Genomic DNA, 72,089 nt, shown 5'->3' with positions numbered 1-72,089 from the left:
TTCTTAACTCAGAAAATAAGTGAATTGAATGGCTGTGGACGCGCACATGCACACAAATACACACACACACACACACACACAGAGGAAACGTATAAAACCCTCCGTGGGAAGTGCCCTGGTATCTTGACAGAGCTTGCTTCCGGGCAGTGATGTGGGGAAGGGAGGAAGAGAGAGGGGAATGAGGGTGGGGATGTTCCCGCAACATTTTTATTTCTTTTAAAAGAAGAGATTCTAGAAAATTCAATGACATGATCTTGGCAGTGATGGATTTTTTTTTAAACAGCTTTATGGAAATCTAATCAGCGTGCAATAAACTGCATATATTTAAAGCATATACCTGGGAAAGTTTTGGAACATGTGTACAGCTGTGAGCCCAGTGCCACAGTCAAGATAAGGAACACACCCATAGCTCCCAAAACTTTCCTCGTGCTCCTCGTCATCCTTCCTCCTGGTTCCACCCTCCTCCCCATCCCCAGGCAAATACTAATACACTTTTAGTCACCAAAGAGTTTTGCCTGTTGTAGAGTTTCACATAGATGGACTCCTGCAGGATGCACGTCTGTTGCTCCAGTGTAGTGAAGGATGGCATCTCCTTTCCAGTCTGGACCACTAACTATGTGACAGTCAACCTATTAACAGGCAAGGGACTAGTTGCAAGAGTGTTTCTGAGCCCTGGCTTGCTTTTTCTAATGGAGGAAGCAATGGACTTCGGCTTTACCTGTCTTTCCGCTTGATATGCTCACTCCCCAGCAGACACCCTGGTTTCTGTGTAGTGGCGGTGATTCCCAAAGCTGGACTAACTTCAACGGAAGAACCAGCATGGACCACCTCGGCCATTCTGAGTTTCCACTTTCAATGTGGCGACCATGATTGGATGAGTCTTGAACATCCACAGTCCCTGTTGGAAGCTTAGGGATGCTTGTGGTTAATGTCAGCAATCTGGGCTCTTTCATGATCAGGGATAAAACTGGGGGAAGGAACGCAAGTAGGAAAGATTCTAGACTTTGTGTTTCAAACACTGTCTTAGCTCGTCCACAGGAAGCGTCCTCCTCATGTTCACCTTGGCTGTCCCTCCATCTCCTAAGTCACAGGCGGGAGGATTCTCAGGGCCAGCCGGACAACCGCCAACCGCCACTGAAGAAATTTTACAACAGGAAACTTCCAGTTCCGGTTACCCACTGCTGCACACAGAAACCACCCCAAAGTTAATGACCTAAACCAACTATTTTATGACACTCACAGTTTCTGCAGTCAGGAATTCAGACACAAAGAGTAACGTTTATTCCTTCCTTCAGACACGCTCAAATGTCATACTCTCAGGGAAAATGTTGGTAGTTGCTCTAATAAGCTTCATACTTTGTGTCTATACATGCAGCATCCTTTACTTTAGATACCAGCTACCTACCACCTTTCCCTGAATTCCGGGTGATAGAATTTGGGCTGCAGAGAAGAGCATGCTTTTTGTAAAAAAAAAAAAAAAAAAAAGGAATTGGTTCAAGGTAAAACAAACAAATAAACCCCCCAATCTCCTCTACTTTGAATAGTTTTCCAGCAGGAAATAGAAAAATATAGTGTTAATTTTCTTATCAGTGATGCTAATTGCCTCTCTCCCACCTCCCTCCCCCTTGCCAAGAGTCAAGAGAAGACATCACAGCCAGAGAATTACCTCTGAACTGTGGGGGCTTCTGGACACCCCTCGGGCTCTGCTACGAGGGAGCAGATGGGTCTGGTCTCTAGGCATCCATGCACCAGCCCACTGTGGTTCGTGGCATCCACCCCTGTGGGTGCCATGCAGGCACCCTTGGTCATAGATGATCTCAGGAAGCTCCCCCACTCTGCATCATGAGCCCTGAGCCTAGCCTGACCCTCAGGTTCCCTCAGCAATTCCTGGACCCCTAACCAAGGCAAACAAGAGGTGAAAATCCCTTCAGAGAATCAGTTTATTGAATGAATCGGACTTGGTCTAGGCAATCTCAGAAAAGCTTAATTCTTTCTTACCTCTACCTGCAAAATTTATTCTGTGAACCTGTTTGTTCTCTGCTTACTTCTCCATTAACATCATGGATAGGTGCCATGGCTTTCTGCTGTGTTTTACTCATAAGGACAAACTCATCTCAGTAATTATGTTGGTTAGCCCCATGTAATAAACAAAACTCCAAATATCCTTACATCTAAAAATTGTTTTTTTTGCCACACTGCTCTTGTTTCAGACCAAGAAAGCTGCAGGGGCCTGGGACAGGTGATGCTGGGTCCTTCAGCTTTTAGCATGCCCTCTCCCCACTGGCTGGATCCCAAATCAGTAAAAAAGCAACTTGCTCCAAAAGTTGTGTCTTTATCATTCCATGAGGAAAGGCTACATTGGCCACAATCTCTTGCCTTTAGGCATTTCTCAGATGAGACTCACAAAACATGTCAGGGCTTTTAAGCTCCAAGAGGGACAGGTCAGTCTCTGTTGATGGTGTTTGGAAGCCCCTCTCACCATCCTTGCAGGAGTGAAGGCAGGAATGAAGGTGGAAAGCCCTCCTCATCTCATAAGGAGTGCACAGTAGTGCAGAGATCTGTCTGGGCTCCTGGTGGCTACGTCAGGCTCACAAACTCACACAGATGTTGCAGCATCTTGCTTTAATACTTGACATCTATTCAATGTTCTGCAGTGACTAATACTGCATGTGGCTATTCAGCACTTGCAATGTGACTAACCCTAATTAAGACGTGCTGGGATTTTAAGGTACACACTGATTTTGAAGATTTAGTAAGAAAAAAAAAATTAAATATCTAAGTTTTACATTGAGTAGGTGTTAAAATAATAATATTTTGAATATATTTGATTAAACAAAACATTATTGAAATTAATTTCACCTGTTTTTCTCTATATTTTAAAAATATGGCTACTTGGAAATTTAAAATTACACATGTGGATTGTATATACTTCCATTGGGTAATGCAGCTTCAGACCAGATCCAAGCCAGAGTCGTATTTTAATATGAAATTTTACCATATGAAGACCACGAGGAATCATCAGTAATGTCTAAACTATTCCCTGAACTGGCCCTTTGATGGTGTAGCATCAAGGTCAATTTCCATAAACTTTACAAGTTTCAGAAACACTTCAACAGGAAGGACCTTGGTAAACACCCCAAACTTTTGATTAAAATTCAGACGTTTATACCACAGGAGTCAGAATGAACAGGAACTAGCCCTGTTGGGGCTGAAGCCAAGATTCAAATTTCCTTAAGCCCTGGTTCTCAGGGTGCATCAAGGCAATCCAGCTCATGCCATCTCTGTCACAGAAGACAAATATTTTCTGCAGGTAGATCTCACCCTGTAAAATTGGAATCAGTGCTGAAACTTTCCATACACAGTGTCTGTCACTCAACCAAAAATATTCAGACATTCAAGAATAAAAAACCTGACCAAGAAAAAAGATGGACAATAGAAAGACACCCACAGAAGATCCAAGCAATGAAGTCATCAAGCTTAGACATTAAATATAATCAATATGTCTGAAGCATTAAAGGACAGGACTGAGTGCTTTGGCAGGATACCAAAAATATATATATTAAACATGGGATTGCAATCCTGGAAGCAAAAATGTGGTAACTGAAGTTGGGAACCCAGTGAGTGGCTTTAATAGCAGTTCAACCCAGCTCAAGTGGGAACTAATGAAGCAGAGGGTGGAAGAGGTTTTCTTGTTTGCATTTTTTCAGGAAAATGAAGTCACTACTTGTGATTTTTTTTTAACTGGTTGTTTCATGCCACATATATTCCCACCTCATGATATGCCTCCTCTCCTCTGTTCTGTCCAGAAATTCCCCATTTTTTCTCATAATCAATCTTGTACATTTAGAATTTTTGCCAGTACAAATGGGGTATTCCTTTCCGTTTCCATCTTTTAATTTTATGGTTTAGTTTATCAGACAGCTACTGATTTTTCGTGGGTTATCCTTCATTTAGCCATCTTAATTATTCTGAGAGGATTCAATTGATTGCCTTGAGTTGTTAAAGTATAACATTTGGTGAAAATTATGATGCTTTGTCTCATTCTTTCCCATGCAACCTTTAAAACCAATAGACAAATATGACCTCCATTCTAGGTTAAACATTTGTCATGGTATGGTCTCTAGTGCCGATTAAAAAATACACATACACTGTTAAATCTGATGTTTCTAGTATATACATCTTATCAATGTCAGAGGCTTTATTTTCTTCTGGATTCCTTGTGTCCCCAGCTTGATTGAGATATAATACTGCGTAAGATGTATAATCTGTTGATTCAATACACTCACACACTACAAAATGATGACCACCAAAGCATTAGCTAACATTTTCATCACTTCACATAATTATAATTTCTTTATTGAGGTGATAACATTTAAGATCTGCTATGTCAATAACCGTTAAGCATATACTACAGTATTATTAGGGATAGCCACCAAGCTGCATGTTGATCTCCAGGACTTATTCATCTTGTAACTGGAAGTTTGTACTCTTTAGCCAGCATCCCTCCACTTCCTCCCCCCCAGTTCCTGGTAACCATTGCTCTACTCTGTTTCTATGAGTTTGGCTTTTTTTAGATTCCACATACATGTGATATCCTACAGTATTTGTTTAGTCCTGCCTGACTTATTTCACTTGGCATCACATCCAAACTTCATCTATATTGTTACTAGATGGCAGGATTTCCTTCTTTCTCATGGCTGGATAGTATTCCATTGTGTGAGTGTGTGGGCATGCATGTGCCCACTCCACATCCTTATTTATTTAGTATTTATTTGTTGTATTTATTTTTACTGCAGTAGAGTTGATGTACTTGTTACATTAGCTTCCTGTATACAACGTAGTGATTGCACAATTCTTTATGTTATGCTCTGCTGACCGCAAGTGCACGGTATTTTGATTTTTAATTTCTTGAGGAACCTGCATACTGCTTTCCATGGTGGCCACAGGTACTCACATTTCCATCCACATGCAGCAAACGTTTTTTTTTCTTCACATTCTTGTCAGCACTGGTTAGCATTTGTCTTTTGGATGATGACCATTCTAACGAGTGTGAGGGGGCATCTCAGGGTGGTTTTGACTTGCATTTCTGTGTGATAAGCAATGCCGAACACCTTTCAGGGTCCTCATTGGCCATCTGTATGTCTTCTTTGGAAGAATATCCATTCAGTTCCTCTGCCTATTTTTAAATTTGATTGTGTAGTTTTGGATATTGAGTTGTATGATTTCATTATGTATTTCGAATATTAACTATTCACCAGTTATGTAATTTGCAAATATATTTGCCCATTTGCTGGGTTGCCCCTTCATTCTGCTGCTTGTTGATGTGCAAAAGCTTTTTAGTTCAATATAGCCCAACTTATTAATCTTTGCCTTTGTTGCTCATGGTTTTGGTGTCATATTCAAAAAGTTTTGCCAAGATTGACGTCAAAGAGCTTTTTCTCTGTGCTTTCTTCTAGTTTTATAGTTTCGGGACTCATGTGTTTTCTCTTTTCTTTTTCTTCCTCTCTTCCTTCCTTCCTTCCTTCCTTCCTTCCTTCCTTCCTTCCTTCCTTCTTTCTTTCTTTCTTTCTTTCTTTCTTTCTTTCTTTCTTTCTTTCTTTCTTTCCTTTCTTTCTTTCTTTCCTTCTTCTTTTCTTTCTTTCTTCTTTCTTCTCCCCATTTGGCTTTGGTATCAGGGCAATGCTGGCCTTGCAAAATGAGCCTGGGAGTATTCCCTCTCCTTCAAAGTCTTCCTCTTGGAACAGTTTGAGAAAGACTGGTGTTAATTCTTCTTCAAATGTTTGGCAGAATTTATAATCTGGATTTCTTTGTTTGATAATTGGTTTATACAATAACAATAGATGTTCAAGTGAATCCACTGTGTTCTTTGTTTGTACTTAGGAGGATTTTCCCTTCTCTTAATACAGTGGACTTTATGAATAAAATTCCTAATGAAGAGACACTTTCAATGCCGAGGATAAGCCCTTTGGGTTGTGAAGTATGATTGTGAAGTATGATTGTGAAGTATGATTATATTACTGTTTGTTGTTATTTTTACATCTAGTTTATAATTTCTGCATATATTTTAAGATGTGGAGTTTGCCTATAGGTTTTGTTTCTGTATTCTATCCTCGGGTACTTTGGGCAAATTATGATAGCTCCATAAATAATGAGCTTGTGATTTTCCTCTCTTTCTCTATCCCTGTCTGCATATGCATGTGTGTATTTATATAATTTATTACATATAGAGATAAAATTATATAGTATAATAAGAAGTATCTATCTGTTCCTTGAAAATTTACAAGAATCAGAAACCAACATTAAAATAATCTAGTCTGGGTTCTATTTTTAAAAAATTAGATTTTTCATTTGACTTTGTTTCCTCTTTTTAATTTTTCTATTTTGATCATTGTCTCTAACTTTCTATAACTTCTGTAATTATTTTTGGCAATTTAGATAGCTTTAGGAAATAATCCATTTCATTTCAATTTTAAAATTTTTGACCAAATATTGGATACTCTTCCCAAAATATTTTAGGCGTTATAACACACACACACACACACACACACACACACACACATATATATATATAGAGAGAGAGATGCTAGATTTTATAAAACCTAAGTTGCTGTTGATTGAAAGATCATAGCATGTTTTAAGAATTATAGAGAAAAAATAAAAGCTTGACAGTTAATCTCCAACAAACGTGCTTTTGATCATATAGAATATTTATTTTAGACAAGGTGATAGAGATCTTTTTTAAAAAAGATTTTACTTATTTATTCATGAGAGACACACAGAGAGAGGCAGAGACACAGGCAGAAGGAGAAGCAGGCTCCCTGCAGGGAGCCCAGCGTGGGACTCGATCCCGTGACTTCAGAATCATGCCCTGAGCCAAAGGCAGATGCTCAATCACTGAGCCACCTGGAGCCCCGACAGAGATCTTTCTGTAGGCTCCCTTCAGCATGCAAGGTTTTGTGCAGTGGCACATTCATACTACACACAGCAAAGGAAAGTGTAAGCAAACACCCAGGTTAAGGCATTCCTAAAGCCTCCCTGCCGCAGGAGCCCCCCTGCTCTGAGTCGCTCTGCTCTGCTCCTCTCTGGGCTTCGGCCACCCCTCCTCTTGGAGCTCCTCCCCACCCTGGAAAGTTCTCCGAGAACATCAAGAGCTGAGTCCTGCTGTCCCAAGGCCGCAGTGCAGAGCAGCAAGAGCGACACCCCCACGCCTCCCTTTCCATGCCCCCTTTCCATGCAGAGCCTGGGCTGGTGTCAGAAGTCCCGAGCTGTGGATCCTGTCACCTCAGGGGACTCTCACATTTTCTTCCCAGATTTGGTATTTCCCCGGACAGCTTGGGACCCCCCAGGCTAGTTCAGATGCTTTACAAAGACTTTCTCGTGATAACTTTCAGTTTTATAGAAGCAACTCAGAATGATAAAATGGTAGACTTAAAATGGCAAGCCACCCAAGAAGCCGATAGAACACCAAGCCCTACCCTTGATGGAAGTAGCCAATCCCACCTTGAGGGGCACTTTAGAGGAAGTATGATTTCAGCCTCAGCAGATAGCAAAATCCTTTCTTACTACACTCTAATCGCAGTTTACTGCTGACGAAAAGCCACATCTAAAACATTGATATGAAGCGTCTTACTGGACGTGAGAGGACTGTACTCGCCTTTGAGTTTTATGGATTCGGTCATTTCAGGTATAATCATGGATGTGATTGGAGGAGAGAGCCGAACTGCCCCCGCGTGGGGCACATGTGCACAAAGCTGCTGCTTGGGGTAGGTCCTGTCCTGGAAGACGGGGGAAGGGCCAGCACCAAGGAGCATTACCATAGGCTATAGGCTGAGCTGGGAGGCACTGTGCGTGCCTGACTCCCAGTGGGGATAATGATAGCACCAATTTAGGAGGCTAGTTTGGAATATTCAATTAGGCTAATGTAAATGATAGGTCTCTGTGTTCCAAATTTCCATGCTTTTAAGATGTTATGTTTTATTGTGTCCTGTGCATTGATTTCACTACCACTCCTGCCCTCCCTCCAGGGAAGGGGGCAGCACACAGTGTTGTCAGATAACAAAGATGAAGGAAAGCCTGACTCTGTCCATGTCAACCCTACAAAGCTCAAGCAAGGGTTGCCGGATGGAAATGGTGGTGCCCAACAGAGGACACACCCAAGCACCAAGAAACCACAATCAACCATGTCTCACCCGCTGTGAAATGCAGAGCTGTGGGCCACCATGTGGAGTCCGCAGCTAGTGTTGCTGTGTTGCTGTTGTCACGAATGTTTGCTAAGGGATGATGTCTCCCTCTCTTGGATAACAGGCCCTTGTAAGCCCACAATTCCCCTAACAAGTTATGACCGACCTGCAGCTTTTGGAAGACTGTTGGCCATCTTGTTCCAAGATAGTCGTCTCTATGTCTTTGTAGATGAAAATGAACAACCTTTGAAGATCTGATTCCTTTGAGACACACTATTTCCTGATGCTGATGCATGAAGAAACTGTCTTGGGAGTTTGGAAACAGGGACTTTATCTCTGTTTTCCATTTAATTTTTAAAATGTTGAAGAAAAATGTGTTATAGATTGTAGCTCCAAGGGGTAAAAGCCTAAAAGGCTTTCTTTAATATATACATGCATGAAAATTAATATCCAAATAATTAAAAATAAAATAAACTCAATGTGATTATTTTTATCCTACTGTTGAGTACCTGTGATGTGATTTTAGTTCTCCTGCTTGAGTATGTTTAAATGTAAGCTAATTACAGTGCTAGTTAGAAGAGCTTTCTTCTTCTGCACTGGAAATGCATCCAGAACTATTCATGGTGAGCTGGGACCTACAGTCACTGCAAAGAGGCTGTCACCTGCGGTCCTCATCCCAGGGCCAGTGAGCCTTGACGACCTCCGGGTCTCCTCACTGTTGCTCAACAGCGCTTCCTAAGTGTCTTAGTTTCCTGGAGCTGCCATACAAAATGACCACGCATTTAGAGGCTGAAAATACCAGTTCATCCTCTTACAATACTGGTGGCCAAAAGCCCTAAATCTCTGTGTCAACAGAGTTGTGCTTCCTCCAGAAGTTGCAACTTCTTTTCTGGCTTCTGGTGTTCTTCAGTTTTCTTGGCCACATCACTCTGATTTCTGCCTCCTTCCTCATATTGCCTTCTCTCCCATCACCTCCAAGGACACCTGTCCTTGGAATGAGTGCCCACCTGGATTGTCGAGAGTGCTCTTCTCATCTCAAAATCCTTAACTTAATTACACCAGCAAAGACCCTCTTTCCAAATAAGCTTGAATTCACAAGTTCTGAGTATTAGGAATTGACCTTTATGGACGCCACCATTCAACCCCACAGTCTGCATACTTGTCTCCCCAAATTAACATCTGCTGACGTGCAACAGACATTTGCCCACACCAACATCACCAAAAGTCTCAACTCATTAAAATAAAGACTCTAAGTCCAAAATCTTCTGTAAATACCATCAGCTTGAAAGTTCCAGATCTCATCATCTGCTCGGGTAAATCAGGAATGGGGGAGGCTCTCGGTAGAAGGCTTGTGGGGCAAAATTCCTCTCCATTTCTGGATCTGTCACACCAGAAAAGGAGTAGTCTGCTCCCATAGTACAAAGGCAGGGCAGCCCAGGACAGTGGTCACAGGCATCCCCATCCCAAAAGGAAGAAATGGAAAAGCAGGAAGAAGTTCCCAGTCCCAGGGAACATTGAAATCCAGCAGAGAAAACCCCACGAGGCTTCAAGGTCTGGGAATAATCCATCCTTCATTGCTAGACTATCTATCAGTCCTCTGCACCCATAGCTCCATCCTCTGCTCTCAGAGCCTTCCTGCCTTCTCTTGAAGAGAAGCACATGTTTGCAACTGTGTAGCTCCACCAGTAGAATCCCAGAAGTCCAACAGCCTTCCTTCATTGTGTCCCCTTCAGTCCAAGCTGGCAATGTTTCTGCTGATGTGACAGTGTCAAACCCCTGGTGGGGCTCCACGTACGTCATGGAGCATCCAGCCCATCGGACAAGAGCGTTTTCCGTAGAGATTTCCTGAATAATGCAATCTCCATTCCTGGCTCTGCCAAGATGGTTGAGTGGCCCCATGAGATGCATAATCTCTTCAGTGAAAGGCTGTCCAGCTGCTCTCTGGAATGTCTCTCCATGGTGAGCTTTGTTCATACTGAGCATTCTCAGATGAGCAGCTTCTGTGAGTTTCTCAAATCTTCCTCTTCTGACTCCCTTTGCCCCACTAGTTCTTTCCTCATTTGATCCTTTCCCCCTTGCGTTTCACTCTAAGCAGCAAAAAAATAGCAAGGGGCACTCTGCCCACCACCCAGTTCCAAAATCAAGTCCATGTTTTCAGATCATTGTTAAGGAAGTGCACTGTGTCCTGATAACAGAAAATCTTGGCTTCCCATGGAAAGCATGGTCAGCTCTAACGAATGACCACATGCTGGGTGGCCTCAAGCAACAATACTTCATTCTCTCGAGGTTCAGGAGGCCAGATTATTAAAATAAGGAGTTAGCAAGTTCAAGTTTATTCCAGACATTCTAGGGGAGGTGCATTTCCTTGCCTCTTCCAGCTTCTGTTGGTCTCGAGCTCCCGTGACCTGTGGCTACACCACAATTTCTACCCCCGGTTTTGTGTTGCCTTCCACTCTGTTTCCGTGGCTTCTCTATCTCTGCTTCTTACAAGGACATTTGTCCTTGGATTTAGGTCCCACCCAATAATCCGGGATGATCTCTTCATCTCAATATCCTCAATTTAATTCTCTTTTCAAAGACCCTTTCACAAGTAAATGACTAAGGTTGCGGGTTCCAGGGACCAGAATGTAGATTGGAAGGGGTGTCATCCTTTAACCACTCTCTCCAGAAGTTCTCTCAGTAGCTCATTCCAAAGGGGATGGAGGCACTCTGGAATTCACTGGGTGTTGAGTGTCCTGTGAGCTGAGTTCCTTCCACAGAACAGCTGGGAATGTTCCCCATGGGGTGCTTGCCCAAGTCATTAAGGAGCAAAGAGGGTGGCAGAGTGGCCTGAAAGTCTGACGCTGCCTGCAGATTCTTTTCAGAAGCAAACTCACTCACATGCTTGGGGATAAAGTCTTGGGAAATGCTTACATTTTAAAAACAAGATCAAAAACTTTCTAAATTACTTGATGCTCACAAAAAAATCTTTATATTACTTGAATATTATTTGTTTCTACTTCTATTTGAGGATAGAAGAACCATTAAAATAGACAAAGTTTGGGACGCCTGGGTGGCTCAAGAGTTGAGCATCTGCCTTCAGCTCAGGGCGTGATCCCGGGGTCCTGGGATCAAGTCCCACATCAGGCTCCCTACAGGGAGCCTGCTTCTGTCTCTGCCTGTGTCTCTGCCTCTTTTTCCGTGTCTCTCATGAATAAATAGATAAAATCTTTTAAAATCATTGCAGATTTCAACATAAAGACCTATTTTTAAAATTGTACATTTTACACAGGCAACATATTTATGTAATTCAATTATCAATAATGATACAAATTACACAATAAGACTGCTCTCCACTGCTGTCAGCTAGATAAGATAACTTGAGAGAAAGAAGGAAGGAAGGAAGGAAGGAAGGAAGGAAGGAAGGAAGGAAGGAAGGAGAAAGCAAGCAAGCAGGCAAGCAGAAGAGTAATCCCTGTCAGTTTCTTATGTGTCTTTTTAGATACTTTAATACATATGAACACAGATTACTTTATTACTTTATTTTTCATGCATCCCCCTTGCACTTTGTGGAAACACTGTATGAATGATCCTCATCCTTGCTCATTTTTTTATTTAACTATATATTGTGAAGCTTTACCCATTACAGCATGTAAGAAATTTAACAACTTTTTATAATTGTATAAGTCAGTCATTCCATATTATGTGTGTATTCTAATTTACCTGACAAAGCCCCTTTAGATGGGTGTCTAGGTTGTTTAAATTTTCTACCATTGTTAAAAAAGTTTTAGTAAAAATTTTGTACAAATAGCAGAGGGCTAAAATCCCAGAAATGGAAATGCTATGAGATTTTTATAGATGCGGCAAAATTCACTTTGTAACAGGACTTGGCCAGACTGATTTATTTTCCTACCAGTAGTGAAAGCGTGAGGCTCATTTCTGCCCAATCTTGCCATCTTGGTGAGATATGAAATTTGGGATTTTTGTCAATCTAACAGGTGTAATTTTAAATTGCATTCTTTAATTATGAAATTATAATGTATTTTGAATGATCTAAGTTTTTAATTTAATGCAGAACTTCACATCTTTTCCTGTATGGGCTTGCGATAGTTGAGATGGGTTGAAAAAATTTTTGCATCCCCACAGTGATAAGGACAACTTTTTTTTAAAATTATTTTTTTAAAGATACTGTCTTATATCATCATCTAATAGTTTATAATTTTGCCTCGTGTAATCATTTATAATAGTTTTATAATTTTGCCTTGCTTTTAAATTGATTACTGAGGTTTCTTTCAATGTCCTCAAATCTTTGAACAAGTGTTCTTGCTGAAATTTAATATTTTAAGCAAGTTCATGTTTTCTGGACATATTTCTTCAAACTATGCCAAAAAAAAAAAAAACAAACCCATGCTGCAATTAAGTGAACATCAATAAATGGCTTTGTTTGCTGAGTTAAATGAGCCACTTGGAAATTTAGTTTGGTGGTAGCCATATCTATATCTGTCTATCTACCTATGAAAAGAGAAAGAGAGAGAGAAATGATAATTTTTTGAGAAATTCTGCTGATATTCCATTCTAAATTTTCCAATTTTCTGCCGGTAGCTGGGAATATGGTGATGAGTGCTTTATCTGGTATTGATGGATCATGGCCTCCTTAGCCCTGCCATGGTGTCATTGACTAACAAATAACCTGCACTCCCCCATGCCTGGGAAGCATGACACTCGGTGTCCATGTCTCTCTCCCCCATCTCTAGGTTGATGTAATGAAGTGCATTGACATTATATTACAATGTGGCAGTGTGGCAGTGGCACTGGGAATGCTGTGGAGTCGCAAGGGCATTGCTACGATTAGCAGTGCACCACAGTGTTGGGCCAGCCGAGCACACAGCTGGAGCAGAGCCGCTGGTGCAGTCTAGCTGTGAGAGTAGCCGCAGAGAGCACACGCAGGGGAGAGCACACGCAGGGGAGAGCATGGTTGCATGCTGCACACTTTATTTATGCACACGGAAGTTTGAATGTCACAGAATTTTCACATTATGAAATGTTATTCTCATTTTGGGTTTTAAAAAAACATTTGGAAATGTAAAAGCCATTCTTGACTGGCAGGAGTGCAAAAGCAGACAGTGGGCTGCAGTCCGCCAAGTCTGCTGTAGAGGGATAGCTTTTCCTTCCAGAGATCTGTAGAATTACACTTATTCTGCTAAATTCATTGGCAAAAGTCTGTTGCTTGTCTGTCACGTGTCCAGAGGTAGCTCAATGAGTATGACAGAGAAGATAGCTGCCGTTGTGGGGCTTTCCGTCCACTGCTCGGAGGCATTTATGTGGGAACTTCCCAGAAACAGGTGATCTATCTTTGGACTTCCACTAAAATAGCAGCCAAGATAGACAAGTAAATTGCCAATTACAAAATGATGTTAAGAAGTGGGATACAGGTAAGTATTAGATCGTAAAGGAGCATTTGAGAGACTATTAGGGAGGTACAAGGATCATAAAAATGGGGCATCACAATTCCAGACTTCAAGCTGTATTACAAAGCTGTAGTCATCAAGACATTGTGGTATTGGCACAAAAACAGACACATAGATCAATGGAACAGAGTAGAAAACCCAGAAATGGGCCCTCACTCTATCTTCAGCTAGTCTTTGACAAAGCAAGAAAGAATATCCAATGGAAAAAAAGACAGTCTCTTCAACAATGGTGTTGAGAAAACTGGACAGCCACGTGAAACTGGACTACTTTCTTACACCACACACAAAACCAAACTCGAAATGGATGAAAGACCTAAATGTGAGACAGGAAACCATCAAAATCCTAGAAGAGGACACAGGCAGCAATCTCTTTGACATTGGCTATCGTAGCTTCTTACTTGACACATCTCCAGAAGCAAGAGGAACAAAAGCAAAAAGGAACTATCGGGACTTTATCAAGATAAAAAGCTTCTGTGCAGTAAAGGAAACAATCAACAAAACTAAGAGGCAGCCTATGGAAATGGGAGACAATATTCATAAATGACATCTGATAAAGGTTTAGTATCCAAAATGCATAAAGATCTTGTCAAACTCAACAACTCTCCCCCCCACCCCAAAATAAACTAGACAAGAGGGACGCCTGGGTGGCTCATTGATTGAGCATCTGCCTTTGGCTCAGGGCATGATCTCAGGGTCCTGGGATTGAGTCCTGCACTGAGCACCCTGCAGGGAGTCTTCCTCTCCCTCTGCCTATGTCTCTGCCTCTCTCTGTGTCTCTCATGAATAAATAAATAAAATCTTTAAAAAAATCTAGTCAAGAAATGGGCAGAAGACATGAACGCACAGTTCTCCAAAGAAGACATACAGATGGCCAACAGACACATAGAAAGATGCTTAACATCACTCGGCATCAAGGAAATACAAATCAAAACCACGATGAGATATTACCTCAAGTAAGTCCGAATGCCTAACATCAATAGCCCTAGAAACAACAGGTGTTGTTGAGGATGAGGAGAAAGGGGAGCCCTCTTGCCCTGTTGGTGAGAATGCAAACTGGTGCAGCCACTGTGGAGAACAGTGTGGAGGTTCCTCAAAAGGTTAAAATAGAGCTGCCCTAGGATCCAGCAATTGTACTTGTAGGTATTTACCCAAAGGATACAAACATTGTGTTCTGAGGGGCCACCTGCACCCCAGTGTTTACAGCAGCACTATCTACATTAGCCAAATTATGGGAAGAGCCCAAGTGACCATCAACTGATGAATGGATAAAGAGATGTAGTCTATACATACAATGGGATATTACTCATCCATTAAAAAGAATGAAGTCTTGCCATTTGCAGTGACGTGGATGGAGCTAGAGGGTGTTATGCTAAGCAGAGTAAGTCCGAGAAAGACAAATACCATATGATTTTATTCATACGTGGAATTTAAGAAACAAAACAGAGAAACATAGGGGAAGGGGAAAAAAAAAAGAAAGGAAAGCAAACCAAAAGACTCTTCATAGAAAACAAACTGAGGGCTGCTGGAGGGGGGAGGTGGGTGCAGGAGGGGCTGGATGGGGGAAGGGGCCTGAAGGAGGGCACTTGTGATGAGCACTGGGTGTTATATGTAGGTGATGAATCATTAAATTCTATACTCGAAAGCAATTTTACCATAGATGTTAACAAACTAGAATTCAAGTAAGAACTTGAAATAAAAAGATAAGTAAATATAAAAAATAAACAAACAAAAATGTTCCTAGAAAGGGTAAATACTGAGCTGCTTCTTCATATCTAAGAAACAGTTATTAAAAAGTGGAAGGAGGCACACAGTGAGAGGTGACATTTGTAAGGGGACACTGACAAACGGTCAACCACCTACATCTGTATGCTGGGTTTTAGCATCCTTTTTCATGGGTTGTTGTTTAATGATCAAATGCAATTCCAACTGGAACCCCAATCTATCCTTAGACTACTTCTGGGAGGAGATGGGCAGTCCTGAATTAAAAATACAATAATTTTAATCCACACAGTAGAGTAAATATCTGAGATTTGCTAGGGCAAAAAAAAAAATAATAATGGAATAATGTGAGTGTGTTGCTCTGGGGGAGGTTCTGAGGACCTCAAACACCCTCTCGCCCTGCTGGGGGTTCATAGCCTCAACAAGCTACCTCCCTGTGGACAGATGCTAACAGGGCAGTGCAGATTCCCCAGGAAGTGACAGGTGAGGGCATTGCTGACGGAGACTGTGGCTGTACTTGTTTTTACCTCACTTGCAGAATCGTTTTGGGCAACTCTATTGAACATCTTTGTTGTTGGGTGTCTAGGTTTGTCTTGGTTGCAGAAAAACATTGATAAAATAAGTCATTTGCAAATGTAAACCACCATAATATTAGCTAACTCGGGGTGTCAAGGGGGCGATAGGATTTTCTGAGGGTAAATGTTAAGGTCCCTGATGACAGCATGTTCAAGTCTTTCCATTACGCAGTTTGAGGCACCATCCAGAATGAATCTGTGCATTTGCCATCGAACAGGGTTGAACTGGAAAGAAAAAGCAAAAAGCAAAAGCAACGATTTCTTGGTGTCATTTCTCTGAGTAAAGAATTGATAAAATAGTATATCTTGAAGGATTTGGGGGAAATGCCTTCCAATTCCACTTTCAGAATGGGTAAAATATTGATGAAGGCTAGGAAACCCGGACATGTGAGGCTTACATTAGAAATTCAAATGTTAGACATATCGGACGATGCCTACGAAGGCTGCCACTATTTCAAAAGAAGCAATTTGAGGGGTGAGCTCCAAATCCAGGAATTCTCCTAACTTTTTTACATAAGTCCTGTTTCAGGCTGAAGTTGATGGGATCCTCTGTTGTCTGGTTAGAAAGGCCACAAGCCAGTAGGAACGTGGCCAACACAAATGATTTGCAGGTGTCGGGGGCTGTACAAAGCTGTCCCCGGAGCATTTGGAAGTGCTCTTGTGAGCAATGCACTGTGCTTCGGGAGGGCCTTTCTGTCCTCCGGGCCTGGGCTGGGGCTGCCCTGTGTCAGACGGTCAGTGTCCACTGCCTTGGCTCCCTGTGGCTGAGATAAGGGACCTAACAGCAGGGCTGGGTGATCTGACCCTCACATTTTTGTTTCCAGTATCTCAAACAGTTTCACATGGACTGTGTGTACAAGCTCCAAGTTTGTTTTGCTCATTTTTCCCTTTTAATCTTTTCAATCCCTCTGTGTTTTATGAGCAATTAAACCCAAGAGTGGTTTTGATTTGTTTCTCCTTTGCATTTGTCCAAATGCGGTTTTGCCATCTGAGCAGTGTTTGAGGTCAGACAACGGCCTTGAGCCCCTTTGGAAGAGCAAGAAACCACGTTGCGATGAAGGTGGACCAGGTCATGAGGAAGTGTCTTTGGTTCTGCTTCTTTTTCATCCAGCACCTCTCAGCTCAACGGCCAGGGTGGCCCCTCCTTGCTTTCCCAGCCAGGTCCCCGTGCCTCACATCTGTTCACCCATATGGGTCTTTCCAGCCCATGTGGTGTTGGGTGGCAGCATGACCCAGCAGGACGTGGCTACAGGGCTCATCCATCCCTCTGGAGCCTTGCTCATCAGGGCGGGAATGGGATGGTTACCAAGGAGCAAAGCTTCTCACTGTGTGTCCTGTGAAGAGAGAGGTAGTTCGTTTTCAAGTGAATTAATTATATAGCTTCTCCGTTGTGGTCTGCTATAATTAGAGGACTGTCCCTTGTCTTGGAAATGAAAGGGGGCCTCAGCTGATCATTCAGATTTGGACTCAAATTCTTTGAAACCTGAGGGCCTGGCATTACTCAGGTGCTATGGTCACACAGCAAGCAGCTGGCTGGCCCACTGGGTCAGAATGCACACACACACAATACCACTTATGAAAGAGACGGCTGTTGGGGCACGTGGGGGGCTCGGTGGTTGAGTGTCTGCCTTTGGCTCAGGTCATGATCCTGGGGTCCTGGAATTGAGTCCCACGTCAGGCTCCCTGCAGGGGAGCCTGTGTCTCTGCCTTTCTGTGTCTCTCATAAATAAATAAATAAATAAACAAACAAATAAATAAATAAATACAATCTTTTAAAAAAATGAGAGAGATGGCTGTTGACATCATCTGGAAACGTTTTATAAATGTTCTGTCAACATTCATGGGGCTCACTAAGACTGGAGAACCCTCTGCAGTAACCCCACTTCTGTTTCGGGTTTGTGCTGAGCTAGCTTGGGTGGCATGGTGCTGATAGACTTCATACACTCAGGATCTTCCATTTTCCATTTGGCCGAGTCCTGCCGCTGGGACAACAGGATGAAAGTTCTAGAAATTGCTATTGTGGTTAATGGGTTAGGAAATGGGACCTAGACAGGGTCAGGTGTTTATGCAGAGTCACAGCTTGTAGTGAAGCTGGGGGAAGAACTGGGTCTCCTGGTTACTGTCTTGGGTCCCTTCCACATTCAAGGCACTGAATCGAGGGTCTATGGCTACACTACACTACACACACACACACACACACAGTCACACACACACTCACAAATACATTAGAAATGTCTTTAGAAGGAAGAAAGAGGGAATCTTGCAGAGTCCTAGCACGACCAATGGATTTCTTTGAAGGTTTGAAGCCCCTTCCCCAACCTAACTCCTCCCTCCCTCCCTCCCTTCATAGCCTTCTACAAAGTTGTGTCTACAAGAGATTTTTGTAGATAAACCCGATGGTGTGTCTTAAAAGTGATCATGCCAACCACATGGGGGTAATGTAGCAGACGTCCTCCATTCTCCAACTTGATAGGCAAGGGCATCTCTACCGGCAGATGGTATGAAAGATCTGCTCTAGCTCCTGTATGGACGCTGTGTCAGGGGGAAACACAGATGAAGACACAAAGCTCAGATGGTGATCCAATGGATCCCCAGCTGCAGTTTTAAGAGTCCAGAACCAGCCAGTGATGAACTGTGATGAGCTTGAGCTAACAGGTGTCTCCATCTGAGCAGATTCTTCTCCAGATGAAGGAAAAAATCTATGCATTATGCTCAGTCTGTCATCATTCAGCCTTGAGGTACAAAGCCCTGCTCCTCAACCTCCTTTACTGTCACCAACACCCTGGAGAGATGGTGGTCTGCCTTTGTCACTAGGAGCCACCAAGGGTTGGTCAGCTGGCCTCATCTCACTGAAAGCCTCCCAGAATCAAGCCTTTGTGCTTTCCTACGTGGAAGGTCTGGACCTCATCGAGACAATTGCCTACTATTGTTAAACATAGCATCTGAGGGTTTAGAAGGTCACTGACTCCTTTTGAAAAATTTAACTTTTTATTTTGGAAAGCCTTTAAATTTACAGAGTAATTGCAAAGATGGTCCCAGGAGTTCCTGATCCTTCACCCAGCTTCCACTAAAGTCAGGATCTCACAAAAGCACAGTGCATCTCTCCTGGGTACATGTGTAGACACACAGTACCACACTATAAACTAATGTCAGGCTCCTGTCCCACTAGACACAGGGCTGCATTAGGCGTCATGTCTGTTTAAGTCTCCACGCCGTGCCACTTGATGCTTGACACTTTTGAATAACACTAGCCAAGTATTTTGGAGGATTTTCCCCCCAATTGGGTGTGTCAGGTGCTTTCTCATGATTACCTGAAAGTGATGAGTTTGGGGAGAAGGCCATGGAGGTGATGTGTTTGCATCATCTCATCATATCAAGTGTATGTGATGTCATTGTCACTCGTCGCCTGTGATGTTTCCCCATCACCTGGTTCAGGTCATCTGTTGGGTCCCTCCATTGTGAAGTCACTACCTTTTCCTTCCTCAGAGGAGGACAACTCAGCTTGGCTCCCTCAGGGGAGGAACCGGGAATAATTTGTGTGTGGATGTTAAAGCTAACACCGTGACTAGGAGCATTGGCGGCGGGGAGAGGGTGGTGGGTGCTTGGAGGCTCTGCTTCCCCTCGAAGCTCCCACCTTGTTGTGGCGGTTCCCGCCAGGGTGTTACCATGGAGATTTCTGTGCAGTGCTTGGCTGGAATTACTCAGTGGAGGGAGGTGAGCACCGCCTGTCCCATTCCATTCCCACATGCAACATTTCCTTGTGTCAGGTTGGACGTGTGGCTATTCGTCTTGTCCTTCGGGGCAGACTCAACAATACCATTGTCTATCTGTGTGGCTGAAACTGGTCCAGCTTCATCTGCTGGGTGCTCTTTGGGTTGGCTCCTGTCGACATGCTTCCAACCCTGCCCCACCCCACGCCACCCCTAATTTTTAAAAAAATCTTTTCCTTCCTTTCTAGCCCCAACATGCTCGAAGCTCATTTTATACCTTCCCTGTCTCAGTCCTGAAATCAACCATTCCTCCAAGGAGCCCTGATTTCTCTTACTGGAGAAAAGAGTGAAAGCACACTTGCTAAGGTGCTGGGTGTGCCTATTGCTAGGCCCCCTTAGCAGGCAGAAATAGAAAAAAAAATGCGTGTGCATATTAACCCATATGTGCAAACACACAGTTACTTCTGTGTCTACTCATTTGTGCACGTATTAAAATAAACAAGAGGTCATGTTGACATCTCTGACTCCAATCCAAAGGACAAGGTTCATTCTAGCATCCAGCCCCTTGCTTATCTGTAACTTCTTTCTCTCTGGGGAGAAACCTGAGTCTCATTATCTACAAAGTATTTGCTTATTTTTTTTTAATGCTAATATAAGGTAAAGTAGTTCCTGAGTGGCCAACCACTGCTCTAAACTACCACTGACAAATTACCTGTAAGGCAGGTAATGTGTGTTTTTTGTCTTTAGTATTATAGTACCCAGTGAGATAGGTCCTTGTTTTGTTTTTTTTTTTAAGATTTTATTTATGTGTTCATGAGAGACACAGAGAGAGAGGCAGAGACATAGGCAGAGGGAGAAGCAGGCTCCCTATGAGGAGCCCTATGTGGGATTCGATCCCAGGACCTGGAATCACACCCTGAGCCAAAGGCAGATGCTCACTGAGCCACCCAGGTGCCTCGAGATAGGTCTTTTGAAAAATGGTAACCTGCTGCTTACACCACCCCACTCCCACCCTCCCTCCTAACCTCCCACAACTCTGCTCAGTTTTTCTCCCTGGCAGTTCCCACTTAAATAAAATAAAGTTTCCATGTGTATTAAATTGCACATGTCTCTCTGACCAGGCTGGAAGCTCCTCAAAGGGTGAGGACTTGGTAGAGGTTTTCTTTGATGCTTTGGCTCTGCACCCAGCAGAGCCCCTGGCACATGATGTTGTCAACATGCATGCAACACGTGACGTGAGCACCAGTACCTGAGCTTAGACATCCATGTGAATTCAGACGTCTATTTGCTCTAAGCGGACCCCAGAGAGAACCTTGGTACTTCTGTAAGCCATCTGGAGAAGTGATCAGAATTTCTTGATTGGCCATGTTTTCAGGACACCAGCTTAAAAGTTACCATTTTAATTATGTATAAGTGTATGGTCCAATGCACTAAATGCATTTACATTGTTGTGCCACCATCAACACCCTCCATCAAACAGCACATTTTCATCTTAAAAACCTGAAACTGGGGATCCCTGGGTGGCGCAGCAGTTTGGCGCTTGCCTTTGGCCCAGGGTGCGATCCTGGAGACCCGGGATCGAATCCCACATCGGGCTCCCGGTGCATGGAGCCTGCTTCTCCCTCTGCCTGTGTCTCTGCCTCTCTCTCTCTCTCTCTGTGACTACCATAAATAAATAAAAAAAAAATTTTTAAAAACCTGAAACTGCATCCCCCTAAACACCTCCTTATCCCCTCCTCTTCCCTTGCACTCACCATCTATTTTGTCTGTGACTCCAATTCTTCTAGGGGCCTCATCTAAATGGAATCCTATAGTATTTGGGGTGTGTGTGTATGTGTGGCTGGCTTATTCACTCAGCATAATGTCTTCAAGGTTTCTCCCTGATGTAGCAGGTGTCAGAATTCCTTGCCTGTTTAAAGCTGAATAATATCCCCTTGTGTGTGTACCCCCTATCTTGTTTCTCCATTTATCTGTCAGTGGAGGTGTGGGTTGTTTCTGCCTTTTGCTTATTGTGAATAATTCTGCTACAAACATGGGTCTACCAATAACTGTAAGAGTCCCTGCTTTCAATTATTTTGGAAAGAGAGATTGCTTACATACTGACACTGCTGTGTGTCTTTCCATTTTGGATGTGCAGCCACGTGCTTCAGGCTTCGTCATCACACACCGAGCTCCGAGAAGAGGCTGGCTGGATGCCGGTGGTCAGAGGCACTCCATTCAAATTTGTTGAATGAATGGATGAGTTCATAATAAAGAGTACTTGGATACCACACACACAAATGTATGTTTCTGGAAAGATGGTGCTGGAATGAAACCTGAAGGCATTTCTTTCTTTTTTTTAATTTTAGATTTTATTTATTTATTCATGAGAGACACACAGAGAGGCAAAGACACAGGCAGATGGAGAAGCAGGCTTCCTGTGGGGAGCCCGGTGTGGGACTTGATCCCACGTCCCTGGGATCATGGCCTGAGCCGAAGGCAGACGCTCAACCATGGAGCCACCCAGGCGTCCCAAGCTGGAGGCATTTTGACAATGGGTTTCCAGAAGCAGACATAGTGTCAAGTGCCACTCACAGCCCAAAAAGCAAAGTCCCTTCCAGCTTTGTCTTCCACCCTAAAGCCTAAATCAGCTTGCTGCCAATTCAGTTAACACACACTCTGATGGGGGTGAGGAATGCGGAAATGCAGTTCGGAAACTGTGAATCTAACTCATTCAGATCATTTCTTTTTTCAGTTTCTTAGTGTAAATGTATCACATCTTGGTGGGATGCCCCCCAGCTTGCCAAAGATATTTCTCAGAATGCCTTTGCAAAAAAAAAAAGTATTGAGGAAGAGCTTAGTCCTCAGATGAACAGCAATGTGTATCTGCTGAAGGCCCACTGGATAAAAATGGCAAAACAAAAAGACAGAAAGGAATAGTATTTTTCCCCCACCTGCTGAGACATCCTGTTTCTCCTGGGTTCTGGTGGCTATCATAAGGGGTGACACAAAGCCTCTCAATGCTTCTCAACCCAGTGGGGATGGTGGGGACTTCTCAGCAGGATTCCCACCATGCCTTCAAGAAAACATGTGGCTGCAGTCCCAAACCATGGCTTACCCTGAGGTCAGGGGTCTGCTCCAGACTTCCGAGGCTCTGGCCCAGCTGCTCCCTCCATCACCGTCTTGCTCCTCAGCAGGAACCCAGAGTAGGAGCTGCCCGCTGCCAGGAGGCAGACCTCCCTCCTAACATCTGAGGCTGGAAGGAGGGCCTGGGGGTGTGGACCCTGGGCCAGTGGGGCAGGAGCTGGGAACGCGCATCCTGTCCTGTAGCTGGAGCTCGGAGGGGCCAGGCTTCATGCTGGATGTCTGTCTTTGCCTGCGCAGTGACAGAGGGGTGCACCACGTGCTAAATCTAGGAGGCTCATGTTCCCAGGGGTCAAGATCACTGTCCGGTGGAATGGTGGCCTCTGTCCTCATAGCAACTGGCTGCACAGAGTGGACGTCTTGGCCCAGGCAGGGGCGGGGGGTCACTCATGTTCCTTTGCCTTCCCTCCTAACACCAGGGTAGGTACAGCTCTGGTAGGGAACTGCCCCCTGCCCCATACACAGGCACATGCCTCCGTCTCTGTGTCTCTCCATCTCCCTGGCCCCTGTGGTCCCACTGGCTCTGGTGGGGCCTGCTGGGGTATGTGGGGAGTCCTGCCCCCCAACAAATCCTGCTGGCCCAGGGTTTCCTAGGGAGTGGAGGGGCCGTATCACATGCTGAAGCCATGATCTGTCCCCTGTACCCCCTGCTTCAGCTGAGGCAACCACCAATATTACCACTGGAATATTGTCATCCATAATAAGAAGGAAGTATTGGGTCCTTGTCCCTCCTTCTGGCACAGGAGCTCCTGAAACTCTGGGTTTTCCTGAGGAAGGAGAATAAGGACAGTGTTTTTTGTGGTGTTGATGGGGTGATTCTGGCCACATCTAAAGTAGGCACGGGGGTGGGGGTGAACCCTGGGGTTGATTAGGGGGCTGGACTGTCAATCACACCTCTGACCTCAGGGAGAGGAGCCGTGAAGGGTTGGAGGTTGGATCAATCACCAAAGGCAAGTGTTTTGATCAATCACACCTGTGCAGTGAAGCCTCCGTAAACCTCCCTAAGGACAGGGTCTGGAGGGCTACTGGGTTGGTGAACTCACAGACATCTGGGGAGAGTGGTGCACACCCAGAGAGAGTGTGGAAGCTTCGAGCCCTTCCCTATACCTGGCCCTGTGCGTCTCTTCATCTGGCTGCTCCTGGGTTGTGTCCTTCTATAATAAAATCTATGATCTGGTAAATAAAATATTTCCCTGAGTTCTGCGAGCCCCACTCAAAAATTAATCCAATCCAAGGTAGGGGCTTGTTGCAACCTGCAGTCTGGAGTCCAAGAGCTCAGGTGACACCCTGATTTTGGTGGCTGGCATCTGCAGGGCATGGGGGCGGCCCTGTGGGACCTATGGGAATGAACCCATAACCAGGGGAATCTGACACCCTCCTCGGGGAGAGTGGGTCACAACTGAGGTGCTTGGCAGTGTGGGAAGCCCCCCTACACTCCCTCCCACCTGAATTGTCACGGGGCACAGAACCCTCATCAGTACCAGATGGATACAGGTGGCCACCTCCTCTCCTGAGGGCCAGATGGAGAAATAAGCAAAGCTTATATCTTTGCTAAATAGATATTAAGCAAAGCTAATACATATTGATCACTCGATGCAAAGTTTTCATTTTTTCTGTCTATAATTCTGGGTGAGAAATAGATTACGTGCTGCGAACCACTCACGGTGTATGATCAACACAAATGAAACAAAGGTTTCGTGAAAAAGCTCACTCACACTGTGTGTGATAAAGGACAAAACGGGGTGGAGTTCCTAACAAGATGATTCAAGCTGGAAACTCCAATAAAGCGTTTAGAATCGACAACGACCTGAATCATTTGGAATCATGGCTTACAGAATTGATTTTCTTTCCCAGTAATGGGTGGCAACCCACATTTCCAAACCCCTGGCACCATCACCTACCAGATGCTAGATGCTGGGCACAGCTCATTTAACATCCACAAAATGTATTTGAGGAAGATATTAATAGCTCCGTGTTGCCTACGGAGAAACTCAAAGCCCGGGCAGCATTCAGTGACTTGGAGAAATCCTTTGCTTTAATAAAAGCCCTTTCTTGTTCCACACCTTTGGCATTAGGGACAGGAGTGGACACTGGCCCTCCTGGGTCGGTGGGAGCTCTGTGGAGACAGGTGTCCACATGGTCTCTGGGGACCAGAGTGGCTCTTCCAGAGTCTGGCTCCAGGAACACCACTCGTTCAGCCGCCACCCGTCCACGTCGCTGCCACCAGGAGCGTGGCCCATAGATACCCAGGAGCAAAAGCTCTGCATGAGCTTCTCCCCTCGTGGCTTTGCTTTGCATTTTGCTTTCTTGGCAGCTTCTTCCCTTTTTCTTTTTTTTTAAAGATTTTATTTATTTGTTTGTTTATTTATTTACTTATTTATTTATGAGAGACACAGAGAGAGAGAGAGGCAGAGACACAGGCAGAGGGAGAAGCAGGCTCCCTGTGGGGAGCCCGATGCAGGACTCGATCCCAGGACCCCAGGATCACGACCTGAGCCGAAAGCAGATGCTCAACCACTGAGCCACCCAGGCTTTCCTGCTTTCTTTGCTTCTGAACTGGACAGTCCGCAACTCTGCAGGGTTAATCCCAAACTCAAGATTGGGCTCACAGCAGCCCTTCATGTCTCCATGAAATTTGCTTCTCCAGGGGGCCCGGCAGGAGGCGGCACTTGTCTCTCCAGGGCATCTTGTTCCTGAGATGCGTGTGAAACAAACCCATACAGAGGCTCTCTCTCCCTCGGGTTTCAGCTTTTCAATCTGAAACCACGCTTCAGGAGGGAAGCTGGAATTACATCAGTGTCCCTCCTTCCCTCCTCTGTTCCCTCCAAAGCTATCTTCTGGACTCACCCGCATGTCCTGGAATGTGCTAGGCCTCAGAGAGAAGGGTGGGAAGGGGCAAATCATACAACCCTGGTTCTTACGTAGGCAAAGAGCTAGTGCAGACGTTTGCAAACTTTAGCTCACCTGGGGACCCCTCGGGGGCTTGCTGCACCACGGATCCTGAGCTTCCCCAGCAGGTGTGGACTGGGCCAGAACTCTCCTTTCCAACAGTGTCCCAGGTCCCACCACTGCTGCTGATCCCGGGACCTTACTTTGAGAACCACAGATTTAGTAGTAGTGTGGCCCGCATGAAATATCTCCAGGCTGAACTGAAGCCTCGCCGGGACTCCCTGGGCTCCTGGGGAGAGACAGGCCCTTATGGTTGAGGTCAGCCCTTGCTGAAATGGGTTTGAAGCTGCCTTCTAACACCTCTGTCCTTTTCCAAAGGCTTGCTCCCACCCAGGAGCTAGATGCCAGTGATTGGCAGGTCCCCGGAGTGCGCTGCACACCGCCGATGCAGTTCCATCTGTTAGAGCATATGCTCTGAAAACCAGAGGCCTCCCTCCAGGAGCTCATTATTTACCAATCACTAAGCCGGCAGCCTCGAGCATCTTCCCTTGGCCGCCGCTCCGTCTCCTCGAACAATGTGAGTCTGACAGGTGCCACTGAGCACCTGCTGAGATGCTTCTCCTCCCTGGCTCTGCCCCACACCTGTAGACCCTCTCTGAGATTTCTGTGCAGAAAGGCTCTCTGGGGCTTGAGAAATGCTTGGCAAATTTTGCACCCTCTGTTTTTAGGGCAACTGCTGGTAATGGGGAGGACCACAGCCCTTGCAAAGTCAGCTTCGTCTTCCGGGGGCGAAGAGGGGACAGAAACATCTTCAAGTGAAGCCAAATCCGCAGGTGCCTTCCTAGCACATTGGGATGCCTGCAGACACCCATGGGGGGTGACGCAGGGCCCTGGGCGCTTCCTGATTCAGGAAGTGCCCAGCGCATTGATGCAGAATGACAGGGGTGCCTGGAGACTGCTGTGCTTGGGGCGCCCTGCCGATGCCTTTTCTCACCTTTGCTTTGATTGATTTACTGGAGTTCGGTCACATGAATACTATTATCATTAACATGTTATTATTTGAATAGGCAGAAAAAATATTGAACGGCTTTCTATTTTTCTTTTTTAAGGTTTATTTATTTATTTGAGAGAGAGAGATCAGGGTGGAGGAGCAGAGGAAGAAAGTCTCAAGCAGGCTCAGTGCTGAGCGTGGAGCCTGACGTGGGGCTCGATCTTGCAACCCTAAGATCACAACCTTAGCCGAAATCAAGAGTCAGATGCTTAACTGACTGAGCCATCCTAGTGCCCCAGAAAAAAATAGTCACAACAGGAAAGGACACGATTTCTTCCTCTGTTCAGTTTTCCAACAAGATCATGGTGTCTTGTCTGAAAGACCTCTGTAAGCTGGCCTGTGTTCTCTGCGCCCTTGAGCACACACAGACGAGACACCCCACAGCAATGGAAGACCCCAGTCCTTATACCAGCTGTTACCCTGAAACCTCACAGGTCCAATGCCTGGCCAGTACTTTCCTCGGACTGAGTAGACGCCACAGAACAGGCTTTGTTCAGTTATCTTATGGTTGAAGACGGCAGGGGACGGCCGGAGATGGGACTCCCCAGAGTGATGCAAGGCCCGGTGGCTTCTCGGGAAGTAAATCCAGCGCAGATCCCTGAGCACGGAGCTGTTGCACACCTGCCTCCCTGGCACTTGAACAGAGTGGAGGAGTTACACAGGTAGTGGCTGCAGATGGGTGTTCGTCTGTAAAGAGAAGCCTCGCACGGAGCCAGACACATCTTGGCCCACTTGGCAGCCCCCGGGGGGGCCGCAAGAAGTCCGAGAACGCATTCCCGTTCCACTAGGAAGGGTGTCTGGTGTCTCCAGGAGTTCTTCAGGGGATGTGTCCATGTGTCTAAGGTGGAGGCCTTGCCCGCAGCCCGAGCCCTGACAAAGAAAACCGCACTGTGCAGACTGAGACACAAGCGGTGAAGGACCAAGGTCAGATCCAGTGGAGCAGCGTGGGGCATTTCAGAGCCACGGTGGCTCCCTGTTCAGCGGGACGGGGACAAGCTGAGTCGCCAGGGTGAGGAGCCGGCACGTTTCATCGGGGAAGGAGCACTGGCTCCAGAAGGTCTGCTCTGCGCGGGAGCAGTGGCCCTGGTGGCCCAGAAGGTGGCTGAGCGGGCCCAGCGCTCATCTCCCAGGCTCGGAAGCGAAGGCCGCAGGACAATGGCCGAGGCCACCCCAGGGCACGGTGCCTGGTTCAGCCTCCCGGTGCTGGAGGGTCGATGGGGCGACGTGGCCCGTTTCTCAGATACGGAAGGTGGGGCTCAGGACGGTAACGGAAGCAGGGCCGAGGTGGTCTGGAACACTCTGGAACACTCTGGAACACGGGGCCTTTTTCCTCCACGGCAGCCCAGCATGTCCACAGGCTTCCTCTTTTCTTTCTATGCCTTTTCTGGTCTGCAAATCAAATAACACTTTGATCTGAAAGAATGTAAGTGTTCTGACAAGCCCCAGGCAAGCCCGAGGAGAGCCGAAGCTGCCCCTGTCAACTCAGACGCGGTTAGGACACCGGCTGCTCGCAGGGGCGCCGAGGCTGCGCACCCCGGGGGCTGCAGCGGATGGAAGCTCCCGGCCGTTCGCAGCCCAGGGAGCGGGGCCCGCTGCAGGTGTGCGGCCCCCTCTTCCCCAGACCGTGCGATGGAGACGAGGAGCCCTAAAGGCAGGATGTGTGGCTCCGGGGCAGGTGGCAGACGGCAAAGGAGCCAGAAAGACAGCCCTCCACCTCTCCGCCCAGAGGGGGTGTCCTCAGGGAGGGGCACCTGTCCCCTCCATCCCCTCTGCCGACCCCTAGTGGGAACCCTTGAGCGGTGAGCTGTGGGGGCGGCACCGGGGGTGATGTTCTGGCCGCCAGGTGCGAGGCCTCCCCCTGTCCCTCCTCCTGCGGGCTGCACGGAGCGGACACGGGTCCCCAGGCTGGCCTCCCCAAAGTGGTCTCTCTGAGGTGCTGGGCACATGCAGCGGGTGTGCTTCACACACACACACACACACACACACACACACACAGTACATATCTACACACCTCCACACACACATACCATATGCATATTCACACACTCATATTCACACTCATACACACACATGCACACACACACCCATATGCACATAGCATATATGTACACACCTCCACACACATATATGCATATTCACACACTCATACAAACACATGTACTCATATTCACGCACAACACACGTACACAGAGAGACAGACACCCATACACACATACCACACACACACATACACACATCATACATACACACACTATGTAAACAGACACACCATACGTACACACAGTCACACACACTGAGTCATACACACACACACACACACACACACACACCATACATACATATACACAGACAGAAGCACACTTGCCATGAAGCGTGTCATCTGTGAGTTTCTGCTGCCACCTACAGGTTCAGCTGTGGCAGAAGTAGATCAGAGAATGGAGCCACCTTGAGATCTTACAGGAGGATTCCTGTGTCCAGGGGCCACTGCTTATTTCTCAAATTCAAGGCCCAGAGAGGCTTCTGTTAGGAAAAGGACATGTGTGTTACTTAGATAAGTGGTCTACCCCTGCGATTTAGTAGTCTACTTCCTCTCCCTTGAGCTCAGAAAGTCACCAGGAAGCATGTATGTATGTGTGTGCACACGTGTGCACGTGGGAGTCATGTGTGCGGTGTGCATGCATGGGTGTTCACGCATGCACGTGTGTGGCTCCTGGGAAGGTGTTCCCGTGGTGGGGAGCGGAGCCAGAGGACCTCCAGAGTCATGTGGGGAGTTTGGGAGGAGCAAGGTATTCTCTATAAAGGGCCATACGGTCTCTGTGATGACGAGTCACCTGGAAAAGCCCCCAACCACCCACAGTGAGCCAACATCCATTCACACAGAGCTCCAGGAATACCTCATTTAAGGACACTGAAATTCAGATTTCATATACTTTTCATTTGTCATGAAATAGTCTTTTTCCTCTAATACTGTTTACTCATTCAAAAACCCCAGAAACCATTCCTGGCTCACCAGCTGTGCACAAACAGGCTATGGTGGATTTGGCCCCGGGGGCAGCCACTTGCCAGCCCCGGTTTCTGTCACCACCTCTGGCCCAAAGCTCTACATCTACTGCCAAGTTACACTGGGTTTTGAACCACCATAGGCTACCAGCACCCGGTAATATTATCGACAAGGTTACTGGTATTTCATCTCGTCCTTGACTGCAAATCTGATAGGCAGCTCTCTCTTTCCACCCAGGGGAATAGTGAAGCAAAATTCCAGTTTAAGCTTTATTGGTGGCCTCACCCGCAGCCTGAAGCCATAGACTATCTGGATGGCCCCATCCTCTAATCTCAGGCTCCGAGAAGGGATCAGAGAAGCAACCTGGGGATGGCGATTTGTGGTCTTCTCATTTCTAGGACTGTTGCTTTGAAGACCCCAGAACAAGACAGTTGTCAGCATATCTGCTCTGCTCTCTGCTTCTGAAGGAGGTCTGCGGGGAGTGGGGAATTGCGTGTACAGGTATCTACACGCAGCTGCAAGGGATGGAGAATTGTGTTCTTTGAAACTTTCTCTGGTACCATCAGACCAAAGCTGTTTTGAGGAGTTCAGTCAACTTTTAACAATGATAATTAATTGCACCTTGCATACAACCAACTCAAAAATGTGGGGGAAAAGTGGATAGGTTCAAAAACATAATTGTCTCTATCTAGGGCAGCCCCAGTGGCACAGCGGTTTAGTGCCACCTGCAGCCTGGGGTGTGATCCTGGAGACCTGGGATCCAGTCCCATGTCAGGCTCCCCTCATGGAGCCTGCTTCTCCCTCTGCCTGTGTCTCTGCCTCTCTCTGTCTCTGAATAAATAATTAAATCTTTAAAAAAATTGTCTCTATCTATCTCTGATCAACTCTTTTGTTTGTTCATTAGTCTGCTTAACTAACAGCACGCTTCATGTCCCTTTGCTTGTAATACTCTGCTTGGTTAATTTGTACGTATTCATCAACTTCGCTGCATGGCCATATGAACGCATGGGACAAGGAGTCGCAATTCCATTTTCAGGTAGACCAGGGAACGTGTGAGGAGCTACCATGTAGCAGGTGGGTTTGGCTATGATTTTATATCAGAAGACCTCTGCAGCCCTTCAGTCTCTACTATTTTAAAATTTCACAATTCTCTGAATATGGTACTGAATTCTCTTAAAAAAAAAAAAAAAGAGAATTGAAACTTTGGCCCTTACATGACATTACTGTAATGGCGAGGTTTAGTCTCTTTTGTGTCACTTTGCCTTTAATAGTACTAACTATAGGCATGCAGGCTGTTATCATTTCACACCAGAGGGAACCCAAGGGAGGCAATCTTGGGGATCCTTCAACAATGCAGTCCTGAGGGCATGTGTCCATTTTGAAGGCCCCATATCTCTTCCCAAGGGTCAAATCTTTGTTGCCCTCCTGTTTGTAGACTGAACTGTCACCTTCTCCATATGTACATTGAAGCCCCTGGCTTCTTGGACCATTGGTCAGCTCTCCCCAGAAGTGACTGCTCTGTCCCACCCCCAGGCCCCACAGGGCATTGAGATCATTCTGCCGTGCACATCAAGATTACTTGTGACATCTATCCAAAGGACAAATGCCCAGGGGAGTCCATGTGTATAGTTCCGGCTGGGACTGTGGCCTCTGAATGCTACCAAGAATCCCAGGGATTTCAGAGGTCTTTTCCAGGATGCAGCATGCAGTCCCAGGGGTTGTTGGAGGAGCCAGCTCATGTGGGGACTTGTGTAGGGACTTGAACAAAGGACAGACTCCTGCGCCACCTGCAGAAATCCCGACTCTGGAAATCCATCGTTGAACTTCCCTAGGGAAACTTCTCACTTCACTTTTCAACTCCAGAATTTCCACTGGGTTCTTTTAAATTATTTATCTTTATTAACGTTCTCTGCTAGATGAGACAGCATTCTCATACTTTGTCTTTGTTCCTTGAACCCAGTTTCCTTTAGTTCTTTCCACATATTACAATAGATGATTTGAAGTTTCTGGCCCGTAGGTTCTGTGTCGGGGCTTCCTCATGGACCATCTCTACCAGCAACTTCGTTTCTTCCTATGGATAAGCCCCATCTCTTTGTTTCCTACTCTGGTTTACAGTGTTGTTGTGGTGGTTGAAAACTGAACATTCTAGATAATAATAGGTGGCAACTCTAGAAATCAGATTCTTCCCTCTACCCCTGGTTTGCTGTTGTGCTATTACTTTGTTGTTGTTTGTTTAGTTGCTTTTCTGACTAAATTATATTCCCTCTATTTAGTCACTGATGTCTCTACTCCATTAATTTGATGAACAACAAATGTTTGGACAAAGATTTCCTTACCTGCCTGGAAGCAGTAAGTCTCCCAATCTTCACCAAGAGAAGTTCTGTGTGCAAGTTGGGGAATGTTTTAAAACTCAGCCAGGCAGTTGGCAATCCTGCCTTAACCTGCACTTCCTACCGGCATAGAGTCCCAAGGTCATCCAGAGGTAAGAACTTCGAGATTTTTAAAAACAGATTGACTGAATATTTGAGAGAGAGGGAGAGACATTGAGAATGTGTGCCCCTGTCCAGGAAGGGGCAGAGGGAGAGGAGAAGAGTCCTAAGCAGACTCTGTGCTGGGTGCAGAGCCCCAACATAGGGCTTGATCTCACAATCCTCAGACCAGACCTAAGCCAAAACCAGCAGCTGGAGTCCTAATCGACTGTGCTACCTGGGCACCCCTAGAGCTTCCATATTTTTAAGGGCTTTTCTGGGCCTGCACACAACCATGTGTACATGCATGACCTTCTGGAGTCCCCAAAATGTCTTAAAGCTTTTAAAAGTATCCTGTGGATGGATGTGCCATTTTCCAGTTTTTATTTTATCTTATTCTAATTAATTGTCCAACTTTTTCCCACTGCCTTAGGCAGCTGCAGCGCTTAGCAATTGCCTCTGATTGATTTAGACAAACACCCCTGGAGAAAAAGCTACTGGTAGGAACAGGCTCTGAATCAAGCAAAACAAAGAGAGGCTTGGGAGTGGAGTCTCCCAGGGAACCCTGGACAGGCCTCCATTTTGCCTTCTCCAGGGCTACTGATTTTCAGCACAATCACATGCAGATGCCATTCAAAGGCACTGTGGAGCAGGGAAGAGGAGAGATGGGAGAATGTAAGTTGAAATATTGCAAAACTTGTTGTTCTTGCCAGGATTTGGCCATTTTTTCTTGACGTGACTTCCTAAATTGTTGTAAGCCTTTCATTATTTCCAGAGTACTGAAAAAGCTGATTCTGACCATTTTTGCCAGTGGTCTCATTGCTTTTATGAAAGAGAAGGCTTTCAGAGTTCCTTACTTATTCCTCAATCCCACTAGGTAAAGTTAATTTTAGTCTTGCATTTTCCTTAACCCAATACACCCCAAATTTTTTATTTGAACATATAATCAAGACAAGAATTGTTAATGATACGTTTTACAGTTTTATATGACACTCCAAAATCCAGTGTATATTTTATACTAACAAAGCATTTTCACTTAGACTAGCCACATTTCAAATGCTTCATAGGCCCACATGGCTATGGTACCATATTGAACAAAAGGGATTTATGTCATAGCTCTAAGTGTGTTCAATATGTTCCATTATCCTTGATCAATATTAAATCCTTGATAATATAAAAATGTAAAACGTATCATTAACAATTTTTGTCTTGATTGTAGACAAACAATGTAGATGTTTGATAATGTAGAGAATGGCCAGTTAATTAGGTTACAGCGGTCACATTACATAAGCACTCAATGGCAGAAATCCTTTGAAGGCAGCCTGTATGTAGGTAGGGAAGCATGTTTCTTCTTATTACTTTCTTTACCTGGAAATGGAAAGAGAAAGCAGAACATAAGCAAACAAACACAAACAATAACAAAAATAAAATTACTCCCAGTAAAATATTAGGACGAATTAGTGCAGTAAATTAGATTTTTTCAGAAATATTCAGTCCTTCTTCTTGACCTCTAGGTGAACACCTAGGAGAAGTTTACCTTCCTGGTCCATCGATGCTGCCTTGGCCATGCTGGCTGGGATGTTAACATTTATGACACAGAAGAAGCTTGAAGATTGCTTGCGCAGTTGGGCTCTGGTGTCTCAGATAACCTGCCGGGCCTGGAATTGGGTGTCAGACACATGGCACAGAGCTACTCCAGCCAGTGCACCCCAGTTAAGCCCAGCCTATGTTAGTTTACTCCAGTAAAGAAACATAAGAAACCAACACATATTATTGTTCGTTACTGAAACCTTGTGGTTGGTTGTTATGCAGCATTATTGTGGCAATAGTGAGCTGATACAACTGACAATTGGAGATCAGCAAAATTAAATGTAATCTGGAATGATATCATAAGTCAATGAGCAAACAGGCAAGTCAACTTTTGCTGTGGGTAACAAACAATTCCCCCTTTTAGGTGACGTAGAACAGTCAACATTTCATTATTTCCCTCTGGGTCTGCAGGTAGACCATGGTGTTCTCCTGCAGGCTGCAGGTGGGCAGAGAGCTGATTACCACACCTTTCCAGGTGGAAAAAGAACTGTTAACAGGGCCACATGGCTCCCATGCAGACAGGAGGATGTATAGAGTGAGCCAAAGTAAGCAAGTGTGTTTAGGTCATGGTTCAGGCGGATCCACATCCCCTCACACTGCAAAAAGCTAAAGTAAGTCCCTGGGCCCGTTACTTGTCAGACGAGGCTGTGCATCTGCCTGGGGAGGTTGGGGTGTGGGGAAGGATTCTGTATATCCTGGGCCATAGTACAATACAGTCCTCCCCTCCCAAAATCACACAGCTGTGGATTTGGTAACTTTTTCATGAGCAGTTTGATGACTATAAATAATACATTACTGTAAACATGACATGAGAATAACAATAATATTCATATCAAACCAACACTGTTTCCAGGAGTTCACTAAGATCTCTTTGTTTTCAGAAATTCTGTCTGTAGGGTGATGAGCGAAAGGAGACCTGAGGACAAACAGGATGAGTCATCACACTTTCCCATACCCTTGGCTCATCGGGGTGAACATGTGTGCTTACTAATTTATGATGGGAACACATGCTCAAGGCAAGCCGCCTGTCCTCTTGGCCCTCAGGAGCTCCTGTCAGCTCTGGGGGCCCCTTTTGCGGGGCTCCTGGGCAGGTGCTGTCGGCTGTGCATGCACTTCCAGCCCAGAGCACCTGCCGCCTGTCCGGGGATCCCCAGAATAGCAGAGCACACAGGACAGAGTGCAGAGGAGTGGGGCTGACAGCCTCCGAGTGGGGCCCCCATGTGTACTTCCCACAAATGTGAGTCAGCGCGTCATCCAGCAGGGCTCCTTCCCCTGCAGCTGCCTCCAGCTCAGCTTTACTGTTTCCCTCACAGCCATTTAGAACAATTTCCCCTGCTTCTGTGCAGCCCTCTACTCAGAGTGCAGTGAGGGCGAAAGCTTGGTTAACCACAGAATGCAGCCGTAGAACACTGTCCCTCCCGCGTCAGAACGCACAGCCTGTTGTCCTGCCATGTGAGTATGCTTTCACTCACGAGAAAAAATAATTTGGGGGTGCATGGGAGGGCTCAGCAGTTGAGCGTCTGGCTTCGGCTCAGGGCATGATCCCGGGGTCCTGGGATCGAGTCCTGCACCCAGCTCCCTGCAGGGAGCCTGCTTCTCCCTCTGCCTGTGTCTCTGCCTTTCTCTGTGTGTGTCTCTCATGAATAAATACATAAAATCTTAAAAAATTAATAATTTTAGAAAGGATCCCAAATTCTTCCTTCCATTTCTAGGCTAGCCACTGTCGCACCTGTTTTAATTCCTAAATACTGTGTCCAAACAACTCTTTGTGATTCATAAGATGGCTGAACAGTGGACCTTGTCCCAGAAAGTACTGTCATCCCCATGTGTGTCTTAAGACTCCCTTACATCGCTGTTTTCAGACAGAGACCTTTGGATCCAGTTACATCATTTTGATAACTGATTTAATTGTGAATGAAGCAAAGCATCCTTAACATGGTCACATTTGTATGTTGCTTCTTTATGTCAGAGCTTCTTCTGAGGTGCTTTTGACCAAACGGGTGAGTTTTGACTTGGAAGGCTGCTGCGGGCCACGTCCTCGGGCCCGTGTGCTGATGCCTTGTGGATACAAAAGGGAAGAAGAAAAGTCTTGGGACCAACCAGATAGTCACCTATGGTCTTTATGTTATTATGGTAAAAGCATCAACATGAGGTTGACCCTGCTCATAGACTTTCACATCATTGGCGGCAGGCACAGGGCGGGTGTCAGGTTTCTAGATTCGTTCATCGTGCAAAACTGGAACTTTCTCCCTTGAATAGAGATCTCCTCTCCTCCTCCTGCCGTGGCTCCTACCTTCCCGCTCTGGTTCCCTGTGCCAACCACTCAAGGGCCCTCCTGGCAGGGGAACCATGTGTCCTTCATCCTGTATCTGCCTCGTGGTGCTGAGCCTGGCATCCTCTGGGATCATCCGAGCTGTTACATGGGGTAAGATTTCTTTCCTTAAAGCCAAATAACATTCCACTGTATCTCTTTCTTTGTCTGCCTGTCTGTCTGTCTTTTTAATCCATAATCAAGATGTAGAAATGACCTATATGTTGCATCCACAGATGAATGGATAAAAATATACTCATTAATGAAGAAATATTCCTTGGAAGCCTGGGGGTGCTACTGCTTTTAGCAGAAATGAAAAAACAAGAATCCCAAATTCCAAGTAAGTGCCGTCCTGGAAGCTGGGGCCTCCTCCTTAGCTTTGCTCTTGTCCCATGAGGGCTCTGCAGCCTTGTCCCAGCTTGGCTGCTAGAGGCTGTGACTCACCCAGCAAGCACACCTGCTCTTTCTGGAGCTGAGTCAGGAAACACCGGACACTCCCGTTGGGATCTATATTTATAGGAAATGAAAGCCGTCAATGCACAGCAGTTGTTTAGCAACACAACATGGGTCTCCTAGAAAACAAATTTTAGAGCAGCCCTCTTCAGGCCCCTCTCTCTCCTGCAGTCAGAATAGCTTTGCTCCCAGTCAACACAACAAACACAACCCTGACCCAGACAAGCGCTGAGGGCACCATGATTAGTCTCGTTCTCTAGTTAGCACATGCCCATGGAGCCGGGGCTGAGCACTGCGGATGACGGTGGCTGTGGCCGTCAGGATGCCCCCCGCTGCCTTTTATCATATGTTTTTTCCTCATTTTAGCTTCTGTGATTTTGAATATTTTATTTATTTATTTTTTGGGGGGTTGGTGAAGGGCAGAGAGAGAGGGACAAGCAGACTCCACATTGAGTGCAGAGCCCAACTTGGGGCTCGATCTCATGATCCTGAGATCATGACCTGAGCCAAAATCAAGAGTCAGACCCTTAACCTTGAGCCAGCAAGGTGCCCCATAGCTTCTGTGACTTTGTGCAAGACTGCGCTGCCCTGAGATATTTCCAAATATAATCTCCAGCTCAAATCTGAGCTTTAGGAGCACTTGATAATCCAAGTTGCTGATGAGCCACAGCCACTGAGTTTGGGCACAAATACCTAAGTCAACTCGTCCTCCATGTTCTGGACCCAGCTCCTTGCTCCTTGCTCTGCGAGTCCCAGCACTGCCCTCTTGCTCTGGGTTTTCATCATCGTCCCTCTCTGTTCGTCCACACTCACACAGCAGTTGCACTCTCCCAGCGAGACCACCAGCCCAGGGCTTGGAATCTTTCGCCCATGACCACGTTGTAGCAGAAGCATCTTGGATGATGTGAACACTGGGCTCTTCCTTGAGTGAGTGTGTGCTCTTCCTTGTTCCCAGCCTGCCTTTGCTCCTGCGGGCACTGGCCTTACCACCTGCCCCTTCCCCAGCTGCCTTCCTCCCCTTCTCTTCAACATCTCCAGCCCCTGCCCTGTGTTCTCTGCACTGCCTTCCCTTCCCTCAGCCTCACTCTACGTGTGACCTCTATAGCCCACAGATTTAGGAAGCCTCACCCATCACTCAGCTTCTCTCTCCTTCATCTGTCTTCTTGGGCAGTCACCTGTACTTAACACATTTCTGACTTCAGATGTGCATTCTCCTCCCCTTCTAGACTGGAAGTTCCGTGAGGGCCAACACTTTGATCATTGTCCTTTGGACCCAATAGAAACTGGCATGTGATAAGTGACATATAAATCCTGGATGAATGACCACATCTCTAAAACCAATACCCATTGAATATTTTTTGTAATTTGCAGAGATTCATATCTGTCTTAGGATCTGTGAATGCTTTTTTTAAAAAAAAGTTTTTGTTTATTTATTCATGAGAGACCCAGAGAGAGAGGCAGAGACACAGGCAGAGGGTGAAGCAGGCTCCCTGCAGGGAGCCTGATGTGGGACTCGATCCTGGGACCCCGGGATCACACCCTGAGCAGAAGGCAGATAGGCAAATGCTCGGCCACTGAGCCACCCAGGTGCCCCCAGGACCTACAAATATTTGTCACATCCTGTCTCTTTATCTTACTCTGGTTATTTTTATTGTGATAAGATATAAATTTGGACAGCAAGAGGTGGGAATCACCCAAGTTATAGATTTCCTTTCTTTTGTGCCCTTATTTCTTACAGAAGAGTTGCCAAATGATACATGGTTGTGACAGCTGTTGCGAGAGTTGAGTGTCCTTAGTGGTCCGTGGTGCCGGCCCGAGCTGGTCCTCTTCACCGTTACAGGGGTGGATGAGTGTCTCTGTGAACGGCCTCACGCACCAGCTGTGCTCAGGACCCTCTGCAGAGACTTTACAGGAATACATAAGGCAAGCAAATAGGCATAATTTCGAGCAAACTCAGAAAGGCTCCAAGTTTTAGGGAAGAGAATCCTGAAGATATTTTCATCATGCTGTTTACTACCAACTTCCAGTTCTTTATAAACAATGAAAATTAAAACTCTCTCTACATTTTCCCTTTTTCTGAAATTAAGAATGCAAGGTAATGTCCTTAACTTACTCCTTGCACCTGTGTGGCCTATGGGTTTAAGAGGCTGTGAGACGGGAAGCTGGTGACACAGTGCCCATGCTCACGAGGGCTGCTGCTCTAGGCCACTTGTTTGGCTTGGGGGGGGGCAGGGCTCCCCAGGGGTGCAGGCTCCAGTCTGAGGATCCTGTCTTTGGAGGCAGGTGCAAGGGTCCCAGCTATGCCTGAGGAGAGCTTGGGGGGACCCCTCCCAGAGCCACACACTCCCGTCTGCTTGCACAGAGGCGCCCCTGACAACTCAGAGGCCGATGTGCATTCGCTTTAGAGGGAAACTGTCCTGTTGCCAATATTTTAATCCATTCGTTTATAAAGCTTGCACACATTGCCCATATTCTTGGCCTCGTTTCGTGAGTAACATCTTTCAAAACGCTCGCGTCTTGGATAGTCTGAGAAGTTGATTCTGGTAAAAACTATCTGTAGCTCCACAAACAGTGCTGGTTTCTTTATCTTTTGTGTTTCTGCAAGGCGGGCTTGTAGCACCCTTATCTGGGATCTGAAAAAAAATGCAGATGATTATTTTCCTAAGTAGGTTTTGGGTAATATCATTCTCTTCTAGATGCTTTATCGAAAAAAATTTTAAAAGGGCTCCATCACTAAATGGAGCTGGGTAATTTTGCATGCACCGAGGTAGCGTTTTGGAGCTGGAGATAAGTAAACTTATTCTAAGTTTGTGGAAAGTGGTGTTTTGCACACTGCCTGACCATGGCTCCTTTTCTCACGTGCCTTCCTTGTACATCACTGACAACAGGGAATCCTGCTCTGAGAACTGCCCATCCAGACCTCCTTCACCAGAAGGACCCTCATGGATTTCTATCTCCTCCCTGTCCTTGGGCAGAGGTCACAGCAAAACTGTCTCAGGTGTGCAGATTCCCTCCACGAAGGCTCTCCTTCCCTTCATTCTGCTCCCGGGACTGGGTGCAGCTGTGACACATCTGTCCTCTGGGGTTTTGGCTATTGTGGTCCATAGTGAGATGTGGCATGCCTTAAAAACAAACGCATTTATTGGCAGGTGAGTAAAAGGGCAAACAAACAAGTAAGCCAGCCTCGTATCTATCATTTCTTAACATGTTGCTGACTTAGTGCAACTTCCTTGCTAGGGAACGCGTAACTTCTTTTTTTTTTTAAGATTTTATTTATTTATTCATGAGAGACACAGAGAGAGAGGCAGAGACACAGGCAGAGGGAGAAGCAGGCTCCCTGGGAGGAGCCCGATGCAGGACTCGATCCCAGGACCCGGGACCACGCCCTGAGCCGAAGGCAGATGCTCAACTGCCGAGCCACCCAGGCGTCCCAACGCATAACTTCTTAGTAACCCCAGAAATCTTTTTCAGGGTCTTCTCAGGATTTGGACTAATGTTCAAATGCAGGGAAACTTATCTTTGGGAATTTGTATTCTTTACGAAGGTGAGATAGATTTTCAATATTTACTCACCATTTTTCTGGCCACCATAGAGTGTCCAGTGCCCTGTGTCTTAGAACCCACGGAAATGATGTCAGTGACCAGGCCCTGAGTGAGCATGTGAGCAGCCAGATGGAAGGCCTTTGTGTTAAGTCATGCAGCTGGAAACAGGAGAACTCGATTAAAATATTGACAACTCAGCATGAGAACTTGGAACAATTCTACCCAAGTGTGAACATGCCAAACGGGAGACCAAGAGACGAATGCTCTCCGTGTGTGGCTGTCAGGGGGTTGGTGCTCCTGTGATAAACTGCACGGACAGGTCTGGCCTCCTGAGTAGAGCAGAAACACAAGAGTTCTCTTCTCCAAACTTCATTTCTGCAGGTGACAGTGCCCTTGAGTGTTGTTTCATCTGAACGCACGAGGGCGGTGTAAAATGCTTGGAGGTAGATCAGAGTGGGGAGGCACGTGACTAACCCAGACAGGCGAACCGAGCCCTGAGCAAAGAAAAGGTGCTGGATACCACCTGCCCCTGTGGAGCCTTTTCCCTTTCTGGATATTAGAGGGCTCCCATGGCCCCTAGCATCCCACCAGGTTAGGCTGAGGGGAGGCACTGTGAGGAGCTCTGATGGCTGGATCTGAGTTCCTAGCTGCTGCCCGGGTCCCACTCCTGAGGGCCCAGAGCTGATCAGACAGTGTGCTCCAAACAACCACCCTCACCGGGGGGCCCACTAACATTAGCTACTTCCTCTTGCTGCCTTGTCAGGCTGGAGCCGCCATCCCCAGGGCACCCACTCCTCTGTGTTGCTGAAAGCACTTTAGAAAACTTCCCTTAATTACTGCTTGGGAATGTTATCCTTTCCTGCCTGCACTCTAATGGACACAAAGAGTGAACACCTTTTCTCTGACACTCTCTCTATTGCTTCATTTGCCTCCTGGTGCAGAGAGAGGTGTGCGTAGTTTCCAGTGTGACCATGTGTCGTCAAGAGTACACCTGTGCTTCTGTGAGTTCGGAGGCTTGCGTGCATCATGTGTGTTTGTGAGAGAGAAGAAGAGAAGGGCAAAGAGAGACAGAGACAGAGAGAAATTTCTGTGTCCACAGGCATCGTGTAACCCCCCCCCCCATCACTGCAACGGATGTCAAAATAGGTGGAGAGATGTTGACAGATCAAAGAGAAAATTTAACACATCACTAAATCTGCAACATCCGAGATCATTACCAGCATTTCCACCAAGACAGTGACACCTCCCTCAACCCAGTGAAAATGCTCGACAAGGAAATGTAAGGCAGTGGTGGGAAGGCTCAGAACGAGAAAGTGACATGAGTCTCTTTGGATACAGATGTTGCTGTAGGAAGAACAAATCCAGCACATCTTAAGCACCTCCTTCGATTTCGATAAACATTCATCGTTTCTCTAGGGAATGAGCAAAAGCTGGAAATCACTGAGCATGATTTTGCTTCCTGTGGAGAGAATCCTGAGCTCTGCAGGAGACTGGTGGATGTCTTGTAGCATTTGGGAGGTCTGGGTGTGCAGCGTGAGGGTGCAGGGAGCCCAGGTTCTAAATCTTTTTTTCACATCACTTAGTGGGCGCAGAGAAAATAAGAAAATACTCGACATGGTCCCTGTTAACTGATTCAACTAGAAATGGGGAAAGAGCCTTTGCAATGGACACTCCACATTGGTTTGTGGTCTGCAGCCAACCAGGCCTGGACATTAGCACCCTGTTTCTGAACATGCTGCAAAGCCTCCAGCCCACGTTCTTTGCCACATTGCAAAGGGGATGGGACAACTGGTCCCCTGGTTGGCTACTGAGGCTCCTTGAAGTTGTGACCCAAGCCTATCACATTCTTTAACCTACCAGTTTCCTAGAACAGAATGTGCATGCATGGTTTCTTGCACCAGGGTAGCTCAAATCAGTGGTGCCAGATGTGATCTGAGATATAATGGTGGTCCAGAGTATTCTAGAAATGAGTTCCTTACAGCTTGGATATTTGAAACATGGTGAAATCTATTCCCTATTTATCCCACGAATTGGCCATTTGTTGGCCTTGGGATACTTCCTGCCTATTGGTCCAGCCCGGGCTCTCCTGGGGTTCTCATTCCTCTGTCCATCTGTCATATCCCAGCAGTAAGGGCAGGTGAGGGGCCATAGCTTGAGTGAGAGCCACTGGGGTAAAGGGGACTTGGTGCTGGGCATGACTCCTAGCCTGGTGATGTACTTTAAGGAAAAACCAGGGACAGAAGACAAGGCTAGCTATGCCTCTCAGTGGAAAGGAAGATTGCCACATCACAAACACCGAACATCGGACCTAATACTTAATGCTGCACTGGATTCTGAGGAGTTGGCATCACAGAGAACACACCAGGAAAAAGGCATGCCATGTGGCATGAGCAGATCATCTCTGCTCACCCTATAGCTGGGTGGCATTCTGGGATCTCAGGGAGGCCTCCGATGGAGGACCTGAAGACTCAGTCTGGAAGCAGTACCACGCACTCGGCCTTTGCCTCCCATGTGGGCTCCCCCCACATTCCCACATTCCCATTCTTGCTCCTCCTCTGTCCACACACGGCTTGGTTTCTAAATAGAAGCCATCATCAGAATGCTGACCACACCTACCCCTAGTAGAGTAGTGGTGTGCATTGCAGGTGCTCTGCAGCCCTGTGACCCCAGGCATCACCCAGCCCAATCTTCTGGTGGTTGGAGGCCTCAGCAACTCCACATACTCCCAACTGTGCCCTGTAGATGCCGCGGTCAGCATCACATCCTCAACCTGTCTTGTCGGTGGGCCCTGTACTCACTTTCCAAATGAAAGCAGCTTCTTCCTTGAGGATACTGCTTTCCCTTTGGCCATCTTGTGTGGTGGCCGTTTCCCCAGACTCTTTTACCCTGGCCTACATGTAGACGGTGTGTCTCCTTGTTCCTCATCATTACTTCATGACCATCACCCGCCTTCCTCACTAACACCCACTTTTGAAGCCTGTGCCTAAGACTGTAATCCCTTCCTGCTCCTCTTGACATAATGATCCAGAGCGTGCCTCATTATTCCTTCCAGTTGTGCATTTGGTTTTCTGTCTTCCGCCCATCCCTCTGTCACCAGATTTGGTGGCGTCAGCACTCTGGAGGACCACATAGCTTCATGAGCCTGGTCCCTTCTTTTCCCCTGACAATACTCTTTCCCATCACGTCACCTCAGAATCCCACTGCCAGCATTAAATTCTGGACCTGATCTTTATCAACAGCAGTGTTTCCTTCAAAATCTCGACTGTGAGCCTCTTATTCTCTGACTACAAACTGTTGGTGTTCCAGGCCACTTTGTCTAGTTCAACCACTGGAAAACGTCTTTTTTTTTTTTTTTAAGATTTCATTTATTTATTCATGAGAGACCCAGAGAGACACAGGCAGAGGGAGAAGCAGGCTCCCTGTGGGAGGCCCAATGTGGGACTTGATCCCAGGACCCCTGGATTGCGACCTGAGCTGAAGGCAGACGCTCAACCACTGAGCCACCCAGGCGTCTCTGCAAAATATCTTACTCCATGGAGCTCCCCAAGCCATTTGCCACCACACCTCCATTTTCCTGGTCATATATATCCACTTCCCTCCTTTCTGACTTAGATATCTTGATCCCACATGGTAAGCACCCCCTTGTAGATAATCCCAATGTTCTTGCTCCTTGTTCTTGAAAACCCCAGCTTTAGTCAAACAATCTGCTCATTCTAAGATGGGACCCAAGCACACAAAACACACAGCTATGACATTTAGCCATCCTTGACTGAATGGACAGTTTGCCTGGCCAGGCTGCCAGCAACTCGTCATCAATCTTTACTCTCTCTCTGCGACAACTTAGTCTTCTTGCTCCTCAAATCCCCCCAACCGACCTCCCTGCTTTCTCAAAGCTTGTTTCTTTTACCTCAAAGAAACTAAGTGCAATTGTATTTCCCTTTGAGCACAAGAACATGCTATAATATATATCCCATCAAATAAGTTAATAACATAGACCCTGGAGACCTGGTGGTCTCTCTACTCCTCCAGCTACTTCTGCATTTACCAACATATGATTATGGAAAAATATATCCTTTCTTGTATTCACTACAACTTAAAAAAAAAGTCACCATGACAGGGTGCTTGAGTGGCTCAGTCAGTTAAGCATCTGCCTTCAGCTCAGCTCGTGATCTTGGGGTCCTGGGATGGAGCCCCATGTCTGGATCCTGGCTCAGTGAGGTATCTGTTTCTCCTCTGCCCCTCACACTGCTCATGCTCTCTCCCTCTGTCTCTCAATCTCTCTCAAATAAATATATAAAATCTTTATTTAAAAATCACCTTGGAAAAAAATAAAATAAATAAAATAAATAAAAAAAAATCACCTTGGCATAAGAATTGTACCTGTTAAGTTCACAAACAAACCAATCCCCATACTGTGAATCCCTAAATGAAACAGGGAATATTAAGTGCTTTTGCCACCCTCTGAATCTCCTGTTCCTTATTATTGCATACTATTTTAATTAAAGCAAATAAAATGATAACTTTTTAATTGTAATGAGCTAATTAGATTTTATAAGCAGGTTTACAAATTCTTTGCTTTCTGGTATTTTTTTTACATTCTACCCATTTCTTTGGATCCTTCTCACCATATCTTAAGGAAAGGTTTTTCAACAGTAACCCACTTTGCCTTTCTATGTTGGAAAACATCTGTGCTTCACTTGCATCCCTGAGTGATATTTTAGCTGGGTATAGGGTCGACACTTTGTGCTGCATTTCAGGGTGACCCCTGTCCCTGGGAGAGAAACACTGCACAGAGCTCCCAGTGAGGGAGGAGGATTTTCCAAGGCTTGAGCCCTGAGAGTTTCTTCCCGTCATGGAGCTGGTAAGCAAGTCTGTCTTTTGCAAGCACTGGAAATCAAATTAACCCTTTGGCCACATAAATTCTGTCATTTCTTTCTGATTCCATTCTGGGGTCTATACTATAAAATCCTTCCAATTTTCACTGTAGATCTTTCTCCAGCGTGGAGCTAACTCCTAATTAGCACTGGCTCATTTGCGTGTAGATTTACTTACTACGTTGCCTTTACCACAAGTGGGAGGTCCGATAACCAGGTCAATGTCAACACGGAGGAGCGAGGATGTAAGGAAGCTTTGTCAGGTACAGCTCTGTTGGGGGGGGAAGAGGCATCGTTGTTCTGCTTAAAAGAATTCAGACCACTCCCCAGTTTTGCAACTTCTCTCCTCGTCTTCTCCCTCCCTCCTTTGCAAGATTAGTTTCTTCCTCTAATGTGTGTAACACATCACCAACTTTTCCTGTCTTTTGTGAAGCATTGTCTTTTCTTGTGCTCAACGGTCCCCTTCTGGTTATGCTCCTCCTCAAGATCCAGAATCCTAGATTGGGAGTTGTGATTTTCAAACTATCATTATTTCATTGTCTGCTGGCATCTACTGCTTTTTTTTTTTTTATTGGAGTTCAATTTGCCAACATGTAGCATAACACCCAGTGCTCATCCCATCAAATGCCCCCCTCAGTGCCTGTCACTCAGTCACTCCAACCCCCCGCTCTACTGCTTCTAATGAGAAATCTTCCACCACGTGATCAGTCCTTGGTGGCTCTGTCTTTTCCACTAACTTTTACAATTTTCTTTGTTGTTCTTCAGTTTCAACCCAATATGACTAGGCTAATTTTGGCTTATTCAGTTCTTCCTATGATCTAGAAACAGTGCAGTGAATTTTTTTGAACTGCAAGCAATATCTTCATTTATGTTTTCTTTTTTTTTGAAATTTTATTTTATTTTTTTAATAATAAATTTGTTTTTTATTGGTGTTCAATTTGCCAACATACATAATAACACCCAGTGCTCATCCCGTCAAGTGCCCCCCTCAGTGCCCATCACCCATTCACCCCCCACCCCCCGTTCGTTTCCCAGAGTTAGGAGTCTTCATGTTCTGTCTCCCTTTCTGATATTTCCTACCCATTTCTTCTCCCTTCCCTTCTATTCCCTTTCACTATTATTTATATTCCCCAAATGAATGAGACCATATAATGTTTGCCCTTCTCCGATTGACTTACTTCACTCAGCATAATACCCTCCAGTTCTATCCACCTTGAAGCAAATGGTGGGTATTTGTCATTTCTAATGTTTTCTTTCCATATTGTATCCTAGGTAGGGATCTACCAGTTTTCTCTTCTGATTTGTCCCATTTTCTTTCTTTCAAGGCCAGAAAGAGAAGGATAAGGTTGATCCTATCCTTCAAGAGCTTTTTAAAATTTCAATGGCTGTATTGGCTATTTCTCCTTTTTCAAAGTGGTTATTTTTTTATGTACATGTGTTCCCAGTGCTTTCCTTCATAACTATTTATTTTTTAGTGCAGACTCACCCTTCCTTTTTCTCTCCAGAGATATAAACATATATTTATATTATAGCTATTCTGGCTTGTTGTCCTACTTCATCAGTCAGGAGGGAACACTTAATTGCTGGGTTCTCTTGGTTAGTCTCCGTTTCTTCTGTGGGCTCAGGATTCCAGTTTGCAAATGTATCTTGAATAGCAAGTTTTAGTGTTTCTGTTCTCCTGGCCATTTTTAGCAGTTTTGCTATCCCTCTCCCTTCTCGACGACTATGGCTTCTCAGGGGTCATCATTCTGCAGGACCAGTTTGGTGTTCCTTCTCGGCAGTGACATCATAGCTTCAATTAACACTGAGTTCTTGAGGCAGCATGCGAGGCCAGGCCCTGGAAGGTTGGGTGTGACCTCAGAGCTGTGTTTGTGCAGCTAACACTCTTGTCCTCCCATACACATAGAACACTTTCGGAGCAGTGACCTCACGGGAGTGTAAGAGGACATCTGTTTCCACTTCTGAAGCCTAGAGGCTGTCACGGCTGTAAATTCCAGGCTCACCCCAAACTTCTGGCTGCATTTCTGACCCATTTCAGATCCATGAAGCTTGCATGCATGGTTTTGTCTTATTTTGGTTTTTGTGTTACCTCTTATTTCTATGGAAGGAATGGGTTTGAAGCTTGATTGTACCCTGCCATCCAGGGTGGGTAATGGTCCCTCTATTCTGCACAAGTGAGGAGCCCCACTAAGGAGAGGAGGAGCTCAGGGTGTTCCTTGGGTGTTAATACCAAGGGTTGGGGTTCGATAAACAGCATAATCTGGCCAGTGCCTCAGGTACAGAGCTGGGAAGGGCAAGACGATGCACATGGTTTGGTGTGACACATCTCCACAAATTGAGAAACAGTCCCAATCACTGTCCTGCCACACAGGTGAAGACGAAAGTGGGATATGAGGGTGTTTGCTGCCAGTGACAGAGTGCTTTCTCCCTGGTGTAGATCACTATTCTCATCGTCCACGGAACCAGTGGGCTGAGATCTATAAAAAAAACAATTCACGTAAAAAGCAGCTGCTTTTCTTGTTGAATGTGCAAGCAGCTCCTGCTGCTTAACGTGAAAGCTTTTTTCCGGTTGCAGAAAGATGTAGGGTTTCAAAAATAGAACGCATTCAGTTTTAAATTGTTCCGAATACTCTAAAAACATCCCCCTTTGAAATGTCTTCAGGTGGGCATTTTGGAGCACACAATAAACAACACATAAAAAGGATTTTGATTCCCAGGAAGTCAAAGTTGACATCATTCATCAGTTATCAGCTGCTATTTATGTTAGGTTAGAAATCTGCTCCTTTCCATTCCTGATTGCCTGACCACCCACAGTCTAGCTGTTCCCTCCCTGACCTGATGCCAAAAGTCAGCTCACATATGCCCATCCCCAGTGACCACGCAGCGCCTTGACCCGTGCGGCCTTCTCCTGCAGCAGGGGCCCCAGCAGGCCCCGGGGTGCCTGCCTTTGCTCATTCCTCGGGATCGATCATCTGGAAGTACCAAGGCCTTTCAGACTTGCACTCACACGGTGGAGAGGACCCGGGCTGAGTTCTCTCTGCAGTTACCAGTGTCTGTCATGGAGAAGAGCACTGTGTGCAAGCTGATGTGATCTTTGTTTGCACACGTGCTACTTCAGGTGCCTGGCAGACTCGGAGCAAAGACCACAGAGGCCACTCGTCTCAGCCCCACGGGTTTACCCTGCACGTAACCTGTCCCTACCTCGGGTATTTTCCAGGCACAGCTCTGAGCTGTGGGAACGGACGCTGTCTTCAAGCTGCCGGAGCTCCAGGAAAGATGGATCAAGTTCTGGAAGCTGAGGAAGGGAGGTCACATGTGGGAAGCACAGGGAGGGCGTGTTGCTGTCCTACAGCCCACTTTGGGCACCGGTAGGAACTGCGGGAGGACGGTGTGTGAGTGTGTGTGTGTGTGTGTGTGTGTGATGCAGCCAGGAGGAGAGGCCTGGCCAGTGCTCAGGGGGAAACCGAGGCAGCGCCAGGATTCCATTCATAAGGATAGTCTGGACGTGGCTCCAGAAGGTAAGAGGCATGGGGTCCAGGCAGCAAGACAGGCCTGAGAAGGAGGTGGACCAGTAAGCACCAAGGGATGGAGGGATCTCCCCCTCCCGGCACAGCCCCGGCACCGTTCCTCGCGGCTCCCGCAGCCTCGGTGGGGATGGCCGTGCTGCAGGGGTGCAGCACCTCTTCCTCCCTGACTCCTGCTGCGGGCACCCAGGCCCCCTGGCCCGTCTGCCTGTCTTGAGGCCAGAGCGCTGGCCCCTCTCCCGCCCCTGAGCCTGTCTTCCTGCCCACCTGTCCTACCCACCACACCAGCAGTCCCTAAAGCTCCTTGGGACTTGCGGTCCCTGGGTCCCCCCTTGATTCCATTCACGCCCTCCCCACCTGTGCACTCACCCCTTCCTTACTCAGACGAGACCCTGATGCTATCTTAAAGTCCCCCCGAAATCACCTTGAGCCCCCTCTTTCCACTCTCCACCAAGTGACTGGCTCGTGATGGTCCTCGTTTCCAAATCTGCCTCCAATTCCCTGGACTTGCCAGGGGAATCACATCTCCCCTCCATTCCTAACGGCCTCTCTCCGTGTGCTCCGACGGCCGGGCCAGGGCCCCGTGGACCCCAGCGTGCTCGCTCTGTGCCATCCAGCACACACTGCACACCGCCCGGTCCCCCCCATCCCGGGCTCAGGGCAGAGCCCTCTATCAGTGGGCACACTAAACATCCTGCTCCTGCTTCTCACCTACTGGCTGCAGTGGCGATGAGCCCCTGGTCCCCCCAAGGCTGAGCTATACTCCGTGCACCCCCCTCCTGCTGCCCTGGGGCACCTGCGCTTTGGGTGCTCTAAACCCTCAGTGTCTCTCGAGGGACTTGGCTCGAAGTATTGCCTCCTTTTTGCCTACATCATCCACTCTCCGTCCTCCCCCCTTCCCACTCATCTCAAGGACAAGCTCTCTCCACCTTCCTTCTCTGCAGCCACTCTGCCAGCTGCCCCCCTCATGTCTCTACCTGCACGCAAACCGTGCAGACAGGGTGTCTGCAAACCGCAGAGACAGAGCTCAGTCTTCACCTGCCTCCCACCACCCATTTCCCTCCCAACATCACCATCGGCACCGCTGGGCAGCTCCTCGGACCCACCAGAACCCTGACGCGACTCCACCCTTGGTTCCTGGGTTCAGCTCAGCAACAGGTGTCCTCAGCTCCACCACCACAGACCCGTGTCCACAGCCAGCCCCACACTTCCTGCCTGGACCCTCCCACCTACTGTCCCCGGTTGTCCCCCTGCCATCTCTGCTGCTATTCACTCTTCCATTCAAAGCGCTGTACAGCAAGGGCGGGGATGCCCGGGATCAGCTGCTTGGTGCAGACGGGGTGTGCATAGGCCAGCCATATGCAAACAGGTAGAAAAGGAAACACGGAGCTCATGGGCCTCTCGCTTTTCTGAGCTGTCTTCTGCGCCCTGGCTTGAAAGGCTAGGAAGGAGCGAAGGAGGAGGGCTCCCCAGGATCACTGTCGCTCTTGGTTGGAACTGTCCTCATTGGCTGAAACACTCTGGCTCTGTCTTTGTACCATCTCTGCTCCATCAGTCTAATGGAAATCAACTCCAAAGGCCTTCCACTGCTTGCTTTCACTGAGGGTTGGCTTTCTGGAAGTGGATTATATAAAGTATACGAGCTTTGAAACTGCAAAGAAGAGACCCAGATCTCAGTTCCCCGGTTAAGACCCGTGTTTGCTTCTTTGCCCTCCTGGCCTTGGTGTCTTATCTGTAACTGCGTATGGTGACGCTGGCCCTGCAGGCCTGCCAGGGGCAGAGGGAAACCAGGCTCCTGGTTATAACCCCACCAGGGCAGTGGCCAAATTTCTATCCCTGTCCTTTGGAGTTTGATATTTAACAAATGAAGGTATTTCCTCTCCCAGCCTTATCACATTAAGAAAAAAAGAAAAAAAAGAATGTTTCTTGGGAATTAAATTCTGGAACTGAGAGCTGTTCTGACTTTGCACCCTGGAGCTGATGGGTTTTCTAGAGAAATACGAGGGGAGTGAATGTCTGGCACACAAAACCTTGAGCTTCCATCTCCTTCCCCAAGAGAGAATCTTTGCTTTTTTTTTTTTTTTTTAGATTAAACATTGGGTTTTCTAGATTAAACATTTATTTCTTAAAAAAAAAAAACTTACATTTGTGATTTTTAAAAATCACTGCTTGAGACTTTAAAAAGTACTCCTCTGAGGTCAAATTAATAAATTTCAGTAGTGGAAATAGGAGGCATGTTGGCAAACTTCTAGGGGATGCATTTGAAGAAGGAAGGACACTAACTTCGAAGATGACTGTTGTTTCTCCCATGCATCATGAGTCACGTGCTCTTTCATGGTTCCATAAATGGGAAAAATAATACTCACATGGTTCTCTGGAAGTGTTAAGGAGTTAAGATTCCTGAAACTCCCGGCAGAGTCCCTAACCTAGGGCAGGCATCAATCAGTGCAAGGACAAATCCACAAGGAGTGAGACTGCTGTGTGCTGCCCCGTGTCCCTCTGCACACGGACCCGGTGATTCCGATGGTTTTCCCAGGGGCTGAACCGATTGGCATTCCCACTAGGGGGCGAGGAGGCTGCCAATCTAAACTGCTCAAATTAAGACCCATAAAGGCTCTGACTAGTCCCGTATCTAGGAAATAAACAGAATCGGTCACTTAAAACTTTTCCCATGAGAATAATAAAATTTCAGACCCAGGTAGTGTTATTTGTGAATTGTTCTAAAAATTCAAGGAATAAGTGATGCCGAATCTCTGAGATCATGCAAAGCACTCACTTGAAAAAAGCTTTCCAAAAATACCTACGGATGCCTACTCTCAGTGGTAAGGTTTCCAATCCTTTCTCTGGACCTCCGTGTCTTGTCTCTAGACGGAGATGGATGTTTTAGATCTAGATCGAGGTCTTTATCTGCATACGGGTCTGCATGTAAATTTGCCCAGGTATGGGTAGTTGGAAAGATCATTTCTGCAGGCTCCATCACGATTAACAAACAAACAAACAAAAAAGCCTACATTTCTCTAGATGGCTGGTTTTCTCAGAGGAGAAGCCGGCTGTGTGTAGGATTTCTCCAGGTGGTTAATGTGCAAAGGGAGCCCAGGAAAAGGGCATGGCCCAAGGCAAGCGGTGGAAACCTGAAAGAGAGCAGTGATGTGGCCATAAGGAGGGAAGGGGGCCGCTCTGCACCAAGAGGCAAAGGCTCAGTTGTGATGTGACCCCTAGCCATTGTAAGGAATTTGTTACTTGAATGGATAAGGAAACAAGGTTCACCACCCGCTGCCTATAAGACACTCTCTTTGGTTCTAAAGATACACATGGACCAGGAGGGAAGAGGTAGGAAAAGATATTTTAAGCAAATGGTAACCAACCAACCAAAGAAATAAACAAAACAGGCAAACAGGTGCAGGTACACTGATGAGAGACAAAATAGACTTTGAATTCAAAATGGTAAAAAAGGTAAAAAAAAAAGAGACAAAGAAGGTCATCACATAGGGGTCATCATAAAGGGGTCGTCGTCTGACCCCAACAATTACAAACAGCTACGCACCTCACATAGGAGCATATCACGCATGCATCAAATACAGAGGAAACTGAAGGAAATACAGGCTTTATTCCAGTGACACAAGGATGTTGAGGATGTTTCAGCCACAGACGGACTAGGGAAGATTAGTGTTGGAATGAAGATTTGATCTTCAGAGGGGCTCAGAGGGCTCAGAAGAAAACCCACGCGGGCTTCAGGGAGGAGACAGACCAGGTCAGATGCTTTGGCAGGAGAACCATGGGCGTCCTCCAGGATCAGCTAATCTTGCTGAGGTCGGGCCGACTGGGGGCAGTCAGGGGTGGGGGGGATCAGGGCTGCAGATGCTGGCGAGTGGAGAGCCAGTGGTCCTGGAAGAAAAAGTACAGGGTGTCCAGGGTCAAACCAAGGAAGCCATGCAGAGGTTAGCTTTCTAAACGTGCACAAATACCAAGCAGTACAATTCTACTTAAAATAGCAATCGGAGGCATGGTGCACTTGAGCTCTGTGCATCCTGCGGGGTGTCCAGTCCTGCTGTCTTCCTCCCCTCTGCTCTACCACTCGCTCCCTGGTTTTGCTTTGAAGGTAGTTTAGGTTTTACGGAAAAGTTAGATTCTAAGTGCAATTTCTCCTACTCCCACGAGGGGGAAGCAAAGTATGCAATTTTATTTTTCCAGCTGCAACTTTTTTTTTTTTTTTTTTTTTAAATAAAAATCCCGTGCTTACATTGCATACCTACGTTCTCTGATCACAAAAGTGAAAGGGACTTCTCTATTTTTGGAAATATGAAAACCTCTTAACAAGAAACTGTAATTCAACTGCAATCCTTGTGCCACGTCCGCAGCTTCTTTTACATTATTTCTTTTAAGTTGATAATATGAATTTGTTGTGTGCTTAGTTGGGATTATTATGTGAATTCTGTTCAGTTTCTAGATTTATCTCACTTATGATTGTATCATGAACGTTTTCCCACATCGTTCTTGAACTTTTAAGTTTTTTTTAAGATTTTATTTATTTATTCATGAGATGTGTCTATTAGGAGAGAGAGAGGCAGAGACACAAGCAGAGGGAGAAGCAGGCTCGCTATAGGGAGTCCAATGTGGGACTCGATCCCAGGACCCTGGGATCACACCCTGAGCTGAAGGCAGACGCTCAACCGCTGAGCCACCCAGGCACCCCGAATTTTTAAGTTTTAATTGAAAACCGTAATGGTTGCATATTGTGTGTATGTGTATACCTCTCAGCCAGTGTATGCAGCCATGCACGTGGGTATTTGCCCACGTCTCTGGTCCACCCAGGGGTGTATTGGCAGAATTTAAATTCTGTGGCTAAAAGGACATTTCTAAGCTCTTGATCTGCAGACACACAGTTACCTGCATTTATGCTTACCTCGTTACAGAGGAGCACCTGTGCCTGAGCTGGTGCATCGCATTGTCCCCTTGCGGAATTGAGATGGCTGTTCTTTTCATGCAAAAAAACTATTATTCTCATGATTACACTTCCAAAGGTGTGATTGTAAACTGGGTCAGTTAAATCAAACCCCCTGAGGGAGGCTGAGGTACATAATCCAACTAACTGTTCTTCATTATGAATTCACTTGATAGAATCAACTGGAACTTTAAAACATAATCAGAAATGTCTGGTCAGCAGATGGAGCCCCAGAGTTAAAATACAGGCAAACAAACCAGGGGAAATTTTTCTTCCTTGCCAGGATTCCTCTCTGAGCAATGAATAGTTTTGAGGCAAATATCCCATCAGGAAAGATGGTCCAGGACGAACCAAACACATACTCAAAGGTAAAATGCAACACTCGGGGGCTTAGCAGGAATTTCCAAGGGTCTAGAAAGTTGATCATGTCTAAATTCTAGCCATCGGCTGTTCTGTAGTTACGTTTGCCAGTCTACCAAGAAATTTCAGTAGATTTGGTGACAACCTCAAGAACGGCGATGAAATGAAGGCTTTGCGCCCTCGTCTTCCTCTCTCTCGTGAAGCACTGCCCTATCCTCCTGTGACCCCAAGGCTTGCATGAGTCCCAGGTTAAAAATCAGATGGTCTAAGACCTGCCTCCTCCGTAGCACGGGCATTAAAACGACTGCGTCTGTTCCTAACAAAATGGCAGGATCTAGTTAACTGGGTCAAGAAATCGAGAATCCGGCTGAAAGCCGGGGAAGTTGTAATGTCCACCGTGTTGTTGTGGACATTTTTTAGAAATGTTAACATCGTCCCGAATGGATGCAAGTGGCCCAGAGGGAAGCCACACTCCAAGTAGGGGCTGGCATAGCTGGAAGCCTCATCCTGCCACCTCTAAGCCTCGTGGGGCCTGGGCTTTGTGGTGATGGGGTCCCAGGCCGAGCTGCTACACATCCCCCGGGGCTCAGAGGCTGGGCCTAGGGCCCACCGGCCACCTCGAGCCCCCAGAGCAGCCTGTGCTGGAGCTCCCGCAGGACCAAGGGTCTGTGCTAGGCCAGAGGCTGCCCCCTCCATCCCATAAAACCAGCAGGGAATGCAGAGAGACTCTCAGAGGTTTGACCCCGCCCAACTGAACACACACATGGGGTTTCCAACCAGGAGAGGGGATGGGGACGTGCATGCCTGTGGCCAGGCCGAGGAGTTGTGGTGGCCTCTCTGTGGGTGCCCTAACCATGGAGGAGCAGCAAGGTGGATGTCACCGGCCATGCAGTGGAGGCTCCAGTCTTACCTGGAACCACAGGTGGGCCAGAGCTGAGCAGGTGCAGGAAACTGTGCCATCTCCCTGTAGGTCTCTCCCCTGCCTGCCTGGAGGAAAGAGCAGTGGGAGGGCGAGCTGACCGCAAGGCAGGACCTCCTCCCCAAGACCCCGACCAGAATGGCACACAAGGCTGGACAGTGGAGGGTGAGCAGAGTTAGGAGCAGTGGGGGTCGTGCCTGCGAGACGAACAGGGCTGAGCCTTAAATCATGCACTGAGCCCCTAATCTACCAGATGACAGGAAACCCATGGATCACAAGATATCTGTTAGGGACCATTTGCCTAGGATAGCAGTGTCATTTGACAACGTACATTTAAAGGTGGTTATTGACACAAACAAAAATACTAGTTGGAGCCCAAAGCAGTGGTACATCTCAAGAAACCAATTAAATCTGTATGTTAAGAAATGTGGCTTATGAGTTTTTGTGTTTGAGTGTTTAGATTTACAAGTTTAGGTTATGTGCTCAGGGAAAGTGTCCAGATGGATCAGTGAGTAGCATACACACAGTATAGTGTATAACATAATACAGGGTGGTGAATGCAGGGTCTGGAGTTTGTGTTTCTCCCAAATCCTTATGTTGAAATGCGGTCTCTGATGTGACGGTGTTGGTAGGAGGAGCCCTTGGAAGGTGCAGGAGGTGAATGGATTAGCATCCCTTTTCTAAAAATTTTTTAAAAAGATTTTATTTATTTATTCATGAGAGACACAGAGAGAGAGAGGCAGAGGGAGAAGCAGGTTCCCTGTGGAGAGCCCGATGCGGGATTCGATCCCAGGACCCAGGGATCACAAACTGAGCTGAAGGCAGATGCTCAACCGCTGAGCCACCCAGGCGCCCCGATTAGCATCCTCATATAAGGGGCCCTACAGGGCTCCGTCACCCCTTCCACCCTGAGCGGTGATGGCAAAAACTGGCCATGGCCCCACAAGCAGTTCTAGATCATCGCCGACATTCAGCCTTCAGAGACACAATAAGGCAACTTTTGTTTCTGCGCCAGCCCACCTGCGGGATGTCCTGAGGGCAGCGGAACCGGCGAAGACAAGCACTGCAGTGGCGTTTAAATGTCGGTACCTTGCGTGCGCAGAAACAGATTCTCACAGGGTGCTGGGTGCTGTGAACCGAGCCACTGTGACCGCGTCCACACTCAGCCAGCATCGAACCCTGGACACTCTGTGTCTCCTGTTAGGAAGCTGGGTCTTGTTGATGCTCTACTTGGAATGCTGCTGTTTTTGTTCCAGAAGAGGGTCCACCTCCTTGGATTCAGGCTGGGGGTCCCACCAGCCCGTGTGGGTTTTTTCAGACGATCCACCTCCTTGGATTCAAGCTGGGGGATTCCTACCAGTCTGTTTTTTTCAGATGATCCACCTCCTTGGATTCAGGCTGGGGTTCCTACCAGCCTGTGTGGGTTTTTTCAGATGATCTACCCTCTTGGATTCAGGCTGTGGGGTACCCCCCAGCCCTCACACATGCTGGCTCCCATGTCAGTTCCGTTCTGACTCTGTGTTGCTATCCAGACGTGTCCTGTGCACACACCACAGGGAAGCCAGTCTGGAACCCGTGTGATGGTCAGTCCCTTAATTTAGTCTCAACGTCTTAGTTTTTCTATTAGGATCAGATCCACATGTGTGACCTCTGGGTGTGAGGGCCAGAAGCTGGGGCTGTAGTCACAGCCCTCCATCCTGGGGCATTCATCTGCTTCTGTGCCCAAGTGCCCACTTCTGGGCCTTGGGGTGCCTTGGCTTCCAGCTGGGGATATTAGTGGAAATATTGAAACTCTCACATTTTCTTCTTCCACCAGCTTGGTGGTACTCTCAATGTTGGTCTTCTCCAATCCGCCAAGTACCTTTATTTAGTTAGTTAATTAGTTATATTTTGCATTATGGTAAAAAATACATGACATTAAATTAACCATCCTAGCCATGATTACATTCATTATGAAGGTCAATAGTACTCAGTATATCTCACATTTTGGGGCCGCCGACTTCAGAATTCTTTCTGTCTTGCGAAACTTGAATTCTTACCCATGAAACATGAGCTATTTCTTCCCCCAGCCCCCGGCAGACTCTGTTTCAATTTCTGTCTCAACGAGCCTTACTGGATGAGCTTTAGACATTTCAAGTAAGTGGAATCATATAGTATTTGTGACATATGTCGTGTCATGTTCTCAAGATTCATCTACGTTGTAGCCAGTGTCAGGATTTCTTGCATTTCGAAGGCTCCCTAATATTTTATGTTATGTGTATATCATAAATTGTGATATATGGGAAAACCTCTAGGTTTTCCCCATCTGCTAATCAATAAATAGACATTTGGGATGCTTCCACCTCTGGGTCATTGTGAATATTGTTGCAATGAACATGGATGGACACATAATTCTTTAAAATCCTGGACATGTACCCAGGAGTGGCATTACTGAACGATAACAGTTTTTTCAGGACCCTGCACACTGTTTTCCATAACGACGGCACCACATCCTCGACAACACAGGCTGTTTCCTGTCCTTTCGAGAGTGGCCGTCTTACATGGCCTGATGTGACACCATTCACTTTTAAGTGTCTCCCACAAGCTGCACGCTGTATTTTGTTCTGGTTTTCTAGCTGCATTCCGTGAAAGACACGGAGTGGGGTGCACTCGCCCCATCCAGGCCAGGGCGGGAACAGCATTGGGTTTTAGCGATTACACAACTCATGAAAGAAAAGTAGTATTTCCGCTTATTGATCAAAACCACATCGCCCTTGGCGTTGAAAATGCTCACAATCTGTTAATTGGTTAACAGATCACACGGATGCTCAAGCCAGCCAATGTAGCTTCCTGTTACACCCTTGTTTATGTCTCCCTGGAAATATATTCTTACAACAATAAAAATTAATGGTGCTGGGCTATGGGTAAAACTTATATATTTGGGACCTTATGCATCACGTCCTCCAGATGAAAGCAAGAATATGTATTTTACGATGGTGCTAAGTGAATGGAGAAAGTTTCAGTTTGACTAAGTGGTTATGAAAGTACAACTTATGCTTGGCAATCCTCTTTAAGATACTACCTTTTATGAGGTAAATCAATCTAGAAAGGATTTGCTCTTCCCTCGGTGTGACACTTCCCAACATCCCTAGCAATAAAACTCCCCACAAGTCTTTTGGGTGTAGTTCACAAAGCCACGCATATGTTGTAAGATTCAAGTAGATGAGAGGAAAGTTCTATTTTATTGAATATACTATAGATTGGGCATTGATTTATGGCCTGCAACTGTCCACAGCAACGGTGTCTCCTCCAGCAACTTTACGAAGAGTTCTCCTCTCTTCTTGGCAAAACGCACGTGTCCACTGTAACTGCCATTGTTGAGAAACAGATTTATTTATTTATTTAAGATTTTATTTATTTATTCATAAGAGACACACACAGAGAGAGGCAGAGACACAGGCAGAGGGAGAAGCAGGCTCCCTGATGCAGGACTCGATCCCAAGACCCCAGGATCATGACATGAGCCAAAGGCAGATGCTCAACCGCTGAGTCACCCAGGTTCCCCGAGAAACAGATTTAACTTGGAATTTATCAGCAAAGGCATTGTATTGCACCACGAAGGATCTGTCTTTTTTTTTTCTAAGTACTCCCTACTGCTCCTATGAATTGCTTATTGTGCTCTCACGCTTACATCTGTTTATTTCCATGAATTGTCATCCAGCTACAGAGGTGCTTCTAGGAAGAAGGCCCCTGTTCTGGAGGGGATTCGTGGGGTAGCATCCACGTGAGGAAAAGTATATCCCTGGAGAAAATGGAACCACAGATTTGAAACTGGCCTTGTTCTAGACTATCCAGGACATTTGTTTTCCCTAGCGATGATGTTCATAAACCAGATTATTTCTCTTCCCGTTCGAAATGGCATAGTTTTTAACTGTTAGGGTAAATTCATATTTTTGTAAAATTAACCTGTGAAAATGGCTTAAAAACTTAAAAAGTGCAGTAAGTTTTATAAATAGGAACCATAATCTCCTTCCCCACTCCTGACTGCCTCTCCCCACAGAAAACTGTTTTTGATTATTTGACATTTTACCTTATTACTTCTAAACACATTACATCTTCCTTGATTCTCCCCCCTTCATTGTATTTTAACTTCTGTTGGCTGTTTTTAAAACCATTTTTTAATATGACAAATGGGTGTGCGTATACAATATGCATAACAAAGTTTACTATTTTAACCACTAGTCAGTGGTTAAACATTTTAAGGGCTATTAAGAACAGAACTGATTGCTTTCAGGTATAAAGAGCTCCTGCAAATCAATGACAAGGGAAATAACGGAATTTTAAATATAAGAAAAGATATTCAGCCTAATTCATATTAAGAAGAGAATGCAATGAACCTACCTGGTTTGGAAAGAGAGAGAAAGTATATCACACATTGGGTTGATGATGTGTGGAGGAAAGGTGTTGCCAAGATTTCCTCCAGACGGGGAAGCTGGAATGGCATCCATCCAGGAAAGGCAAGTAGGAAGAGACTGTCAAGTTCAAAATACACACATTCCTTGACTCAACATTTCCATTTTGAGGAATTCATCCTACTTCTCTACTTGAATATGTGCAAAAATAATCGAGATTTAAGAAGGCAGCGTTCTTTGCCTTTGAGAAAATCGGAGACACCAACGAGGCACTGGTTTAGTAAACAACCTTATGGCCACACAGTAGAATGTTAAGCCAGCCTGGCAACGATGTGGTTGGAACGGGAGGGTATTATGCTGAGTGAAATAAGTCAGTCAGAGAAAGACAAATACCATATGATCTCACTCATATGTGGAATTTAAGAAGAAAAACAGATGGACATATGGGAGGAGGGAAAAAGGGGGAGGGAAACAAACCATAAGAGACTCTAAGTGATAGAGAACAAACTGAGAGTTGACAGAGGGGAGGCGGGTAGGGGGTGGGCATTAAGCAGGCACCTGTTACGATGAGCACTGGGTGCTATATGGAAGCAACAAATCACCAAATTCTACTCCTGAAGCCAATATTTTACTGAATGTTAACTACCTAGAATTTAAATAAAAATTTGAAGGAGAGAAAAAAAGGATATGAAGCCAGCCTTAAAACGAGGCATCTGTTTATTTAATGATGTGCAAGATATTCAAAATATATTTCTGGGAGAGAAATGCAAGGTGCCAAACTGTGTGTATTGTGTTACTGTTTTTTAAAAGAGAGACAGAAACCCACAAGTGCTGTATGGCTGGTCCTGGGGCCCAAAGCTGCAGGTTTCCAGGCCTCATTCTGCTCCCACCACTGACATAATGTCCCAAGGACACAGCAAGGAAAAGTCTCTTTTGGTCAGAATGATGTATTCCTCAGGCCTGCGGGGCCTGGAGGGGTCCCAGTAACCTGCAACACATTCCTGTACTGGAAGGAGAGGGAGCCACAGATGCCGACTGCCTCAGTGATGAAACAGACCTGGGGAAATACTAGGGATGGTCTTTATCTTTTTTTTTAAAAAAGATTTTATTTATTTATTCATAGAGACGCAGGCAGAGACACAGGCAGAGGGAGAAGCAGGCTCCATGCAGGGAGCCTAACGTGGGACTCGATCCCAGGTCTCCAGGATCACAGCCCGGGCTGCAGGCGGCGCTAAACCGCTGCGCCACCTGGGCTGCCCTGGTCTTTATCTTATTCTGGTGCAGATAAAAAATATTAAGATACTCTTCAAGTGTAACAGCAGAGTTTTAAAAACATAGTGGTTAGCTCTTAAATAAAAAATGTTTAAAAGGAATCACAGGGACGCCTGGGTGGCCCAGCCGTTGAGCGTCTGCCTTTGGCTCAGAGAGTGATCCTGGGGTCCTGGGATCAAGTCCGGCATCGGGCTCCCCACAGGGAGCCTGCTTCTCCCTCTGCCTCTGTCTGTACCTCTCTCTGTGTGTCTCTCATGAATAAATAAATAAAATCTTTTTTAAAAATAAAAGGAATAACACTTGGAAAGTTATGACTCTGAATCAGTAAAATGGTATGATTTACCCAATGAGCAATTTACACTAATGTTGCCCCAAGGATGGGAAGGGCAGCCTGGACCCTGGGGTGGCCTTTAGCCTACTGGGCTGGGTCAAGGGACCATTCAATTAAATTTCCCAACAGAAGGGAGGGTGACTCCAGTTCGAGGTTTTGCTCCAGGTTACCTGACAGCAAGCTTCAGGACAGGGCTGCAGACTCTCAGAGACACGTTTAACTCCACCAGTCAGACAACGATGCCCCGGGCACCTTCATGCCCAGCGGCTCTGCACCCAGATGACATTGGTAATGAAAGTCCACGCTGCGCTGCTTTTAGCCTGACCCTGGGATTTTAGACCAAGGCAAAATAATCGCATGGATCAAGTATATCTAGTCTAGAGACCCAGATATATTTTAATTATATTATTCTTAGATCATCCATCTTTAGCCTTAAATTTTTCTTTTCCCCCACTCTGGGTGAAAAAGGCAAAAGTTTAACTGAGAAGAAATATTTCGTCCAGATCTCTTGACCTAACATCATACACTCACGTACTGGATGACAATTTCTGTCCAGAAGATGCAGCCTTTACAAGAGACCTGCAGGCTTTGGAAGCAGCCTGACGTGCCTATGTCTGTGCAGCATGTGTGAGCGGAGGCGCAGCCCCGAGTTCCAGCTGGCAGGGTGTGTTCTGGAAGCCTCACCTGCACATTCCAGATGGCTGATAAATCACACAGGTGTTGGCTAATTGGAAAGGTCCAATCTCGGCTAATTGCCTGTAACACTTTGGTAAGAGAAATGCTTTCAGAGGGGAAGGGAATCCACAATCTGATCATCAGAGGCAAATGTGAAAAACAGAGAGATTTTTAATAAAACTGTATATATTGGATCCGGATAAGAAAAGGTCGTTTGCACTTCTGCAAACGAATGGTTTTCTTTGTTATTTGCTTCCATATTCACTAAGGGACCTTAGAATTCCCTTAGAAACTTGCCCTCCACTGGGCACCTGGGGGGTCTGTCGGTGAAGTGTCTGCCTTTGATTCAGATCATGACCCCGGGGTCCTGGGATCCAGTCCCATGCGGGGCTCCCTGCTCGGTGAGGAGCCTGCTTCTCCCTGTCTGGTCTCCCCTTGGGATTCTCTCTCTCTCAAATAAATAAATATTAAAACTCTCTCTTTCAAATAAATAAAAAAGAAAAGAAAAAAAAGAAACTCATCCTCCACAGACCTTGATAGGCTCATGTCTATTATGATGTAGACTATCTATGGGACGAGGACAAGTCTGTGCACACTCATTTATACCTGGGGATTCAACATAGCCATGTGGCTGGCCTCCGTGGTCCTCCCAGGGTCCCTGGCTCCACAAGCAGGGGGCACGTAAGGATGGGTTGGCGGCCTTCCGATGTCTTTCCTATGTAACTCTTTAAAGCACATACCTCTAAGGGGATTTTTACAACAATGACAATTTAATTCCAAGAAGAAATGAGACAGTATTTAGTTACACACATCAGTTTTTAGTTTTACCAACTAGGACGTTTGCCTGGGGGTGAATCCCTCTGCCTAGTGGACACTGATCTGATTGTTTTCCGGATGCAAGCACATTGATGCAGATGGCAACACGGTCTCTTATTTCTCCCCAGAATGCTCAACAAGTGAAAGACAGTGGACCGAGCCTGCATTCAGCATCATCAGACCCAGATCCCATGAGCCCAGAGGCACCGTACCCCAGATTTGCAGTGGCTCTCACTCCGCGTTTGGCTGAATGTAGCAGGGCCACATGGACGGATGGCAAGGGGGAAGCAACCGAATTATGCTGCTGCTGCAAAATCACTTCATGAGCTACACAACCTGCTCCTAATTTATTTTCCTGTCGCCTGTCCTTGCAGACCAGACGCTCAAAGCTAAAGTTGTTTTTATTAAAGTTAAGGCTTTGTTAGAACACCTGTCGTTGGGTGGTCAGTGTGGGGCTTTCCCCTTGGGCACGAAGGCTCACCTCCCTCAGAGGGAAGCCTCAGAGTGGCTGTGCCTGCATTTGCAGACTCAGTTTCTCCAGACTCCAAGCCCCCATATAGGATTGAGTCTGCCTGGCTTATTTTGAATGCCCAACGTCAAGTCCGCGTGAAGCCCTGAAGACCCAGTGATGCAGGACCTTGTCTGACTCTTTTTGCCTCAAACACTCTCATGCATCGTTACATGAGTGTGCCTGCTGTGCCCTTAACAACCTCAGCCGGTATTTCCTTGGTTCATCCTCTCAGCTCACAGGTATTGCTCTGCACCTAAGACCCAATTTTTTTTTTTTTTTTACAAACTATGCCTTTGGGTGTATTCCCCGTTTTCTAATATGCCAGCCTTTTCAAAGTTGAATATGATTGCTAAGAAAATAATATGCTCTAGAAGTTATTTAGTAAAATATTTGATGTTAGCCGAAGTCACTGGTGAGATGTATGCTAGAAAAGCCCTTCTACGTGATGCCCATCATGAGCTGCGATAATGTTCCTGGTTGTTACTTATCACAGACTAGGAAATAGTAGTTCTCAGGAAGAGGGAAATTAAATTACATTATAGACAATGCACCCAGAATGCCGTGGATGGGTCCAGCCAAATCCTTTCCTGTTTTAAGGAGGCATTGTCTGGGCCGGGGTGCAGCTGGAAGGTGGCCCAAGTCCAAAGGCAAATGACAATGGTGTCATTTCCACAGCGAATAAAAACTGCTAAAAAAATATAGAAGAATCAATAGAAGAATAAATAATGTGGGTGAGCAGATAGTTAAAGCAAAGACCTAAAAATGGTCAACTGGCACAAGGAAAGACACTTGACTGTACTCATAGTTCACAAAATACAAATTAAGTCACTTATCAGACATGATCTTTCATTTACAAATGCAGTCAAGATTTGAAAGTCATCTAACTTGTAGTGCTGATGTGGGCTAAGTGACGCATGCCATCCATGGGGCGCAGAAGACGATGCCCCCATCTCATAGGACAACTTGACAGCACATGTACAATTTGAAAAAGGTGTCATTTGATGCAGCATTTCCGTTTATGATCATGTGACACACTCAGCACCAGTGTGCAAGAGTGTGTACTCCTTGTTCACGGGAATAAGATACCGGAAGTAAGCATCCTGTGTATCGACAAAGGTTTTGTTGAATAAGTGATGGTATGTCCCCCGGTTGGGGGGTGGGGATATAATTCTCCATCTAACCGCAAAACACACCACGGGCCCAGACACTGCTGGTCCCCTCTCCCTCCACCTTGTACCCAAGTCTGGTCTGCAGACAGCTTGCTGGGTCTATCCTGTGGCCTAGAATTGTGTGGCCTGACCCCGAAACACAATCCACCCTTACTGGGCTGACAAAGCTAAGGTTCACCGCTATGTGTTGGTTCCAGATGGAAGTACCTTTCCCAAGGTAAGATGTCACCTGGGCAAGTGCTTTGCTAGGCAGGTACCCGGCTACTCTTACTGACACCTAGACCTGTCCATGCCATTATAATTGCAACAAAAGGGGTGACTGGATGTCTCAGTGGTTGAGCATCTGCTTTCGGCTCAAGGCATGATCCCGGGATCTTGGGATCCCACATCCCGCCCCCTGCAGGGAACCTCCTTCCTCCTCTGCCTATGTCTCTGCCTCTCTCTCTCTCTGTGTGTCTCATGAATAAATTTAAAAAATATTTTTAAAAGACCCCAAATTGCAATCAACGCTCACCCCTCTTTTCTTGGATGCAGGTGGTCCACAAGACAATATCCCTCCAGCTTTCCCATCAGCCTATGGAGAGCCTTCTGCTCATTTGGGGTATCACACATCCCGTTTCCCCCGCCCCAGACACAAGCTCTTTGCCTCCTGACTGTCTCATACACAGAGTGTAATGAGGTTCTGAGTCCTGTGGGGCCGGTGCAGTGGCCTCTCTCTCACCTGAAGGCGGCTACCCCCTCCCTCCTGCCCCTGCCTCGGACCCTGCTCCCGGGCTGCCTGTGGCCGCTGTTCTTTCCAAAGGAACAGTCATGATTACGGGGCAGCACCCTGTCGCTGGCTGAGCTAGACCCACACCCTTTGTTCCTAATGCTACCGAAGCCAATCTGCCCTCAGGGTGAGGTCGGGGACACGGTGCAGAGCCTGGCTCAGAGGCCCAGGCTGCAGCGGGCACACTTCTGGAGTGGGGGAAACACGCTCCCAGGCCCAGGATCCTTCTGGCTTTGGGTCACTGGCAGGAGCCCAGGCCTGCACCTCTCCCTCTCCTGACGTTTCTCCTACAGAACTTCTACCCCCTTCTTTCCTCTCCCATCGCTTCCCAGGTTTTGAAGAGGATACAAAGCACCTGTCACACAGAACGTGTATAATATTAATTCCCCAGTGAGTTGTATTTTTACACTTAAAAATTTTTATTTATTTATTCATGAGAGACAGAGAGACTGGCAGAGACACAAGCAGAGGGAGAAGCAGGTTCCTCCAGGGAGCCCTACACTATTTTCAAAGTAGGTAAAGCCAGTTGTATGCTGCTCCACGCGGATACTCCTATAGGAAAAAACAAGACCATAAACCATGAGTATGGACTTGGACTTGACTCCTAGTTTTGGAAAAACTTACCTTAAATTCCAGCTCCCGAAACAACAGGTAGCCAGGGGCGGGGGAAGGAGATCCCCTGCTCTTGGTTTCCTGGGGTTGGCTGGGGACTTCTCTGGTCCTGTGAAGATGGGCATCTGGCACAGGTGAGGCGGGTGGGACAGGTGGTCTTGGCCAGGGTTGCTGCACGAGCCCAGGTCTGCTCTGCACAGTTGCGTGTCATGTGCATGGAGCTTACGGTGTTGATGACGGGGTTGGGTGTCCTGGGGGCCTCGAAGGAAGCTGCCAGGAATGTGGCTGCCCCTGTGCACAGGGCCTAAACCACAAATAACTTCTCTGAGTATCTGGTATGTGCAAGAAGGACCTGACACCTCTTCTGTGTTCATGTTTTTGGAGTTATTTTATTTTGGCTTAGTGAACGAAGCTGCTGCTTAATGTAAAACATCTTTGGGTTGTCAAGTACATGGTGTGCTCATCTTCTGTTAAGTAAATGATATTCGGAAAAATGAACTTCCCGTGCTTTTTTATGTGAGAAAAACAGATCTGGCTCTGGACCTCTCTCCGTGTCTCCTGCTGTCATCCCGCCAGCCATCCTGCACGTCCCATGGTGCTCACACAGGCTTCGCAGGTCACTCCGCCTGCCGCCCGAAGCACGCTTCCCACACGGTGCCTGGTGCTCTTCACGTATGGATGCCAAGAAAGTCCCAGCCCATCCTGCTTCATCGGGGAGCCTCCCTCACTATTTTGTCAGAAGGGAGCTTCCCTTGCCTGGTCTCATCCAAACCAATTTCACATCGACAAACATGCCCCATTTCTTGCAATACGTGATGTGTGTTCCTCGTGCTGTTAGAGGGTCTGGGGAAGTGCATTTTGCTCAACGTACTCACCCCACGTAGCACAGAACGTGAGAACACGGATGGGGATGACGGCTGGCAATGGAGGAACGCTCACCTTAGTAACCTCTAGGGAGGCCCCTCAAGTTCAAAACGGAAGTGTCTGTTATTTTACCCAACAGCCAGAAACTAGACGGTCACCCTTGTCGGGTTGCTGAGCACATACGTCATGAGGTCTGTAGTGAACTGGAAGGGAAGCCAAGAGCGGCATCGACACTTAGCTCAGAGGTTTACAAACTTAAGTGCAGCCTGGAACCAGCCCCTCCTGCAGGCGCCTGCCCAGGGGTCTGCTCAGGGCGCATCAGGGCTAGAATCCTGGGAATTTGCATGTGAATGAGTTTCTCTGTGGATTCTGATGGCAGTCAAAGCTGAAACAGGCCCTGAGAGGCTCCACTCCATCCTGTGGCTCTTTCTGCTGGGACAGGCTGCTGTCCTGCTGGGGGAAGGAGGGTTTCTGTGGGCCAGAACCGGGCCAGTTCTTTGTACTAGCGATGCACCCCTCAGGCCCCAGGCAGGAGCGCTCAGGCTCCCCCAACCAAGCCACTGGCACACAGGTCCTCAGAGAGAGGCGGGGCTGAACCGAGTTCGAGCTTGGAGCTCACCTTGTCAGTTGTCCCGTGTCCCCGTTTTTTCCTCCGTCTCCCATCTCCTAAAACAGAGCCCCTGCCTCCCCAGCCCTGTCATAGCTCTCGAGCGCTTTCTGACTCCTGACTTTGTCATGTTGGGAGCCGGGCCGCCCCTGCATCTAGATCCACCCCGTCTGGCCGCCCTCACTGGCCTCCCCGGACACCCAGACCTAGGACCCGTGGATTCGTCCTCAGGGCCAGCCTGGCCCCCTCCCGGTGCAGACACAGCCGCCTACAGCGGGTTGTGCGCAGTCAACAACCCCTGCGACCCTGCCGCCCCCACACGGGCCTGCTCTGGACTCAGGTTGTCCTGACCAGGTTTCTGGAACTTTACAATGGCAAAATAGATATGCAGATAACCTGGAGCCCAGCCGCACTTGCAGAACCTCTGGGGAAATGCTCGTTACGTAAATGACCACGGTACGGTCTCAACCCAGAGGAAACGCTGATCACGGTGGGTCTCCGGGGACGCTCCTTAGCAGAAGCTGGGCTCTGGGGAAGCCTGAAAGCAAATGCATGTCCGCCGTCCCCGGGGGTGGGGGGGGTGGGAGTGGGGTGGGGAAGGTACTCTAACTAGACACGCACAGAGAGGCCCTGAGGAGCGTGGTTGGTTTCATCTAATGAACAGATGAAGAGTAGCAGTTTCCAAGGGCAGGATGGGCAGCAGGAGGTGTGGTTCTGTTGATATTTATCCTTTTTTTTTTTTTTTTTTCCTGTGGAACCAGCTGTGCTTTGTTTCTTTTCCGGTCCTTTTAGACTTTTTCTCAAATCAGCTGGCCAGCAACACAGCCGTGCTGCAGGCGGTGTAGACCCGGGGTGCCCAGAGCTCAGTGCATCTACAGCAGCCTGGGAAACTCCTTCAGAACCGTTGGGCCAGCTCCTCCTTTCACCTTGCACCTACGCGGAAGCCGTGTCCTGCTAAACCAGAGAAGGAACGAGGCAGCCACAGGCTTTCATGCAAAGAAGTTGGTGTGACACGGTGAACTGCTCTCACTAACCCAGACACAGCATGAAACGTAACCGTGTCTAATATATTTAAACAAAATAAACAAGCGCATTCCGACCACCTAGGATGGGCAATGCAGATCCACCCGCAGACCAGTTTCTCCTGTGTCTTCTGAACAGTGTAGCATATTTAAGTGGCCCACAGGGGACAAGGAATAGCTACAGTTTCCTGTTTGGCTCAGAGTTACACCTCTTTCCAAAAAAATGCTAGTGCACCCGGCTTCTCCGGCTTCCTCATATTTCAGGGCACCCGCCTCGCTCCTCTTATTAAAAACGTTTTCAGGTCCAACTAAACATTCCCCTTTGTTGACTGTTCCTTTTCTTTTATAGCAGCTGGCGTGCACACACATCGCCCATTTCTTGCCACGCGCCCCGTCATCCAAATGTGCAATTTGTGAACAGGGGCTTTATGAAATCCGAGGGCTGATCGGCAACGAGAACTGCTGGAAATCAAAGAAGAAAAGCCTCGCTGGGCGTGCTGCTATATTACGGGAACGAGAGGCAGGACTTTTCAGTCCTTACGGAAATGAAAGAATTGTCCTTTGTATGACTCCTGGGGGCTGCTCATGGGGGCCGTCCCCTGCCCGGGACGTGGGGGGATATGGGGGTAGGAGGACAGCTGGAGTGGGACCCTTGCCCGAAGCTGATGTCCTTTTTACACATTTGGTTTTTCTTCCACTCTTTTAAATGGCCCATTGTAGAAATGATACACCAACATTCCAAGGAAACTCCTTTAAGAGGGAATTACTTCACTTTGATTTTCTTTTTTTTTTTTTTTCACTTTGATTTTCTAACCATGCAAGCAAAACGTTCCGTGTTTATGCTGTTGGTGAATAAAGTGGAATGAGTATGGAGAGAAAGCTTTTCAGGATACACTGAGCAGAATGATTTGTAAACAAAAGAAAGCATTTTTAATTAGGAAATACTTGTGTACGTAAGAGACAGGAGGTAGGGACGCCTGGGCGGCTCAGTGGCTGAGCATCTGCCTTTGGCTCAGGGCGTGATCCCGGGTCCTGGGACCGAGCCCCACATTGGGTTCCCTGCAGGGAGCCTGCTTCCCCCTCTGCCTGTGTCTCTGACTCTCTCTGTGTGTCTCTCATGAAAAATAAAATCTTAAAAAGAAAAAAAGAAAGAAAAAAGAAACAGAAGGTACTTGTGAAGTGTTCACTCCTCCCCATCTGGAGCACCTGAACAACAGGAACATGGTCCCCACAGGGAAGTTGTCTCCACAGAACCAGATAAACTAATCAAATCTATAGCTTTTCAGTTAAAATAAAATCTGTTGTCCAGGAATAATGCAGAAGGGTTTAAGATTCACATGTTTTTCATACACCAGAGAACATCAGATGTCAAACCCTGTGCTCCTAATGTGGGCACCAGCCCACCACCACCGAGGAGAGGGCGGGTGTCACCCTGCAGCCTTTGCCTAGCTGTCCAGCAGGTGCCCTGTCCTGAGCCAGCGGTCTGTGCCTGGTTCCTGGCACTCGGCCCTGCCCGAGAGCAGAGAATGGAAACAGCATCAGAGGGCCTGTGAGGTGCTTCAAAAGACCTGCTCTTTACCCTGGTGGTACAGAGAGGACACCCCATTTCAAGACTGGAATGGAGCCCAAAAAAAGTGGTAAAGAAAAAGTGGTAAAAAAAAATAAATCCCAAGACTGAAAATCTGTTTATAAATGGGACCACATCATCATGAAGAAGGCAGCAGGATGTAGGAGGCAGGAGTGTAAACATGGAACAACAGGCACATCCACCACCCTCGCGAATGCATGTCACGCACCCTCCAAGCTCACAGCTCGCAGAGCCACCTGGGTCCTGGGCCAGGGATGCAGACAGGTGAGGGCTGAGCTTCCTCCAGGCTCCCCTCCTCCTTGCCCACCTGCTGGGAACGGGGACAGCTGCCACGGTGGCACTGGCACCGAGCATCACTTCCTGGAGCTTCTCTGAACCCCTGAAGTACAGGGACTTTCCTTCTACCAGACCAAGCTTTGCTTTTCTTTGCCTTACTTTTTAGATCACTTACTTTTTCTGCAAAAGCCAATGGGCTCTTGTATAGCCACCCTGCCCTCCATGCTCACACCCGACAGACACAATCCCATCAACGAAAACCTGGGGGAGTTTGAACATGCCACGAGCACCATGGTTTAGCATCACAAGTCCTGGAAGACTTCAAGCTGTTTATCAGAATATTGTTGGGGGATATTACTATTTTATGATGTGTGTGGCAATCTTCTGAAGGTAGACAGTGTGTCTTTTTTTTTTTAAGACATTATTTATTTCTTCATGAGAGACACAGAGAGGCAGAGACACAGGCAGAGGGAGAAGCAGGCTCCCTGCAGGGAGCCCGACGTGGGACTTGATCCCAGGACCCGGAGGTCACAACCTGAGTCAAAGGCAGAAGCTCAACCACTGAGCCCCCCAGATGTCCCCAAACAGTATGTGTTGATCAGAATTTCCTTGGGCTGTGTATCATTTTACTAATATATCTAAAATTCCCCTTTAACATTTTCCCTTGGAGATGAGGAAGGAAAGGCCAGATGGAGTTAGATAATAAAAGTCCTCTCATGGCCCCTTTATTAAGTGTATCTTGCTGTCGAGGAGATTTCCATGTGTTTCTAGCAGGTGGGTCCTGGTCAGAAAGACGCTGCGGGCCACCGGGGAGCAGATCCTGCCCAGTCTCACTGGCTCCTCTCCACCGGGCAGCTTCTGAGGACTTCACAGCAAACATCTGTACCCGACTCCTCACCCGGCACCTGCTTCCTGGTCCAGGAAATCACATCACTGTCTGCACTGCCTTCCAAGCAATAAGCCCGAAGTCAGGTCACCCCTGACCCTGCATTGGCATCTGTCCTAATATTTATTAAGACAGGCAGCCTCGCTGGCCGCTTCCTCTGTGCAGGGCTGCATCATGGCTTCGGGGAGCCCAAGGCACGGCTGCCTTTGAAGCCTCCTCCCCCGTGAAAAACAAGGATAGAAAACACATTAGAGAATCATGACTCTGTCAGTATAAAGGCAGAGATTCTCTGGTTATGTTTATTCTATGTTTACCCTTATCTTCATCTTCTTCATATGTTTGGAGGAATTAAAATGGAAACATATTCCTGGGTCCCTGAAATTATTACAGACCCCAGGCCCCGTGCTGCTCGGGTTTGAGGGATCAGAGGTCTGCTTTCTCTTCTCTCTGCACCTGCTTCCTCTCTGCCTGGTCTTGTCCTTTGTCGCCTCCCTTTTTGTTCAAACATCTTGCTCTTTAATGCACAAGGGGTGTGGTCCGGTCAGAAGGCCCAATGCCTACGTTCAAGGGTTAGCTGTTTTCCAAGGGTGCACACGCACGCATGGAGTGCTGGGTTGCTTGCACAGCTCTCTGTGGTGTCAGGCGATGCTGATCCAGCAGGGGGGCCCCGTGCTCCATTTACCACCAGGCAACCTGTTCTTGCTACTCCTCCTTCAAGGCAATTCATCCCCAAACTTCCTCCTCCAGATGCCCTGGGCTGGAGCCATTTCGGGCTCCCTGCTGGTGCCCAACGGCCTGTGCACATTCTCCGCCAGGGGCTGCGAGCTCTCACACTTACCCCATAGTCATGGACACCTCTTTCCATTGGAGACATTGATCTAATTCCTTGTAGCTGGTTCATGGTCCTGTTTCTATCGCCTGGATTTCTCTCCAGTCTCCTACCACTTTACACCTGCCTGTACATCTATGAACCCTACCTCTGAGGGGTACATCAAGGGCAAACAACATGTCAAATTCAATGCAATATTGCCAGCTCTTTGTTTTTATTTTATTTTATTTTACTTTTTGAATAGAAGAATATTCTCTATTTATGAAAAGAATGAAGCATTCTTTTCATAAAATTCTTTCCCAAGAATTTTAGGAGTGTGCTGTAAGGATGGAGTAATCAGACAGTGGAAATCTAGTAAAAAGATTTCTTCTTTCTTTCTTTCTTTCTTTCTTTCTTTCTTTCTTTCTTTCTTTCTTTCTTTTCTCTTTCTTTCTTAGATCTGTGTTTTTTTGTTAGGAGCTTAGAATTTAAACTGCTACTGATTATCAACCACTTTTACTTAAAAACAAAACAAAACCCTGAAATACACATTTAACATCTGTAAATAATTCAGTCCTGCTTTAAATCTGAAAAAAGAAAAAGTATTGTCTAATTACATCAATTTCAGATATTTGGTATAATCAGTGTTCTTATTAACTTCTCACACTCAACAGTCACCGATTTCTCTTAAAGAAGTTACAGGCATCATTCAAAGTAGGAAAAGTTCATTTTACAAAGTTAATTTGCAGAGAGCCCTTGTATGTTAACCCAAGGCCACTTTAGGAGACAGATTTTGCCACTTTGGGTATTTTTA

General features: G+C 46.7%; 2 long non-coding RNA genes across 3 annotated transcripts; both read left to right on the top strand.

Annotated features, from left to right (window-relative positions):
* Window positions 1-19,414: 19,414 nt before the first annotated feature.
* Window positions 19,415-21,901, top strand: LOC111090788. Its single transcript, XR_005353198.1, has 2 exons — window positions 19,415-19,635; window positions 21,769-21,901. It is a non-coding gene; the product is annotated as an uncharacterized LOC111090788 (long non-coding RNA).
* A 12,880-nt stretch (window positions 21,902-34,781) lies between these two features.
* LOC111090787 lies at window positions 34,782-62,990 on the top strand. 2 transcript variants are annotated; one of them, XR_005353197.1, is made up of 4 exons: window positions 34,782-35,205; window positions 36,013-36,178; window positions 36,301-36,404; window positions 62,292-62,990. It is a non-coding gene; the product is annotated as an uncharacterized LOC111090787 (long non-coding RNA). The 2 variants fall into 2 exon arrangements; XR_005353196.1 differs by lacking the exon at window positions 62,292-62,990 and adding an exon at window positions 38,256-38,862.
* The last annotated feature ends 9,099 nt before the right edge of the window (window positions 62,991-72,089 follow it).

This window comes from Canis lupus, chromosome 1 (assembly GCF_011100685.1).
Source record: "Canis lupus familiaris isolate Mischka breed German Shepherd chromosome 1, alternate assembly UU_Cfam_GSD_1.0, whole genome shotgun sequence".
NCBI classification, from domain to species: Eukaryota; Metazoa; Chordata; class Mammalia; order Carnivora; family Canidae; genus Canis; species Canis lupus.
The sequence above is the reverse complement of the archived record's forward strand: the minus strand, read 5'-3'. Positions and strand labels throughout refer to the sequence as shown.